Genomic DNA, 72,089 nt, shown 5'->3' with positions numbered 1-72,089 from the left:
GAGAGTAGACAGACGGACAAACATATTGGCATACACACTAGCAGACAAACATACAGGGAGACAGGCGGACAGACAGACAGGGAGAAGGACTAACGGGCTGGTAGGTGGGGCAAGGGATCTAGGCTGGGAGACTGGAGGACTAGGAGGGCTAGGGGCAGAGCTAGGGACGGGGCTACATACATGGCTTGGGACATGACGAGGAAAAGGAGTAGACACAGTCTTGGCTATACATGGCGACAGGGACTCAAGAGGGTGTGTACACATGGGCTGGGGTACCTGAGGCCAAGGAGACATTGTCACTGGGAGAAAGGAACGGGGGTCAGGTGGCTGAAGAGCACCCCCAGGATCCAGCGGCTGGAGTGCAGCCCGAGACCCCGCTGCCGTAGTGCAGGCCCGGGCTCTGACAACTGGTCAGGCCCGGGGTCTGGCAGCAGGAGTGCTTCCTCGGCTTCGGTGGGGACATGAGGGAATAGTTCACAAGATCCACATGTCTCAACAGGGAAACCCGACGAGGTCACTGGTGAGGCTGGGGTAGCTGACCTGGGTTCTGGTGGGACGTTGGCGGGGGCAGCCAATGTGGGCTCAGGCAGGGCGTTGGCGGGGGCAGCCAACATGGGCTCAGGCAGGGCGTTGGCATGGACAGCCAACAAGGACACCGAAGGGCCGTCGGCAATAGCAGCCAACGAGGACACAGGGAAAACAGGCGGGACATCCGTGGAGACAGCTGGCAAGGGCGCAGAGGGCACAGGACGGTCGTCGATGTAGACGGCTGGCGAGGGCTCTGGCAGGTCGTCAGCTGGGGCAGCCACCGATGTTTCTCGGAGAACAGGCAGGATGTCGGCAGAGATGGCCGACAAGGCTCCAGACCGAATTAGGGGCGTAGTCACACAGGGCAGCGAAGGCTCCTTGGTGCTGGGCAGCGGAGGCTCCGTGGTGCTGGGCAGCGGAGGCTCCGTGGTGCTGGGCAGCGGAGGCTCTGTGGTGCTGGGCAGCGGAGGCTCTGTGGTGCTGGGCAGCGGAGGCTCTGTGGTGCTGGGCAGCGGAGGCTCTGTGGTGCTGGGCAGCGGAGGCTCCGTGGTGCTGGGCAGTGGAGGCTCCGTGGTGCTGGGCAGTGGAGGCTCTGTGGTGCTGGGCAGCGGAGGCTCTGTGGTGCTGGGCAGCGGAGGCTCTGTGGTGCTGGGCAGCGGAGGCTCTGTGGTGCTGGGCAGCGGAGGCTCTGTGGTGCTGGGCAGCGGAGGCTCTGTGGTGCTGGGCAGCGGAGGCTCTGTGGTGCTGGGCAGCGAGGAGCGTTGATGGCGGCGCGAGCCATGTCGACCACGCCCCCTCGCCCGGTTCCCCCTGAAGATGGCCAAGCGAGACCCAATGTATGGGTCCGAGGCTGAAACTGTCTCAGCATAGGCCGGCTCAGGGAAAGCGGGGTCAACAGGGGAGAGTTCGGAGCAGATGGGCTGGAGGCCTACATACCCAAGCCTGATTGAACGGGTTGCAGGCTGGTGTGCAGGCTGGCAACTGACAGGCTGGGAAGCAGGCTCATGACAGACAGGCTGGGAAGCAGGCAACTGGCTAGCAGCTCGCAGGTCCGCTGGCGCACTGGACAAGGCTGCCCACAACCCCTTAATTGTCCCCTCAAGTCTATTTGCCAGTTCTGGCCTGGAGTAAGCCACTCAGAGGGCCTGCTTCAAACCTTCAACTTTATCTTCAGGGCTGATGGAAGGATTCTGGCATTTGTCCATAATAATTACCATGAGCTGAAGGACTTCACCAAAATCATCTGCTGGCGCTGGGTCGTCTGCTGGGTCCATAGTGGTCGGATTATTCTGTCACGGTTCGGTACCAGAGAGGGTAGGACCCAAATGCAGGACGACAGTCAGGAAACTTTCAACGTGTTTATTAACACCAAAAGGTTAACACTGGGAATAAACAAACACTAGGAAATAACTTCAAAAACAGGAGCAACAAGAAAACTGTGACAATAACTAATAATCCGACGAGGAACTGCACAAACGGGGGAGAATATATAGACACAGGGAGTAACAGGACACAGGTGAAACTAACTGACAATCTACACAGGGATAGGCTAAGACTAAAAGGACACAAGTGCAAAACATAGGCTAATCACAGTACTGGTGAGACAAGGCAGGTACAGAATACAGGGGCAGACAGGAAAGCATAAACCATACTACAAAATAAAAGGTACACAGTACAAGATCAACTCTAACTGGAAATAAGAAACATGAAACACAAAACTACTAATTCACAGGAAAACAGTAAAGTAAAACACCAAAAACCAAGAAACACAAGAAAGTACAAAACATGTCACGGAACGTGACAGGTAAGGTCTTGAATAACAAGCTAGTGCATTTGAAAGTGAAACTGTACCACAAGTAACACAAGAAACAGACTGAAGCTCCCATCCTATGGTTATGTTTGATCCTTTTCATCAGTTGCCATGGTAACAAAATGTGTGCATGTCGTTCCAATTCCTCTCTTTCCCCTTCCCCTTATTCATGCTCAGTAATTCTGTCTTTCATCCATCTTTTTTCTGTATCTCCTCCACTGGTAACACCTATCTTATGCTTCAAAACCTCTGGAAGAGGGCTTTATGTCTGCACTCACCGTCATCCTGTCTTTTGTTTTGGGCTGAAAGGCCCCTTGTGTGTGTGTGTGTGTGTGTGTGTGTGTGTGTGTGTGTGTGTGTGTGTGTGTGTGTGTGTGTGTGTGTGTGTGTTCTGGTGGGAAATTCTGCTCTCCCTACAGATCAAGGCTCTCAGGTAGGAGAGTAGAGTTTCCCCTCTGAGTCTTTCTCCTGGACATAACAGAAATACTGTTCTCACTGTCCCATTTACAAGTAGTGGAGGAGGGAGTTAAAATGAAAGGGTAATACATCCACATTGAATCCAGTGGTGTGCAAAGTACTCACAATTCTTACTTAACAATATAGCTGCCTTTGACGTAGTATTCAGTCAATTCAAATCCAACTAGCTGGTTTAGCTGAAAATCGACTTTTAACACTGGCCCGGTTGCTAGGCATACCTCAGCACCAGGAAACGTGTGCGCGCATCCCATAGAGTCCCATTTAAAATAGGATTTTCCCTCACTCTTTTCTCTGAAACTGTCCGGTGTGATGATCATCCATCCAAGGTTCGCATCGATTGAAATATTAACGTTTCTGGCAAAGATAAACATTGTGAGCTAATGTTAACATAAGCCGTTTCTTACAATGGCAGTCTGCGAGCCAGGAAAACGGAAGTGAAAGTGACTGAATGTGGACATCTGGACATATTGAAGTAAATTGAGGACTTTGGAGGTGGTGCCACAGAGGATACTGTTGCATTAATTGAGGTGGGATGTGATGAAAGCATGGATGAGTGTTTTAGCTGCAGAGAATGTCCGGGAGGGTCGGGGATGGGCAATGTTCTTGAGGTGGAAGAAGAAGTTTTGGTGACTTGGTTTCCATGGGGGAGGAATGAAAGGGTGGGGTCGAGAATGATGCCAGGGTGGCGGACATGGGTGGAGCGTGTGACAATGGATCAGTCAATGTTAAGTGAAAAATATTGGGTAGAACCGGTGAGGGAATTGGGGCCGATGATGATGATGTCCGATTTATTGCAATTGAGTTTGAGAAATGTATTTTGCATCCATGTTTGATTGATTGTGAGGCAGGCAGTGAGGGTGGAGTGGGTGGTTGGTGTGATGGTTTTGGTGGAGAGGTAGAGAGCTATGTTTCATCGGCATAGGAGTGGAAATGAAGTCCATGGTGGCAGAGGATCTGACCCATGGTTAACTGGGGCAGTTATTGATGGAGGTGAAGTGTCGGTCAGAGAGGTAGGATGTTATCCAGGAAAGGGATAACATAAACCAAGGGAAGACTGGAGACGGGTGATGAGGATGGAGTGTCTGATTGTGTCAAAAGTGGCGCAGAGGACGAGGAGGTGACCCGAGTCAGCAGACAGGAGGATGTCGTTGGTGACTTTTGTGAGAGCGTTTTCAGTGCTGTGTAGTGAACGGAAACCGGATTGAAATGATTTGTAAGGGTTATTGGAGTCCATGTGAGATTTAAGCTGGGATGCAACAGAGTGTGGGGAAAAAAGGGTTTGTATCTGGACATCACGTTAGCACACACATGGAAATGATGAACTTTCTTTATATTATATTGTGGCCTTCTAAGAAATATTAGCAAATATTTCGTTTTTGTATTACTGTATTGTGTAGGCATTAATTCGCTTTGGTTTTCATAAAAGCCTTCAGATGAAGAGCCAGACGAGGAAGGGATTTTGATCTGTATAGAGTGATTAGCATGGTTTGAGTGACACCAAAGTTAAGTACGCTGTGAATCAGCCTGCTGACAGGCAGACAAAGGAGACTGCTAAGCAGACCTTCAGTAGTCCTCAGGGAGAGATAACACACACGTAAGCACACACGCACACACGCACGCACGCACACACACACACACACACACACACACACACACACACACACACACACACACACACTCACACACTCACACACTCACACTCACACTCACACACTCACACTCACACACACACACACACACACACACACACACACACACACACACACACACACACACACTATTTTGGATTACTTCTATACTTGTGAGCACATCAACATGTGATTTTTGAATGCCATTTAATATTCCTTTGCTGTTTTTAACTGTAACCCTAAAGCTGAAAATAGTGATCTACAAGCTCACAACGTGTCGTGCTGCAACACGCTGTGAGCTTGTAGATGTGCTACTTTCGGTGCACATCTACTATGGATCAGGCATAACTCCAACCGTAACCCCTAAACCTAATACTATTTACATTATGAAGAGGGGATATATACTGTACAAAATAATAGATTTTTGAGCGATAGAAATAAGCAAATTAGCACAACACCCCATAGCCCCATTCAATTCAATGCAATTCAATTAAATTCATTGACGGCTTATGGTGAAATAGCCAATAATGCGCTTTTGCACAAAATAACACCTGGACCTCTTTGGTGGGGACGAACTACAAATAAAGGTAAGAAAGGCTTCTAGCATGGAATTCTCCTTTAAGGTGCCACTACATTTCTAGGAAGGGACTCTTGGGACCAAAACATACTAAAATATATTATGATGAATTAACCACTTACTTACTGTAAGTGGTTCAAATATAGTGAAGATTTCTGGAAAAATAAGATTTAAGCGATGAGATACTGCTATAAACCAGGGCATGAAACAAACGATGCGTGATGTCAGAGGTACACTCAGCTTTTTGTTGTATGGTTAATAGGTGAACCTGAACTAAAGATAGGGATTTAGAGAAGAGCTCAATTTTCTAGTGTCTAATGAGTCTAACAGTGAATATTAGCCAAAAATAGCAGATCTACAAGCTCACAACGCATTGCAAGAGATTTGGTAGTTGTCGTAGTTGAATGGGAAAAAATGTTTCAATTCCATTTCCCTCTCTCCTTCAGGTTGTCTGTATCGCGGCCAGGAGTGTCGGCTGGTGGTCCATTATGAAAAGGGTTTCTCTGTGCTGTTCGAGCCCAAACAGGCAGAGAGGGAGAATGGGGAAGACAGAGGGACTCGCACCCCTACCAGGCCTAAAGTGATGCTTTCGTACCCCTTCGAACAGCTCAAGATGTCCTCTGACGATGGAGTTCGCATGCTCTCCCTTGACTTTGGCGGCAAAGAGGGAGAAATTGTGAGTCTTGTTTATAAATCACTACTTTTTCCCTACTAATTCCATCTGTGCTTAAGTTTAAGCTCTACAGACATTGCTGTCATTAGAGCCTGTATTGGTACATTCAACAATGTCAGTTACTGTATTGGCTGGAGCTTGTTCACTATGTTTGCTAGAAGTGGACATGCACCTGTCGCATTATAATAAAACTGAGTCATCATGATTTTACATAAATGCAATCGCTATGTCTAACTAAACATTGCATTGACACATACTGTATATTTAATCAATAGATGTGAGAGGGAGTGCTTTATTGTGGTTATTGGCATCAGGTCTTAATGGGTTAAATTGGAAGAAACAGATACACTATACTTGAATTTATGGATTGAGATTGCAGAATATAACTCAGACAGCAAGCTTGGGTTGAAATGATGTAAGTACAGAACAGTACAGTACAGTGCAGGTACTTTGCTGCACAAGGATGCACTAGTATGATGCACATTTTTTTCTTCCCGGCACTGCTATATTATTTATATTGGAGTGTATATAGAGGGTTCAGCACAGAGGGTTCAGCACAGGTCACATTCAGAATTGAACTGCCATTGTTGTACCAGTATAATCCAATTGAAATGCAGTAATACAAATGATACAAATATTTGGTTATTAATAATAGAGCATTCATTCTCTAATAAAGGTTAGATATATAAATTTACTTATGCCAACTAGACGTGATTGAATCGAATGTGAACTGACTCAACCCTGACGAAAAGCATTTAAATTATCTCTAACATTTACTGTGAGATCTTTAATCAGTTTGCACCACACAAGGGCATAATGTGAAAGCACAGTGTGCCCATGTTTCATTGGCCACGCACCAAGCAAACTTACATGGAAGTACACAGTCATATTTTCATTCAAAGTAACCAATGTAGCTGTTGTACTTTAATTTAAAATCCACTGTGAGCTACTATAATGTCAAAAGTCAGTGTGAAATTCATTGGACCTTATTAACAACTATTAACACATTTTGCTAATGTTGGCGGTTCTTCCAAAGAAAACAAAATTGGCTGCTAAAATGTCTGATATTAAAGGTTTCAGCAGTAGACCTACATTGATGATATGTGGAGCCACTCATGATTCACTGCATGGCGCTTACATGACACAAACAAGCTGACACGTCATAGTTTCCATCTCTTAATCCTTCCCCTAGGTTTTCAGTTGGACAAAATAAACTTCAGCTTCAAGTATAAACGTAGTCCAAGTCCCTATAGGCCATAGGAACAGGATGTGTGAGTCATACTGGTGAAACTCCCATAATTCACAGTCAAGTCCTGTAATGAACAGCGCTTTGTTCACACTGAGGTGGAACGGGTGGTGTTCTTGGCGTGCACACTGTGTGTGTGTGTGTGTGTGTGTGTGTGTGTGTGTGTGTGTGTGTGTGTGTGTGTGTGTGTGTGTGTGTGTGTGTGTGTATGTGTGTTTGTGTGTGTGTGTGTGTGTGTGTGTGTGTGTGTGTGTGTGTGTGTGTGTGTGTGTGTGTGTGTGTGTGTGTGTGTGTGTGTGTGTGCGTGCGTGTGTGCGTGCGTGCATGCGTGCGTGTGTAGTGCTTAGCTCCAATTAGGACCATGTAGCAATGTTTCCTAATCCTCATCTTATTAGTGAACTGTAGACTGCTTTGTATTATGTTGATTACAGTAATACATTTTCCTGTTGTTCTCTCATTCAATTATTTCTATCCATTTGTTTATTGCTCTCTCTGTACCCTCTTAACACTTTCATTCTATCCTTTATAACCATTGACCATTAAACCATTTTCTATTCTACGCTTTCATTTTATTCCTACACTATTCTGCCTGACTTTACCTTATAATAAAATCTGTGTTATTCCATTCTCATCCATGCATTATTTTATGGTCTATAGTAAAGTCAGTATATTATATGCAGCATTTCCCACTCTATTCTCCTATTTAGTTCTAGGGGTAAAACACTTAATCAAACTAATTAAAAAAAAGAATCTAGATTATTTTTTGAATATATATATATATATATATATATATTTCTTGATTAAAATCTGCTAGTATTGAAAGAATACTACCAGATCTAAAAGCAATGTGTGGCTATGCGATGCGATGTGAGCCCTATTGGAATTGTTTGGCATCAATTCATTACAATTCGATACAACATTTTTACAAAATGATCCCAAAAAATCTATTATTTGATTAATCTAAAAAGTTATCGACAATATATAATCGCCAAGAAGATCATCGATAGTTGCAGCCCTATTAGGCTACAGTTTATCCTTTTCTAACATATCCCACTCTTCTCTATTCCTGTCCTGTTCTCTTTCAGCAACTGGATCTCCACTCATGTCCCAAGCCCATTGTCTTCATCCTCCACTCCTTCCTCTCTGCTAAGATCTCACGCCTTGGACTGGTGGCCTGATGACCCCCTTTAAGTGACATTATCACCTCGAAGAAGGAAGAATTCCACTTCATCTCTCCAGGCTCCAACAGGCTCCAAACGGGTGAATGAGCGATGAGTCCCTCTCTTGGCTGAAGCCTTCATCTCAGCATGGACCCTTGACCAATGAAGGACACAAGAGACAGCGGCTTGCAACACGTTTTTGGCTCCCCAGCTCCATACACAGCAGAGTCTTGAGAGTGTAAAAATACACCCAAAATATACTCACCTTGAAGAATGACCCATGGACTTTCAATCCAGACTGGCCTTGTTTGGTTGAAATACCTGTATGCCTTTAACAGACAGTGTTGTTCCACACCCTCCTCCTATAAGGGCTGTTTTCACAGACATGTTGAGAAGAACCACAGACTAAAACATGGACTGTAGGGATCCCAGGGACAGAGAGAAAAATAAAACATGGAATGGGGGGACTCTAGCGACACTGGCAGAGACAGAGACAGACAAAATGAACAACAGAGGCCATGCTGTCAAGTTCAGTCAGTATAAGAGGGTTGGACACACACACATGCACTCACTCACTCACGCACGCACGCACGCACGCACGCACGCGCACACACACACACACACACACACACACACACACACACACACACACACACAGAAGAAATTACTTTAAATCCAATCAATTCTAAATGTGGGGTGGGGGGGTATTGCCATTACTTTCCCAATGAGCAATCATTCATTCGAAATGTTTAGTGACATTGTAGGAGAAAGCTATCTACATTCGTTGCCTACAAATAGAAAGCATAATTAGTAAAGTGTTTTCTGAAGATATGACAACAAATTACATTTCTGAATATCAAGGTGTGCTGTTAAGTCACTGGTAATGGCATCCTTTTTCAATTATTCTTCAATTGACACAGAGCAATTTGACTGCAGGTTGTACACTGTCATGTATTACGCACTTAGGCTGAACAATGTTGGTTTCATTTAAATGTACAATAATATGTCCGGTGTTATTCACATAGTCAAGTGTCTCAATTACTACTCAAGTATTTCAATTTCATAGCGTCCACATTGTAAATGGTATTCCTCATGTTCAGCTCAGTTTTGAGAAAGCCAAATAAAGTAGGATAAAAATATGAATATCCCAGGTTAATGAGAACAACAAAACAATCAAACCATTTTCCAAGGGGATATTCATAATATTCTAGTTCACATCTACAAGGATATGAAGGTGTATATAACAGCTTAACCTGACTACAACTTTATATTAGTATATAAAGTTATATATTTTTATGTATATTATACTAGTCTCCAGTATCACACGTGCGCTCTCTCACGCACGCACGCACGCACGCACGCACACACACGCACACACACACGCACACACACACACACACACACACACACACACACAGATCACATCACCGAATGTGCATGTGCTCCTCGATTCTGACGAGTCATTTGTACACAGCAATTCATTTTAATTTATTTTCATTTGAGGTTGAAAGTATGTTTGTGAGTATGTTGGCTGAAATAAGCACACAAGAGTCCCATGCTATCAATCAATATGGAACTGGACTCGATCATTTTCACAAAATGATTCACTTTTTATTTCTCACGAAAAGGAAAAACAAACTAGTCAAAACTTTTATGGGAAATCTAAAGCCAAAATCATAATCACACAATTATACCGGCAGGTATTATTGATCTGAAAGGATTTCCAAAATATATATACATCTACCCTGCTGCAACCAATGTAGTGACCGTACCCAATTCTATCTTGAATGTTTTACAGTAGAACAAGGAGTAACAAAAAGGTTCTCTCCTGTGCCCTCTGATGGCTACAAAAGTTCAAGATTTGAAGTTTGAAGCAACTCCTCAAAACTCATAAAGAAAATGCATTTTTTTAGCAAACTCAGCTCCACAAAGATGCCAGCAGAACAGAAAGTTTTTGTTTTCTGTATTCTTTATTTATAGTACACCTGTACACATTTCCAATGGCAAATTATACACTCAATGATTGTGTGAGCATGAGAAATCATCTACAGTATACAAGTTAAAAATATATTTTTCTCAATCCTGCTACACTGTTGAAGAAACACAACCTATGTTTATGTTGGTACTAAAAAACATACTGGAAGTATTATTTAGTGTCCATGACTGCAAAATCTGTTTGGCAAAGTATTCAGCACTTACCTGTACTGATCATTTGAATGGAAGATTTGAAGTCCGCTCTGAGGAAAAGGCTGCTTTGAGATGTAGAATCTGATGTCTTTGGCAGCTATTGTACTGTTGTTCAGATTGATAATGCTTAGTTTTTAACTCTAAGATGGTGCACATAAATCATATTTAACACATTCATCTATTAAGTTTGTCTTCTTTGAATGTATACAGTTAAGCACATGGATATTTTCACAATATTTCTTAAATTCTTACACTGTACACAGCCCAGTACCTTAATTAAATATAAAATAAATACACAGAATATGGCATGCCACATTGTCTCATCAAATGAACCAGATAATTTAATCAAAGTGACATTAATGACAGGACATCATGTGTAATACGAGGTTTAATATATTAAAGCAAGCAACCAAATACAACCATACAAACAATCTGCTGGTTTTAGTTTGTCTTGCTTCTGAAATTCTGTACATGTGACATGTTCTGATAGACAGCGATGGTATTAGAGACAGTGGAGGGGGATAACCATAACCCATAATAATTAAATTCCACCCATCTGTTGCATACCTCACCCTTGCCTTTAACCACCTCAAAATTGAATAAATCAATGAATTATTAATAAATATGTTTTTACACCTTTCACACAGTCATGAATTAACCGTTTCCATTGCCATTTAACTGTCAAATTGCTGAAAGCTGGGGGAGATTTAGTTAGCTGTCAAATTAAATAAGAGCAGCAATTGATCATGCACTAAATTATTCCTGCACATTTGGGTCAACAGTTCTCTCATTCCAATCATGTTTCAAACTACTCTTCTTGGTCGTTGTAATAAATCCACTTTTAATTTGAAACGGAATTGATCTATTGGTCCCAGTCCTGCTGAAAGCACACACATACTGTAATTGAACACTCAACAACAGTATGGTATATTCTCAGTAGACAGGGAGATTAAAGTACTGTGCTAATTCATGGTGTTATAGTTTAGTCTGAGAAAACTGCCGACTCAGCATAACGCATTGTTGGTTGTTTAGTCTTTGAGAATAATCGAGTTAAAGACGGCTCTAAAAACAACGATAATTCTTGACATTGTTTACTTGACTCCCATGTAATCGGTTGGCATCACACGCGCGCGCGTGTGCACGCACACACGCGCACACACACACACACACACAAAGGACAAGGACACAGGATTATATGCACTCAAGCATTCCTTTGGCACTCTAGACATTGTTGACTGGTTAGCCGCACGCATGCATACAGCCACACAAGGCCACATGCATGCACGCTCACACAAAGTTATGGACACAACCAGCGCGCACGCACACACGCAGTACGCATGGTCGCACGCACGCACACACACACACACACACACACACACACACACAGGAATGCATGCTCTCCCACGATCGATTAGACTCATAATACTTGATGTTGTTTACAAACTCAAGTGTTCAAATACAGAAGGGTTATATAAACCATATAACCATGAAGCCATATAAAGTTATGCATTCTCTCCAGTATGTCATACTGAAAAGCCTTTATTATTGACATTATTCACTATACTGGAGCTTCAGGTGCTCTACTTGTCATGTGTTGCATGCTGGACTGTTGCAAACAACTATCCTTGAATTTTGAGCAAATGCTGTTTTAATCTTAAATGAATGACACGCAGAGTAGAGTGGCCGGTGTAGAGTGGCTGGATGGGAAAGTTTCAAAGTGTCCTTGAGCAAGACGCTGAACCCCTAATTGCTCCCGATGTGCAGGTTGATGCCTTGCTTGGTTTCCTCCGCCATCGGTGTATCCATGTGTGTGTAAATGGGTGAACGTAATGCACAATCTATGTAAAGCGCTTTGGATAAATGCGCTATATAATGATTAATGAATAGATAGATAGGCAGACAGACGGACAGACCTTTCAACTATTTCCTCAAGGAGTGCTGCTTCCTGGAACTCTTTTTGCAGGAATGTCATATTGGATGTCTCTCTCTTTCTGCCTTATTTGGATCACCAAGGGTCTCATAATGGTCCACTGGGATGGGTCTCTCTTCATTCCACTGGACGTGGAGTTCAGATGATCTTTAGCCACATTTTTGATCTAGTGTATTATTAGTTAGTTATTTGTTTTCTTTCTTTCTGCCAGAGTAGGCTATATGAAGACTGGGAAGGAGCCAAACCAATCCACCATTAGCATGAAGCTTTGTTCCGTTACTGCTGACCTTTGTGTGTGTGTGTGTGTGTGTGTGTGTGTGTGTGTGTGTGTGCGTGCGTGAGTGTGTGCGTGTGTGCATGCGTGCGTGTGTGTGCATGCGTGTTTGTGTGACAGAAGTTGTTTAGGAGCAAGTAAACAATGCTCAGAGTTATGGTAGTGTGTGGCATCTATACCTCTCAGTGACATATTGTGAATGCTTTATGCTGAGGTGAGTGAATTCCTGCATGTGTGTGCATGTGTGTGTGTGTGTATGTGTATGTGTATGTGTATGTGTATGTGTATGTGTATGTGTATGTGTATGTGTATGTGTATGTGTGTGTGTGTGTGTGTGTGTGTGTGTGTGTGTGTGTGTGTGTGTGTGTGTGTGTGTGTGTGTGTGTGTGTGTGTGCGCTCGCGCATGCGTGTGTATGTGTGCATACGTGCATGTGTGAGTGTGACAGGTAGTGTGTGGCATCTATATACCTCTATCAGTGACAAGTCTATTATGTGAATGCTTTGTGCTGGAGGTGAGTGAATTCATGCATGTGTGTGAGAGAGGGAGAGAGTGAGAGAGAGAGTGAGAAAGTGTGAGAGTGAGAGAGAGAGAGCGAAAGATAGAGTAGATGGAATGAATGAATAGCTTTTGTCTTGGCTCATGTCTCTTGTTGCATTCCTAGGCTGTGGCAGGTTCTCACAGGTCTTTGACTCTGTGTGCGTGTGACCATGTGTGTGTGTGTGTGTGTGTGTGTGTGTGTGCGTGTGTGCGTGTACGGTAGATGTGGATTATTCAATTGGCCATATTGTTTGGGTCTGATGGTCACAAGATCGACTTTTTTATGATTAGAGTTATTGTGTGTAGTAATAAAATAAAAACTGTACAGTTTGTATAGACGTCGTCATAGGACTGGTTGTGCCAGGGGTGTACCATTAAGGAAAGCATGCATCGAGGGGCCACTGTGGCATGGGTAGAAACAACAGGTCCCCATGCAGTTCACATCCAGACCAGGTTTATGGAACAACAGGTCCTCATGCAGTTCACATCCAGACCAGGTTTATGGAACAACAGGTCCCCATGCAGTTCACATCCAGACCCCGGTTTATGGAACAACAGGTCCTCATGCAGTTCACACCCAGACCAGGTTTATGGAACAACAGGTCCTCATGCAGTTCACATCCAGACCCCCGTTTATGGAACAACAGGTCCCCATGCAGTTCACATCCAGACCAGGTTTATGGAACAACAGGTCCTCATGCAGTTCACATCCAGACCAGGTTTATGGAACAACAGGTCCTCATGCAGTTCACACCCAGACCAGGTTTATGGAACAACAGGTCCCCATGCAGTTCACATCCAGACCAGGTTTATGAAACAACAGGTCCTCATGCAGTTCACACCCAGACCAGGTTTATGAAACAACAGGTCCTCATGCAGTTCACACCCAGACCAGGTTTATGGAACAGGTCCTCATGCAGTTCACACCCAGACCAGGTTTGTGGAACAACAGGTCCTCATGCAGTTCACATCCAGACCAGGTTTATGGAACAACAGGTCCTCATGCAGTTCACATCCAGACCAGGTTTATGGAACAACAGGTCCTCATGCAGTTCACACCCAGACCAGGTTTATGGAACAACAGGTCCCCATGCAGTTCACATCCAGACCAGGTTTATGGAACAACAGGTCCTCATGCAGTTCACATCCAGACCCCGGTTTATGCGTTTTAAAAAGTGGTCTCATAGACTGGGATCCCATAGATAAATCAGGATAGCAGTAGAGCTGCACGTGGTGAGGAAGGATAACTGAAATTGGAACTTTGAGAATAATCACTGGTAGCACAAGCCAGGTGTAGGCAACCTTAGGCATGGGTGCACAGGGGAGGGTGATCACTGGTACACTGGCATAAGTGTGAGAGAGATGATTTTTGGTTTAAAATACAAATGTTTAAAAAATATGTAGTAAACTAAATTAGGTTTCCTCAAATCTGTATGCAATCCGACAGTGCAGGACAAGGCAGGAAGGGTGCGATAAGTGGTTTCCTCTCTAGTAAGCTAAGCGCTTCTTTCTTGCACAGCATGCAGTCCTGACCTTCACACTTCACACACACAAATGACTGCTTAAATTAGACATCCTCACACTGATATTTCACATGGGCAACTAGTGCTGTGAATCAAGATTACAAATTTAATTTCAACCCATAGAAATGGGTCTCGGTCCAGTGTATGGGAACCCCTGCCCCAGAATCTACAGTAACACACCCGTATGATATGACGGGCGCTCTTATCCATGTACATCATCATTATGTAACATGTCGATTTGCTCTGACTGCTCTACAACCCTTTTCTTATTCTATTTTGTTAAAACAGTTGCTGTCTCAGCTCCTCAGAGGGCCTTCATTAATGTCCCTCTCCTTGATGTCGTGCCCTGTGATGAGAATCGTCGGAGTACAACTTGTCTTGTCACAACAGGATGCTCATTTTAACTTCAACATCATTGAATATCCTGATACATAAATGATTCCATCGTCAGTTCTTGTCATCATTTGATAACCCGAGGGTCGAGGCACACAATGGTATGAATGCAATCGCATTGTCTTCAAGATGTCCAGTTCTCAGGGACAGAAGAGGAATCGAAAGAATAACCTTTGTAAAGTGTGTTTGTGTGTGTGTGTGTGTGTGTGTGTGTGTGTGTGTGTGTGTACGGTGCACATGACTGCATATCACTTACTCTAATAGCTTGGTAGTTTGAGTGAATTCATTATTACTGTCATACACACACTTTCTCACCCCTAGTCTATTTTAAAGTAGTTATTGTGTAGAAAGTGTAGAAAGACAAGAAACCTGGGGCAGAGAGGGTAGACATGCGATACAGTGGGAGTTGGATTCATAACAGTCCTCGCTACTCACAATACTGCAGTCAGCCAGTGCACTAACTGGATAACTCCAGGCATCCCAACTCTATTTTAGTTTATGATCAGGTTCCCTTCCCACTACAGAAAGCAGCTGTGTACTGTTGTGTGTGTGTGTGTGTGTGTGTGTGTGTGTGTGTGTGTGTGTGTGTGTGTGTGTGTGTGTGTGTGTGTGTGAGTGAGTGTGCAAATAAATGACAGTGAGAGGCAATATAAGGAAATGTTTTATGAAGCCATGCGCTGTATGTGGGTGGTTACAGTGCTAGGATGTGAGTATCTGTTCTGTTGTCTCAGTCATTCGTGTTCTGTCCTAATTGTATAGAAACAATGTGTATGTCTCCCAGTGTGTGCATGTTTGTGTGTGTTGTTTAGTGTGTTGTTTAGTAATTTATCTTCTAGTCTATCATTAGATAATAAAAGAGGAGGGTGGAGGATCTTGCGTTCGCTCATCTGTCTGCAAAATTTTGTAAATGACCGTAATAACTTCAGACGCATCATCCCTCCCAGCCTAATGGCATGATACATGTCAAAGATCAGGTTCAAGCTGCCGATCCAGTGCATGGGAGTCTACACTAGCCAGTTGCAATGCTTGTGTCCGTCCATCTCAAGTCAGAAGGCTATAGTGAAATTCCCATTGCAGATCATAGTTGATAATCTATGAAAATAATATTCCTTAGCATATCTCATATCTGGATCCATGACAACTCTATATTTGGGCGTAGCTGCTTAGGGAACTCATGGTTATGGCTGAGTCATGGATCCCTGATTAGAGTGAGTGACGACAATCTGGTACCACCCACCTTTAAAACAAACATGGGTAAAATCTCCTTCTACAGCATTGCCACCTGTAGTGTTGTAAGACTCGAGTCCTTGACTCGTCTCGACTTGACTCGTCGTCTCATTTACTCTGTCTCGTCTTGCCATTCATTTGACTTGGACTTGACTCTGTCTCAGACCAAGGGACTCGGGACTCTTCCCCCCGGAGTCCATTCAAGTCACGAGTCACTACAATGGCTTTGTTTAAAACAGGCCTGAAAATCAAGGCAAAAGGGGCGCTAGCCCTTCCTATATCCAGTTGGATGGTTTGTGTAAACACTAACATTGAATGCCATTGACAATGAATGGCCAGTTTTGAGTGTTTGTCCTAACACTAACATTGAATGCCATTGACAATGAATGGCCAGTTTTGAGTGTTTGTGTAAACACAAACATTGCACAAACAGAGACAATGAAGACAAAGATGCACAGACGCAAATTGTGATTGGCCGGAATGAGATGATGTATGATAATAATAATGCCTCTCACTTCACCCGGGTGTGTGAATCTGTTGTGTTTGAATGCTGTTTGGTCATACGCAAATGTTCTCTTGTATACATTCGCCATCTTTGACGTAATAGTCACAGTGTTAACTTTTTTTTAATGACACTGAATTTATAGTTATGGACAAGTTTCATGAATTCTTGACATGGCCCTTTTGGCCCCATGTGTAGCCATAATTCTATGAGTCGGCAGATCATATACAAGGAATGAGGTAGGGGGTGAGGTCTAAAGAAGTGAGTTTTCAGAGTTATGTCTACAATGTGGTTCTTTGGGAGGACTAAATGGGAGCAGGCACCCACTTAGTCTATATAGGAGCATATCATATTCTAGTTGGCTGACACAAGCAGGGATTGTGTATGTGTCCAGGGATTAGGTGTTAGGCTGTCTGAGGTGACAGTGCTTTGGAAGAATGTGTTAAACGTCTCCCAGAGGAATGCTTAAAAAATGCTTTTGGGAACAGATAGCTCCAAGGCTGCAGGTGCAGTGACAATTATATACATCTGATCGTTGCTCTTCAATATTAATGTGTTTTTGTTGAAAACTCTTAGTCATCACAAAAAAAAGTTAGGTGTTGAATTTGCTGTCATTTTTGCAGAACAAAAGCCACAATGACATTCACAAACTGCCTCAGTTATATATTACACCACAACAACAATGTTGTCACCTAAACATTTATTGAAGGTGAAATAGTGTGATACAGTATCGTAATGACCGTTTTTACAGAATGTTGACACTGCATTCTGTCACAGAAGGTATCCCCCCTCTCTCCACCTTCAGCTTTCAACACAGCACTTCTCCAAGTATTAACATTACAGTCATATGTTTGTGCCTCAAAGATTCTGGGGAAATTCAAAGCAGAATGCTTTTTGAAAATAAATAAATAAATAAAAAGCTAAAGGCTATAAGTCACAAGTGCCGTCTTGAGATTTTAGATTTACCGGTAAATGTTTATTTTATTGTCAACATGACAAACATAACCTCAGTCTTGGCTTTCTTTTCTCTAGCTTTAGTTGAGACTTGTTCTTAATCATTAAAACGTCTAAGATTATGGGAGCAATGTGAGAGTGGTGCACATTGTGTGTCCTTTGAAATGACACAAAGTGATGTTATATTTATATTATGTTCTGCTTCTATCAGAGACGTGGCATTGAGCATCAGACACATACAGTAGCCAGGCTATATTGTGAAGATTGTCCCAGCAGTATGAAGATGCAATTATTGTAAGAACCTTTTCCCAGTTGAATTTTTCTAAAGAGATGTTTGCCGATTTCATGGTTGTGTGGGTAGAACTCTTTGAAATAAATTCTCTTGAAAAACACAATCAGACCTAGGTCTGTTCAGTGTTCAACCTAGTTAAAAATCTGTTATTTCTGGCAAGTGACACCGACAGAGTATAAAATAGTCCTTAGACTATGACAGACTGAGTAGTATGTATAAACACTCAGATAAAACCTTTGCAACTACACACCAACACCCACATTGAGAGTCCTGCAGATACATTGATAGCAGTGAATTACGATACATCCTACCTTGGGGTTTATAATAACAAGGCCACCCACCCTCCCAACTCACCTCTTTCAACCCTATCACTTTAGAAACTCTCATTAAAATTGTCACTGCATGAAATCATCATCATGCCCCCTAGATAGAATTCCCACCACCTTCCTGAAGGAGAACTTGCTGATGGTTGCCCCTAATATTATCTCCAATATCAACTGCTCTTTGTCCACCGGCATATTTCCATCCAATTTTAAAAATGCCTTAGTCCAACCTCTTTAGGACCCCCTAGTTTTAAGCAATTTTAGGCCAATCTCCAAATTACCATTATCGAAGATTTTAGAAAAAACTGTGGCGTCCCACAGGGATCGATTCTGGGTCCTGTACTTTTCACAATTTGTGAAGTCATGGCATCCAATTCCATAGCTATGCCAACGATACGTAATTGTACATCCCACTAAAACCTGGTATTACAGGAAATGTACGGTGTCTACTTATATGTCTCTCTGACATAACAAATTGGATGTCACAAAATGTCCTTAAACTGAATGATTCCAAATCAGAAATGATCATTTTCGGTCCTCCACACTCCACCCTCTCATTCCACTCTGAACTCGTCACTCTATCTGCAAACATTACACTCAGCCTGCAAACTGGGTGTTTTCTATGACCCTGACATCTCCTTTAACACCCAAGTCACCAAAGTTGTCCAGTCCTGCAATTACCAGATTAGGAACATTGCTAAAATAAAATCATTTTTGTCACATGCAGACCTAGAAACCGTTATACACTCCTTCATTTCTTCACGACTAGATTACTGTAACTATTCCGGCATGAGCAAAAGAAATATAACATGTCTCCAGATGGTGCAGAACTCTGCGGCACGCCTACTCACCAACACATGAAAACGTGAGCATATCACACCAATCCTGGCTACCCTACACTGGCTCCCTGAGAGCTACAGAATCGAGTTCAAGGTTTTATTGATCACTTTCAAAGCCCTACATGGACTAGCCCCCAGCTACATCACGGACATGCTAAAACCCTGTGCGCAGCCTCAGATCTGCTTATAGGGCCCTTCTTGTTCCACCCATAACTCACCTTGTCACCCGAGGTGACCGGGCTTTTGCGGCCCGTGCTCCATCGCTATGAAATGCCCTCCCCTTGGCCCTTAGGCAAGCGGAGACAGTGCCCGCTTTTACACCTGTACTGTGTGTATGTATGTAGATATGCATATATGGATGTGTGTATGTATGTATATATTCATTTATTTATTTTTCTTTCTATCCTTGATGTGTTTTGATGTGATGTTTATGCTTTGTTATTTCTGATGTTCTTTATGATTGTTGTTTTTAATCCCGTCTGTAAAGCACAAACATAAAGTTATGTTTGGAAAGGTGCTATATAAATAAAATTCATTCATTCATTCAAGGCCACTGGAGTCTAGGTGGTCGAATCAAGTGCATATGGCTTTGTCGAGCATCTACTGTATATGAACCATAAACTGTAAAAAATATGGACAAAGCGTTCCCCGGGTCTAACATGGACGTAAAATGAAGCCTGTATTTCCTTGTAAGTCGCCATATTTCTTGATCCGTTTGGGCCCAGCTGGCTATTGGCTGGCTCCGTTTGGGCCCAGCTGGCCATTGGCTGGCCCAGACAACGAGGCGGGACTTCCCCCCCTTACTCTTCGTTGGTTTTTATTTTGACTGAATGGGGGGTGGCTCCCGTTCATAGACTGTAACGGTAGCCACGCCCCTCAGAACATACACGACGTTATAGTAATCTTTTTAATAAATGGGACCATAATTTTCCAAAAAGAATATTATGACATGAGAAATGAGACTTTAAACTAGTGACTGGAAGCAGAAAGTATTCATGACCATGTTTATTAAGGTAATACAGTCTAGGTGAAGTTGGGCCCAAATACATGGGTTTTTTTGGGCCCAATGACAGCGCCACAACAGGCCATTATATGAACTTTCAGGAAGTCCCGATTTCCTTAGTGGCTTCACGAAATATCTGTCTGACTGCCCTCCAGATATGAACACAATTGTCCCATGTTTGGAGAAGGGAAGCCGGGCGAGGAGGGGGATTTAATAATCTATAGTAAAATGTCAAAATTAAGTATTCTTTTAGGAGATATCTATGGACCACTGACAATATTTTGGCTCTTATCACTTTAAGGACAAGGACAAACCAGTCCACCATATTGATATATCTGGCTGTGCATATTAAGTAGCCTAAAGAAGTTGAGAGCCATTTAAGGTTGTCAAAGTTCGCATGTAAAGTTGTCAAGATTTGTTCAGATGTTTTTATTTGTTTTGTTCTGTTAAAGGGATTGTGACATTAAAAAAAAGGTTTTGGAATTTAATCTCAATTGCACCCAAAAAACATGAACTTTTAACATTCAGTAGATTTTCTGTGATCTGGGGTTTTCTGGCTCAAACAGGTGCTCTGATTTGCCGGCAGTAAGTGACATCACTTACTGCAAATCCCATATATGTCAATGGGATTTGCCAGCAGATGTCACTGTTTCACTGTGTTGCCTGTTTTAATTGTAGCTCAAAAGGCCCAAAAAACCCCAAAGAAAACTTCAGACCATAAAAAATCCACTGAATGTTCAAAGTTCAGGTTTTTTGGGTGTAATTGAGGTCATAAAACCTAAAAGAAAAAAGAAAAAGAAATGAAAATGAATGTCATAAAACCTTTAAAGCCACACAATGTAAACAAACAGGAGGATAGAAGGGTGTATACCAGTTTAATGAGGTGCTGCTAATCTTGGTAAATATGTCTAAAAGTGAAGAAGAGGCAGCACACGCATAGCCACGATGCAGGATAATATATTAATACCAACACAAGTTCTTCTTCAGGGATGGAAGTCACACAAGATACCGACAATCATTATGATAATCATCCCTTCAAGAACATTGTGTTTTGCCACTGAGACTAAACAATACAGCAGTAATCTACTCAATTATCAACATGAATCCCATGAGAACAATGAATAAATAAATCAACCGTACGCTCAGCCAGACAGGTCCCATAAAAAGGCTGGATAAAACACACAATCACACTTTGAAAACCTGTGCTAAAGGCTACTTTATTAGAGGTATGGAGACTAGTTTCATAAAAGCAACAATGCGAGGATATCACTACGTTTCTGCATCCAATAATTCTACAGTATAGTCAGCAATCTGTCACTAGGTTTAAGTATCACATCTTGTCAGCACACTCAGACAGCTAGGCAGGGTTCCTCACCTTATAAATCTGTACCAAGGACAAATTAGTGTTAATTGATGAGTCATTTTAAGTGCCATACTGTGTTGGATTGCCTGTTATGTTGTCTGTATAAGAATAAGGAACATTTACTTCTAATCAGTTATGCTATACATACAGTAGTTCTGAGAGACAACAAATATTGCCAATGACCAATATCCAAAAAAACATTTTATTGTTACAAACAGTAAAACAAACTTACAATGATGTTAAAATGCATACATTTAAAATTTAAAATAACTTCAGGATTTAAAATAAAATAAGTAAAAGTAGTGTGTAATTAAATTAAATAAAAAAGGAAGGCATCTGTATCCTTGTTGTCACACAACCAGTACAGATTGTGTCCTTGTCACACAACCAGTACAGATTGTGTCCTTGTCACACAACCAGTACAGATTGTGTCCTTGTCACACAACCAGTACAGATTGTGTCCTTGTCACACAACCAGTACAGAAATTGTGCCAAGTATGGATTTCCTTTAGTTTATCCCCCACAGCTCTGTTGAACACTTTGGCTTAGGTTTCATGGCACGCTTCAACTGGTTGGCAAGATATTACAGTGTTTGGGCACAAGTCAAAACACACAGACACATGGTACATGGTACAAGTGAGGCAAACACAAACGCCAGGAATCAAATAAAGTATTAAAGTTAATGAAATCATGCTTAGTCTAATCATTCACCAATAATCAGTTTTAAGATGAATGCAGATTTTCAACACATCTGTGTTCAGAACCCCAAGTTGATGATGCTATGAGGAGGCTTGTTTCATGAACAGCGCATCTTTGTGGACTTTGTGTAAAAGCACGGACATGTTATTTGCCAAGTTCAGAACTGGCAACACTACAATTATAACAGCCCATGTGAATGTAAACACTCAGTCAACTGAAATTCACACAAGGTTCACTATCCATGTTACCTGAAAATGGATTCTCTTTCAACCGTGAAAACAAAATATGTCTGCAAGAATAAGATAATGAATGTGAAAAAGAGTTTCTTTTGAGAGAATGGCAAATGACACAGCATCCAGACACACAGAGCTACTGTAGTGACTTTCTTAGATTCTTTATCAAAAGTCCAGCATTTGCTGTCATCTCTGTCTTTCTTCTTTCTCATCACTTACTTGAAGCCTTTTCCAACTCCCAGTCAATGACCTAGAAGAACAAGAGGAGAGATAATGATTGGAGGTTTATATCAGCCGGCCCATGTGGCATAAAAAGCAGTTCAGTCTATCTATATTAAATAGATTTACTGGATAATACATAATAATAGTCTTTGTATTGAGTTGTGCTGAAATGTACTGTAATTCTGTAAACTGTTAATAAATATTTCAATCAATCAAACAAAAAACGCAGGGCCCGAGAAACTGAGATTAGCTTACCTTTGCAATCGATGCCATGCCATCCCGAGATTTGTTTTATTCCCCAACTATTAGCAACTTTTAGCATTTCATGCTAACGGACAGTGACGTTTACCTAAAAACGGCCAAAATACTTGCGTGCACGCACGCGCACGGTCTTTATGTGCATTATGGATCGTAATGTGCAAAAAATGCGATATTCAGCGCTTGGATTGACTTAGTTATGATAAAAAAACAGATCGCTAGTAAGGAAAGGCCTAGATCCACTACGATGACCTGGCCGACTTCATGGGCGAAAAATAAATCTTATATATTTTTTTTTAACTTAACTTCTGGCTTCTGACTGTAGTTTGTAATCATCTCTCTTATCATGATATGATGACTCGCTGTACGGCTGTAGTGCATGTGTGTATGTGTGTGAGCTGCTGTACTACCTAAATAACTCATTTTTAGGGGTTAGGGCATTGTAAAAATGCTAAAATAATACAATAAAGGTCAAAAATCGTGTCATTCGCCAAGCAGTCGCACCCCCAGGCGTCAAATTCAAGCTCCGCCTATGGCCAACTTTCACATCCGCTTGCAGCTTAGCAGAAATGGAAATAGACAAATAAGCTGGAATAGTGGCTACTGGAGACTAGTCTGGGGAGGGTGTAGAAGACAACCACATGTCTTCTCTGTAACAGACTAGTCTGGGGAGGGTGTAGAAGACAACCACATGTCTCCTCTGTAACATATGGAGGGTGTAGAAGACAACCACATGTCTCCTCTAACATATGGAGGGTGTAGATTAGAAGACAACCACATGTCTCCTCTGTAACATATGGAGGGTGTAGAAGACAACCACATGTCTCCTCTGTAACATATGGAGGGTCTAGAAGACAACCACATGTCTCCTCTGTAACAGATGGAGGGTGTAGAAGACAACCACATGTCTCCTCTGTAACAGATGGAGGGTGTAGAAGACAACCACATGTCTCCTCTGTAACAGATGGAGGGTGTAGAAGACAACCACATGTCTCCTCTGTAACATATGGAGGGTGTAGAAGACAACCACATGTCTCCTCTGTAACATATGGAGGGTCTAGAAGACAACCACATGTCTCCTCTGTAACAGATGGAGGGTGTAGAAGACAACCACATGTCTTCTCTGTAACAGATGGAGGGTCTAGAAGACAACCTCATGTCTTCTCTGTAACATATGGAGGGTGTAGAAGACAACCACATGTCTCCTCTGTAACAGATGGAGGGTGTAGAAGACAACCTCATGTCTTCTCTGTAACATATGGAGGGTGTAGAAGACAACCACATGTCTCCTCTGTAACAGATGGAGGGTGTAGAAGACAACCACATGTCTCCTCTGTAACAGATGGAGGGTGTAGAAGACAACCACATGTCTCCTCTGTAACAGATGGAGTCGCTAGACACTACTTTCCACCTGACAGTCAGGAGTTTCAGGGTGTCACATTATGTAGAACAACAGGGTATGCCTCCCAGTTTCCTGCTTAACGACAACCTAGGCCAAACTGTAGGAGTCGCTAGTGCAGTAACAAAAAACACCATCCCTGGGCTGGTTTCTCAACCATGAACACAGCCAATTCTGTTAGTTGGAGCATCAGGGCAAGCATGAGGCACCATGGAGAAATGGAACCCCAGTGTTCACAGTGGTGGGCAGGTACTGGACCCCTGCACCGCCTGGACGAGTAGAGCAACCTGAACAGGATAGTTATGAAACTGGCTCCGTTGTTGGGGTTTCCCTGGACGGGTTGAAGAAGGTGACAAAGGAGCGTATAACGAGGAAGCTGAACGATACCATGATAACATGTTACCTGTTTTGCGTTAATGCTGGCTGCCTTCTTCATCTCCTCATGCAGTCCCCGAGAAGTCTTCAAGTCCTGTGACAATCAAATGAGGAGAAGAGTAACTCATTTTTTACCTTTAACACTAGCATGTCTGAAGTAAAATCAGACACAAGTAGCATGTGCTTAAATTCACATTTAGAATTTTTTTCAGATGTCAAAGATTTCCGAGATGATAGAATGGTGATGGATGATGATGGTCATGGAAGGGGAACCTTCTGAAAGCTTCATGGGCAAAGATAATCAACTTCAAAATCTAAAAATCACGGTCAAAATGTGTTAAAGCTGGACCTCATTTCATTACACACATAGAGAACACATGTGGAAGATTCTGTATGTTTGTCAATAAGTATAGCTACAGTTTTCTAGGATTAGAAAAAATAGACAAAACCATGAGAAAAACCCACACGGTTTGGCAGCAGCTTAACAACAATTTAGTTAGTTAGTTTCTGACAAAAAAAACAACATGTGGTTGAAGTAGGTGGTAAAAACAGCTTAGCTAGCTATCCATGTGATCTTCGAGATTGAACATTTGTATTGTAAAATCTTATAAAAGTACATTAGAGTAAAATTCTTTAGTTTGGATTCCTCAACATTTGATTGATTCGCGTCTGTAAAGGTTCTTGAAAAAGTTCATCCATTCCAGCAATTTTGTTCATACATTTATTGAACAAAGGCAAGTTATTTCCATGGCACTGATTTCCACTTCTGAACAATCCACAAGTACAGAATGAGTCCCATAACAAATGGTAAGAATTCCATGTGCCCCCACTGTACTTAAGCTATCTTTCCACTAATTGACTATACCCCAAGGCTCTGCCTGAAGAATACTTTTTCTATCTTTATCAATGTGACAGTCCACATATAATATGTAATAGTTTTAGCAAATACTGTTTTTGTGTAAAATGTATAAACTTAGTAAAGTACAAATGAATAGTAAGTAGACTATATATTTTCATTAAATATAAACGCTGATGTCCAAATATTGGCTCCCACAGTGGTGGAGCCTGCAGTCCTGGCTATTTCAAAAGAATTCATTTCTAACTAGCCCCCTGACAATTTGACGAAGATAAAAGGACAGGTACTACAGCAGACAGAGCTACAGTAGTAGTGCCTACAGTATGTGTGAAACAAAGCTACTAACCTTGAGGTAGAATTTGGAGATTTCAAACAGTTTTTTGCTGCAGACATTGAAGCATTTATGTTCGGCAGTGATCCCATGATGTTTCAGCGTTTTGGCTACTACCTCCTTCAGCATCTGATGAGGGGAGACACAAATAAGGTGAACTGTACGCTCATTTGTTCTGATTCTAATTATAACCATAACATGGCCCATTTTCAAAGTAGAAATGTTGTAAGTTGGTTATGTATACAAATAAATACAGGCATCAATGGGTATGATGATCTTATCTCATCTCGTCTCATCTAATGTAGATCACTGACTAGGTGCAGCTGTAGAGTATCCAACGGTATATAGGGTGACTCATTATGCATGTCTCACTTTCTACTGAGAAAAGTCCAACATGGACTGAAATGCACTTTTAAACTCTATGGACCTTTACACAAGCTTTACAGAACTGTAATGTCTGAAATAGAAACATTTAAAATCCAGACCTTAGTGTGAACCCCTCTTTTGTTCTCTGCTAGTTCTCCTTTGGTGCATGCAGCGTTATGATAACATTAGGGGAGACAGAGGGGATGAAAGAGAGACAGGCAAACTGTGTCTGTTGGTGATTTGTGAATATGTGTATATGTGTATGTGTGTGCGTGTGTTGATAGAGAAGAGATAAGATAGTGACTAGTTTTCAGAGGCAGTGTCCTTGGAGCTCACTAAATTTGTTCTTTTGTGTAAGTGGAGTGTACATTCCTATATTATATTGCATTGTCTGCTGCCACTGGCAAGGTCTGTTGCGCAAGACACAATTAAACTCCTGTTGACCCTGAGATGATACAGCGCCCACCCCCCTCAAAACATGCCTATGTGCAGTGATAATTCTTCATTCTATGAAGCATAGCTTGAACATTTTGACAAAATGTCGCTTAATGGAGAAGGTTGGGGTATTCTTGAGGGTCCAGCTCAAACAGTCTGGTGAGTCAAATTAGTGTGTCTTGGGATTTTGCGGCCAACCAGTTACCACACATTATTGTAATATGTACAACTATACAAAGTCATGAATTCATTTTTAATTGACTCACTGATCAATACTACATCAATACTGTGCACAGTAATTTTCCCAAACTGAGTTGTGAATTCTATACCTGAAATGTTTTTTGAAAGCAGGCTGACAGAAAATGGGGAGAGAGACAGGGAGGAAGCAAAGGTCGCCCGGGACCAGGAGTCGAACCCGCAACACACTGCCAGGCCAGTCCACCAGCCCAGGCGCCCAGACGGCCACACCAAGTTTGAAAGTGTGAGAACTAGAAGGCTTAGAAGGCTTCGGCCTCAGTTGGGTTTTTTTATCCTGTTTTGTCCACCACCGATGCATCATGCATTTTAAAAGGTTAAGATGCAATGGTATCATAGCAGTGTGGTGAAAACATGAAAGGGATTGGATCTGAAGAATTATAATATGACACACACACACACACACACACACAAAATACATATTCACTTTCTGTTTCACACACACAAACACGGGGTCCTCTTACCCTGTGGTGTTTCTGGGAGCGTGATTCCGTGGCAAGTTTCTCCTCTGTCTGTCCCTGAGAGGTCTTCTGCTGAGGGAGTCTAGGCTTGTCAGCAGTGGAGGGGTTCACTAACCCTGGGTAATAATATAATGGAAAACATTTGTTATAGCATTGCATTTTAATTAAGGAAATCTGATACATACCGGTAATAAAGTTTGATTTGGTTTGATTTAGGTGCACAAATCAATTTTTATTGCATGTCCAGGTCAACAGTAAGAGCTTACTGATATAATGTATTGCCATGGAGACGGACACATCTGACAGTGCTTCCTAATAACTTGTGCATTCATTTTGGTGTGCTTGCAAGGCTCTGCCCGACTTCCTCAATATCCCAGTACTATCCACTGTGTTACTATCAAATATCAAAAGTCAGAAAAAAGAAAAGAAACAAGAAAATAAGTGGAAGAAACGCGCGACTGCTGAGGTAATGTGTAAACTCATACACTTATATTCATCATTCTAAGTCTGATTGATATTATTCGACAGACCAGAGACCCCAACCTCTTACATCTAAAACAGTGAAGTCGAACCTGTGGCACGCCTCCCAGAAGGTCTGCCTCCCAGAAGTTCTGGGAGGATAATATTTCAAGCAGTGTGGTGGATTCAGAAGTTGAAGAAGAGGATGACAGAGGACATGGATTTGAACGTGAACCACAGTGAGCAGGAACACATACAGCACAGCGGGCTCCGCCATCAGTGGCAATAAAAGCACTGCTCCTCGCAGCACTAAGCCAAACAAATTCACGAGGAAATATGCCCTTACAATTGGATTCACCTGGAGTGTGACAGAGGCAGACCTCATACCACAGTATGTTATGTAGTAAAACACTTAGTAATGATTCTATGAAGCCCTCGCATCTCAAAATGGCATCTTCAAACTAGACACGCAGAGCACAAAAACAAACCACTTGCAATCTAGCACAATCGAAGAAAATTATACAAACTGAAGGAGGCAATGTCCAGTGTTCTAGCTTTTGCGCTTGTGTTTGCACTTGAATATTACTTTTATTATTTTAACTTACTGTGTGTTTGCAGTTGTACTGTATGTTTTATTACTTTTACTTGCTGTAGTGTTTGCAGTGCAGTAGTAGTTTGTTTTCATGGTATGTTTGAATGAATACACAGTTTGTGTGTGTGTGTGTGTGTGTGTGTGTGTGTGTGTGTGTGTGCGTGTGTGTGCGTGCGTATGTACAGAGACAGAGACGGAGACAGAGAGACAGTTAAAAGTGCCATATGTGAAGAATAAATTCTTATTAGGAATAAATGTGCCTCCTGTGTGATAGCTGAATATGGGGTGGTACATGTGTATGGGGTGGGCAGGAAGTCTACTGTATTTTAACATTAAGTTATAATGGTGGTACTTGGAGAGACATCTTTTCTGAGGTGGTAGTTTTAAAAAGGTTGAGAACCACTGATCTAAACCAACAACTCCAGTCCTTGTGGCTTACCTGAAGATGTCCGTCTTGTAACTGAGGTAGAGGATGACACGGAAGAGGAGGCTGACTGACTCCTGACTGGCTGCTGTCGTAGTAACTTCACAGTGGGATGAGTTCCACTGCTGGCGCTACTCTGAGAGCCCAGAGAATCACTGCTCTCTGACTTGGGCAGCCTAGCATACGCACAAGCACACGAACACACACAGAGCTGAGCATTGGTGATTCTAGAATCATGTGTGACAGATCGCTCGAGGGGAACCAGGGAGCACACTCATATTATCTTTGTTCTATTGTTCTTATTCTGCCCAAATCTACTACTTTCACCTAGAAACTTCAAACTTTAAAATGCTCAGCCTCTTTGGGAATTGTCGGCTTGTTTTAGAAGTGTTGAGAAGTCAAAGGCTTTCACTTACAGACTACATTCAGCTACATTTTGAGCCACTTAACATTTTGATATACTTTTAAAAGTGTTTTCAGGATTTGCAATACCAACTAATGGTAAAATGTCTTTGTTCTATCTAGTTCAATGTGTTACTCGCCAAACCATGACGGGAAAATACAAAAGTTTAAATACACTCCTTGTATTCTAAAATGATAATATTAGTGTGCTGACTGTCACTCATTGTCAGAACTGAACCAAAAAGAGATACACAGACTGTCTCATTATACACAGAATGTCTCATACAGTCTTTCCCATGTCATACATCACCAATCGATCAAACATAATGCAAACAAACAGGATACAGGCAAAAGGTGTGTCCTGACAAAGTAAGAGCATATGAGTGAGTGAGAAAAGACAGACGATCAATGAACGTATGTATAGAGCAGCAGCTGTACTCAGCTCAAACAAGAACTCCTGCCTAACACATCTAAAAGCAAACTGTTCCCGTTCAGTGTCTGGAATTGCTCTGATGCTCTCCTTACATGTCGCTGCTGTCAGTCAGAAACCTTGCATCTCCAATTCTCCATATTTCAAAGTAGGTTTTTTTTCATACTACAGTGTCACACCAAAGTAACAAAGTATCAAGTGCTTCTGACTAAATCATAACTACATTGGATCCATTGGAACACAAGTAATTTTTTCCACTTTCAGAATTACAAAAGTATATTTTTACGAATATAAAAGGTTTCCACCTGACAGTGTTGTTATGTTAGCCTAATACATTTGTTTATGATTATCTCCCACATGCACATGCATGCACACCTCTTGCGAGAATGTCCTCCAGTGACATCTGCATCCCAGGACATGCGTTTGAGACGCGCCACGTCAGCGTTCTTCAGCATGTCGCCGTCTGGGACACTCCCCGGCTCCGACAGGACAGCGGGCGAGGGAGCAGGGCTGAGGGCGAAGGGGACGGGACATGGCTCCTTGGAGCAGGTGGTTTGGGTCTCGTAGCGAATCAAGCGGGACTGGAGGCGTACGAAGCCCCGGTCTCTGTCCAAGGCCTCATCCAGGCAAAACCTAAAAGATAAAAGAAAAACGTAACTGTAAGTACCCTAAAGGAAAACAATAACAAAGACATTTCTAGTACTGGTCTGAGGCTGGTCTCAACATTCAAAAAGTTATGTTGGTGTAGCGCTGGGCGACATGCACAGATTTTTTCTTTTACAAAATATCTCGATATATTGTGATGATAAATGTTCTTCTTAATGCCCGAAAAACAAACAAATCCCAGAAAATAAAGCTTTATGTATGGTAATATTAAATGCATCAGATTTGCTTTCTACAGTGTTTATGAATGTGGATATGAACAAGGTACTTTATTTCATGATGAATGTATTATTCATTAATGCATATGAACCCCTTCATGCCTGAAAAGCCCCAAATCCCATACAATATATTTTTGTATAAATATATTTGACACAAATTGTGATTGGTCAGAATGACATTTGTGATGATTTGATCGGTTGAGCACGGAATGTGACATATGACTATGATGATGTATGATGATAAGAGCGCCCCTCACTTCACACAATCTATCAAAAATGGGTTAATATACATGATTATTAAATCCAATACATTGTGCATATCCACATTCATAAACACTGTAGAAAGCAAATTGAATGCAGTATTTTGCATGAAATACCAGAATGAGAGAAATGTGCAAATGCAAATTTGTGACTTACAGTACATGTTTAGTAGTGTGCCCGTGTGTACATTTAGGCATTTACCATTCACAAAAAGTAAATTCCATAACAGACTATTATTTTACATAAACTACGAATTTAACTAACTCTAACTCTGTTAGCCGTTCATGTTCTCAAACAAAAGTATCTATTATTAGGTAGTCTACACTGTCAGCAGGCTTAAAAAAACAAAAAATTATTTTGTACCACTACCAGGCATTAAGAGAAAGCTAACAGCTTAGCATTGCTTGCTAAGCTGTACTCGACGTAGCCCAAGTGCTCTGTTGTGAAGACACTTACTCTATGCCGTGGTAGTGGGAGGCTGAAGCCTGGCTGAAAGGCAGCTGGCTAACCTTCCTTGGAGTTAGCTCTGGTGTTAACTGGAATACATTATCACTTCTGGGATGGAGGGAGAGAGGGAGGGAGATGGGGGGGAAGAGAGAGAGAGAGAGAGAGAGAGAGAGAGAGAGAGAGAGAGAGAGAGAGAGAGAGAGAAGAAAAAAATAAGCTTGAGGTGGTAGTCCATGGGGTTAGGAGAGAGGTGTATAATAAGGTAGAGGAAATGGAGCAGAGGAAGACAGTCAATTAGATACACATCATTCACATGGATGTGATTTCGTTCTGCTTAAAGACCAGGTTCTGCTCTCTTCTCTGAGCACGACTAATCGCACAGAGACCAACAGGCCTACGTTTGGCTGACAGAAACGTTATTACAACTAATTGATGAAAACTCTGCACTAGAATAACATATTCCCTGCCCCCAGACTAGCCCCTATTGTATTCTACCAGCCTGAATGCATTTTAGCCAGGCAGGCTGCAGGCTCGCTGTCGACAGCTGATGAGCCTAATCAAATCCTCATTATGGACCCATCAAATCTGTCCCCCCCCCATTCGGACACAACTCGTAAACAAACTATGTAATAAAGCCCAAACAGATGCCAAGTATGTCCGCGTTTGTATATCTGCCAGGGTTTTGGGGTGCACAGGGTATATACTCTGTATTTTTGTTTGCACAACTTTATGAGGCTGTTTTAATGTCTAGTCGTCATTCTGAAAGTATAATCTTTGTCTGTCCCTTAGTCTGTGTGTGTCCATCTGGCTGCCTAAATACTGTACAGCAGTGTTTCACAAACATAGGATCGGGACCCACATTTGGGTCGCGGACCAGTTCTTATGGGTTGTGACTCATGAGTAAACATTCCTTTTTTTAAGGTTTAAAGAAAATGAGGGGGGAAAACATTTAATTTAATTATGAATAACTAGTCCTTACCCGTTCTGAATATATGACCAGCAAATGATGTTCGCCAGATGGGGCAGTAGAGAGTACTCTCTACTGCCCCATCTGGTGGAGTCAGGTTAATATAAGGAAGTGTAGGCTACAGACAGAAGGACTGACAGACATTTTTCGGTGCATTTATATGAATAATAATAATAAAAGCTAATGAAAAGCTACAGTATCTAGCGACACCATGATACTATGTGAGCTTGTTTTTTGTAAGTTTGGGTCCCGGTGAGACACCATATGTAATGTTGTTTAATGTATCTTTTGGGTTTGGGAACCATTGCTCTATAAACGTACCCTCTCAGGACAAGCAGTGGCTGGAGCTCCCCGGCAGGATAACCATCAGGTGTGAAGTGTTTTAGAAGTTCTCTGGCGTCCAGCAGGGTAGAGGAGGTCTTTTGGCCGTCTTTAGGACCCAGTAGACCATCACTAGAACCTGGACCAGACAGACCAACACTGAAAGAGAGGAATTTTATCATTTATATACAAAATAATTGTGTACAGTCAGTGTGTCTACTTTGAAATGTGTGCAGGCTTCAATGTTGAATTGTGTTGTGTTTAAACATCTATGCCAATTCAGCACTTGAGTTAAGCATATTTGTGAGGAAGTTGTTGGTGATAGACTTTAGTTGTCGATACATCCTATTGTAAGAGGGATATAAGTGTAATTGTGTTGTAAGGTGAATATATACAACACAACTGTCTACCATGACTCACAATATTACAAAAATCTCACAATTCAATAAAATGATTGACTACACATCCCTGGTTTGGAATATTGAAGAGATTGTGCCTCAGATGTGCGTCATAAAATGAATACCAACAAACACATTACAATTATGGAAACGTGCCTCCATTGAGGTTTGGCTGAATGTGAAGTATTTAGGCATTTATTTTGGTTTATTTTAACAGGCGTGGCCAAGAACAACAGAACTGATGGGCCAGAGTCAGCTACGTAGCTCATTTGCATCTGTGGTCCCACTCCCTGGACAGGAAGATGTTAAAGAGCTGTGGAGATCAAGCACAGCCGAGGAACATGAACTGGGTTTGAGGACAGCACAGTCCACAGAGCTGCACACATGTCCAGGTGCAGCAACTGTGAATCAAGTATGATGAGCAACAATAGCTCTTTAATGCATAATAAAAATGATATTCCCAGGCATTGTAAATCTGATTTACCTCTTCTTCTGTCGCCTCCTCTGCAGGTTCTCAATGTTGTGGAGGACACTCCTCTCTGGCCAATCAGACTGCTGGGAGGAAATGCACTCCAGCTCTGCAGTATCGGGGAGAAAATATTAACTGACACTAAAGCTTAGTGTCAACGTGACACGTTGTGAGATTGAAGATCTGCTATTTTCGGCGAAGAGATTTGGTGCAGAGAGGGAGGGCGGGGCGGGGGGACGACGACGACGACCAAGTATTAGTATTTCTAAGTACAGAAGGTGGTTAAAATGTGACTAGAATAGAATACAGAGAAGCTACAGGGTATCTGTCCTTGTACTGTACCCTACCTGAGGTCTTAGAGGCCATGCTCTCTAGGACGTCCTGTAGCCGGGGGGCAGTAACAGGTGCAGAGGCATCATTCATCTTCAGGTATTGCTCTCTGGCCAGGTTCAGTAGGACCTTGAGGTCATTTACTGGTATGGTGGCCGGGGTTGATGCCTCTACTTGCCTCCCTGGACAAACAAATACAGACTTCTGTTCATTCTGGCAGCCTGGACAAGAAAATACAGAAAGCTTTACATTTTGGCAGCCATTTTAGAGTTTTGCTTGTGTTTGTTTGTCAGAATAAGCAAACACTTTGGAAAGTCAACTGTGTCATCATTTTGGATGGAGCAGATCTAAAAGCTTCCAGGTTCCAAGCTTCACCACCAGGGCAGGTGGTAAAGTCAGATGAGCGCACCACAGGGAGCTCTCTCCCGTCTCTGCAGGACATTTGCTAGAGCAGGTGCTTGAGCAGTGCAAAAATAATTATGATTGACAAACATCATCCTAGCAACAAACTCTTTGTGATGATGCGAAATGGAATTGCCTGAGATGCCTCACAGCCAGAAGGGCTCAAGACTTAGTTATTTTTTTCCTCGGCAGCTGTCAGAGGCTGAGAGCGCTAAATGAGGACATGGACAAAAAACTAGAAACATAGGAACAAAAAAATTACTAAATGGAACAGACAAGTGACTCTCATTCTATGTACTGTATGCATGCCTCCCTTTTGCACATTTCATTGAACACTGCTGCTATATATTGTATCTGCACATTTTCAAAACTGATGCTAAAAGATTGTTGTCCTAAGCCTAAGGTATAAAATATGATTTTCTTTTTTTTAACTACATACACAAATGACTATACTCACATATAGTCATTCAGTACAATCAACAGCTGAAGCAAAATTAATGTTCATCACTCTTTCAATTCCCAATACCAGCTGCTATTTTACTACATATTTATATAATCATGCACATGAAACTGTGATTTTATACCTGCTGTTATTCAATGTGTTGTTGTTTTTTATACCTGATGCTCTGTTGTTAATTCTTTTAACCATGTCACTTTTACCAAGCACATGACACTGGGATTTTACTTGGTTCTTTATATTTGCTTGATGTGCATTCCACCTGCCTATCATAGTGCCTTTCATCTGCTGCCAATTTTAAATCATGGATGGTATTTTATTTATAAAAGGACTTTGCATCCTATTTGTCTGGGCTATATTTTATTCCCTTCTTATCTATTCTCTTTCCCAATTCTAACGTTTACTGTAACGGCAATGTTGACACAAATAATTATTTCACATTTTCACCCACTCTTTTACACCAGTTCTGATTATAGTATAGACAATATCTAAAAACAAAACAATATGTTAGTTAAGTCATCTTGTTCATGAACTCAACATACAGACAGAAACAGATATGAGAGAACAGTGTACAGGCGCCCAAATGGCTGGAACAGAACGGAACAGTAAATGAAGTTCAACATTATATAAATGTACTTGGGACCCATCAAAATGTTAGCAGAATCTGTCTTGAGAGATTAGGGAAACACTGATCTATGATTATGTTTAACATGTTGACATGTGATGTTAAACTGTCTGCTATGAAAAGCCACCATTATGCTCTTAAAATGACATGGCTGACTTGTCACAGTCTTAGTGTGGGTTGTAGCTGGGCTGAACAGTAAGCAGGAACAGCCAGTCGGAGACAGAGAGTCTATACTGTATACACAAAGAAATAGAGCCTGACTGGTAAATCTGTCCGGCTGATACATCAGCCATTATTTTACATTTTTAATGGCATCAGTGTCTGCAATTATGCACCAGATTTTTAACCACTTTCCGACCATACGGTATCACTGTAGCTAGGGAAATGTGAAAGGTTTACCATTTTCAAAATGAGCAGATCTAAAAGCTCACAACGTGTCGCAAAGCATAGATCGGCTGTTTTAGAAAAATGTTCAATAGGACTTAAGTGGTTAAAAGAAATAAAGGTGTGTTTATATGTATTTTATACTTGTTTACTTGTTCATTGAATAAAATAATTGGTAGTCCAAATAGCCAATTATTATGGCGGCAGCGTACCACATGGGCCTGACAGAAAATCCCAGGATTTATTCCCCACAGGCTGAAAAAGGTTTAACCCAATCAAAGTTTTTAAATTGATTAGAAAATGTTGCACTTTTTGATAAATGTCATAACATCAGTAATTAGTGGGCCAGGACTCCCCAAAATTGTGAACGGCATCGATCGGACCCAAAACTCTGGCATCGATCAGAAAGACTGCACACACACAGCTTCCATTTGTATGCTCAGTTGATGAGGTACACTTTGCCAAAGAACTTCTCACTTTAAATTGCCTATTCCCATTTGATGTCGGAGTGGTAGAATTGTGATGTGTCTCAATTATTGTTTCACTTTTTTGACTGCTAAAGGGAACAGTACAATAACAATATGTCTATGCATGTCTACAGACTTTTTCCTGACCGCTCATAATCATTGTCATTGTTGGATAACAAAATGCTTATATAATGTGTGCTTTTGCATCAAAACTGTTAATTACTGGTAATAGCATTTCCCTTCCACACTAGTATTCCTCATTATCACCCATTTTATTTAGTCAGTTTGGGAACTTGTACAAGGTTCAAGGTACTTCATAGTTACGTGTTAAGTGTGTGTGTGTGTGTGTGTGTGTGTGTGTGTCCGATGTAGCAGTGATTGGGTTGCTAACTTGCTACACAGTGCACACACAGTGATGGACTGTGCAACAATAGGACAACTGAAAAAAAAACAGAAAACCCCTTTCTGGCAGCCAGCTGGGTAGCATGCCTCCTTAGTCATTAGACTCCCAATCCACAGCTACCGGGTTTGAATCCTGCTGCCGTCACTATTTTTCCAACAACCGTAGACTTGTTTTTTGGCCGATAAAGTATAGTTTTAAACCGGGACGGAGGGGCACCGTCTCAAGTGAACTTGAGCCATGAGAGACCACCGAGCGTGCTAAAGCGTGCAAGTTGTCGTGTCGACATTGCAAAGTTTGCTTGAACTGGCTCAGCCCCGTTCGAGCTGCAACCCGATTAGCCCCTTTCGGGACCCTCCATAAAGCTTTTCTGAAATTTGGATGAGTTTTATGTAGGGTCCCTGCTCATAACTATATTTTCGTATGGGAATTCTGGAACGTGGACATAATATTCTCTCTAAGATCGTATCTGCGGCGTTTGACGGCCTTTTTTAGTTTAAGTTATTCTGAATTCGTGAACTATAAGTACCTATACAAACCGCTGCGAATATCTCCTGTGGCGCGGAAGCCGTTAAGTATTTTTAATCTTTGTTTGACCGATTTGGTCGCTTTATTTCTTCTTGTTTGTTTACCGTTTATTGTACCGCCTCCCGGTGTGCGGTTGGCTTGTGCGGCTACGTCCCTGCCTCTGATCTGCTGTGTCATAGCTATAGCGCCACTAGCTAGCCAGATAGGCGGTACAATGAGGTGTCAATAAACAAGGAAGGAAGAGAAGAATCAAAGCGACCAAATCGGTCAAACATAAATACTTAAAAATACTTAACGGCACAGGAGATATTCGCAGCGGCATGTATAGGTACTTATACTTCACAGATTCAGAAGCCCTCACACGGAAAAATGTCGTCAAAGAGCGCAGACAGGCGTTATCCACGTTGTTTATGTTTTATGTATGTCCGCGTACCAGGTGGCAGGATACTGCTGGAACAGGACCCAATGGTCTGTGTCGTCAAAAAGTCAGAAACTTCAGTACCATTGGGTTCTGCTTGGAGGGCTACAACCCGATATGGACAGAATAGTAAATCATCGTCCCCCAGAGTCCTGCAAGTAGGGAAAGTCACGAAGCATCCCCATTTACACAAAGCCGACTATGCTCGCGAATGTGACTAGAGGCGAAGCCATTCCTCATGCGTCACAGAAAGGGACATTCAGTAGGCCAATCAGAAGCAGCTTGGCATTAAGTCTGTTGCTGTATGTATACATGTGTTCTGCCTGGTTGGTAATTCCAGCTCCTGATGTCGCCTACAGTATTACTGTATAGGTTTTTCGTGCCGACAAAAATGAAAGCCTAGGTATCGAGGCTACTGTATAGGTGACTGGAGTGTCCGTACTCCCAGGGCAGCCAAGGGGGCTTAAGTTTGTGCTGCACGATTCTTGCTCAAATGTGAATCTCGATTTACCTCCACAAGAATTGAGATCACGATTCTCACGATTCTCATTTTTTCCATGAAAATATTTATTTTCTTTAGTCTTTTAGTAGTTGCTGAACATTACTACATTAAAAATGGAGCCAACTACTGTCAACGTGCTTGACTTACAGTAAACCTCTCTTAAAGTCTCTTGTGGCAAAAACATAATGTAACATAATAACTAAAATCAATTGGACAGCCAACTAGTACAGCACAATTCTTGCTCAAATTTAGGAATTGAGATTGCGGAGGTGTCTGAATCTAGATTTCGACCTTTTCAATTAATTGTGCAGCACTAGGCAAAGCATTGACGTGCAAAGGCCCACTGGTGTATGTATGGAGGCCCCCTGGCGACACTGTGAGTATGGACAGTTGGACACCCCAGGCTACAGCACGAGCTGGAATCACCGACCAGGCAAGGACCAGGATGTATACCTCATACAAGTCCCCTGCCTTGTATGAGGAAAACAGGACAGCAATAATAGTCGGGAAACATGAATATTGTTATCAAATTAAATTCCATACTTGTGTAGGAACCCTGCGTAGTAAGACCTCTCCCTAAAGGCGAGGTCGCGTACACGCATGCACCTGGGTGACAGCAGTCTGCTGGGCGAGCGCTGGCGCTTTGGAATGGGAGGTCAGATCAAAATATCTGCCTGGGTGACAGCAGACTGTCAAAAGGGAGACAAAGAATGATGGATGGGGAAGGATCAACATGGAATGTCAGAACAGGTCAGCTCCATATATGGAGATCTAAGGTTTTGAGGTCAGATGTAGAGTTGCTGGCCAATATTGATGACATCAGGGGATCTCCATATACTGTATACACAATATAATCAACTTTATACATTTTACAAAGAATATAGGGTTTAGATTTTGATTACTCTCAATAATTCACGTAAAAAATGTTAAAATATCAATTTAAATGTATTTAATTGTGGAACCACCTTACATACCGTTACATTTTTTTAAATGGTCTCTACAGGGGGAAATTGAAAAAACTAATAGATTAAAATAAGGTAAAAGTATATGTTTTGGTAGTGAGAGGTGAGAGGAAAGATATTCCAAGAAATTATTAAAATACAATATGATAATTGACTGTGCTTTTATTAAATGTGTGTCCCTTAGATGTGGTGCAACATGAATATGTTCAAAGGTTATCCGAAATAGCATACAAAGTTTTACACAATTTCCAACTCTGAATTTGAACCAATTCGGTAGAATGGCTCATACCTGTATATGTGTGTGCTCTATTTGATTGCATATGGCCTTAAGGGGGACAAAATAATGGGAGTTGGGGGAAGAGAGCAACAAGAGAGAGGGGAAGATATACATTCAGCAAAGGTCGTGAACTGGATTCAAACCCATGACATAGCAAGTACCACTGTAAGTGACTTAGCCCATCAAGCCTTAAAACTCTGTCGGAGTTGAAGATGACCCCCAGGCGCGGTAGTGTCAGACTGGATAATGACGTGACGTGAGGGGCTAATTAAGAAGGAATGTCATGCAAGTCAAAGCTAGCAGCCATCTTAGAGGTCAGAAGTGGGTGAGCTTCAATTTTCATATTTCTCTCCAAGACTTTCCATCATCTGAATGAGAACCACTGCACTAGAAAGGTCCTGAAGTTACAGTATGTATGCATGTCTGAAAAATGAGTTACTCCATAATATACCTGAACTCTGTACTCCCTATTCAATGTGCACTTCTTCCACACTTCCAGCTTGTATTTCTCCAGCTATATTTGCTTTCCAGCAGAGCATGAACATGAGCTGTGATTTAGGTTTCATGGCTGTGTTCAGTTGTACTTACTGAGATATTCTTTGGCTACCAGGGTCTGGACCCGTGTTATTTTCTTCTCTCTCTTCAACAGGTCATTTCCACGGAGAAAGGGAAGCGAACAGAGCCGGTCACCAACATTCCTTCCTGGTTTGGGAGAGAGTAGGAGAATACATTAAAAATAAGGCTGGAATGGATAGTTCAGTTCCTCTGCACAAGCTAATTTGTGCTTCAACTGCCAAACCCTTATACAGTATAACACAGTATAACAAGGAATTAGTTTCTTTGCATATCATTGCTGCCCAGAGGAAACCACCTAACTCAACAGTTTTGACTGCATAAATCAGTGCTATTGAACAGCCTGTGTGGTTTTGAAAATATTGAACCAATCAAAAGTAGTCTCCTCGAACAGTCTGCTAAAACAGCTAACTCCACCACATTTCCCCCTCTCATGGAAGTAATTGACAATATATAAAGTCACAACACCAACTTTGATAAGGCAGGATTGCTTTGTTTTCAAAATATAAGGTTTTCTTCATTTCCTGAAAATAAATATTTTAAATTTCCTGAAAAATGAACATTTTGTAGTGAAGTGGTTTCTTCCCGACAGCAGAGATGTCCATGTGTACCCATTTCAGCATCTTGACTTATGGGTCTGTAGCCATAATGCCCTGTTGGCCCACACAATCCATAGTAGTGACTAGTGAGAAAAATACACTTGATAATTTATAATAAACACTTCAGTCAAGAATAAAAATACAAAAGGGGTTTATTTTTTCACAAGCAGTGAAATGTTTGTGGGACAATGTTCCAAAGAGACTGTGCTAACAACAAGCACCTCCACACTTTCCATTTCGTACAATCCCGAACAGTCGGTTACTAGGATGATGTTTGTCGTTCATAATTCCATTTGACCTACTCAAGCACCTGCTGTGATACTGTATAATACTGTATGTCCTGCCAGGACGAGAAAGAGCTCCCTGTGGTGTGCTCAGCTGACATTACCACCTTCCACTGCACTCAAAGGACGATCATCTCTTTTGGTCTTTCCAGCGTTTAGAAACAGTAGAAACTGTTTTCCTGCCACCTCCTCCAGAAAGGACCCCTAGTAGTCACTTGAGGTTGGGCCCACCACCACTTTGTTTCAGCAAACCTAAGAAAGGCTTTAGAGCGGTTTTTGTTTCAATTCTCATCTTTCTGGCTATGCAGGTTAGGCTAATTTAACCCTTTTCTGTGCAAAATGCTGCTGCACATTTACTATAATACAGCTACAGTACATGCACTATAATACATAACCTGTCACCAAAAAACTAATAAACCCAAACCCTATATAAGACCAATGCTAGCGGGGTAAAGGGTAAATTTGTATTGATCCCAGTAGAAATTGGGAGAAATACCTCTATGCATTTGACCCTTCCTATTAGGAACAGTGTAGTGTACAACACTAGGGGCCTACAGGGAGCAGCCAGTTCCCACAGCTCACAGCTCCACACAAAGCCGAGGAGCAGGGGATCAAACCGGTGACCTTCCGGTTCACAGACGGCCGCTCTATCTGGTGCAATGTACTATATAGTTGCTGTCGAACATAAACCTTGTATATCCATATTTCAAATGGGGTAAATTAATGCTTCGACATACTACAGTGTCACACAAAAGTAGTATAAATAGAAGATCTACTATGTGTCGCAATGTGATGCATTGTGAGCTTTATAAATGTGCTAGTTTTGCTACTTTTTGTGAAGGTGAAAATGGTTACGCGTGTCTATGGGTTTTATAAATATTTAACCAATGAAAAGTGTTTAACAAGTTGTACAAAGAACAGGAACATAAAAAGGCACAACTTTGTCAAAGAGGAATGTTTTACTTTTAGGGGAGAAAATTGTAAGAACAAGATTTACAGATCCAACGATTCCTCAATATGTTTTATCTGTGTCCGGCGGGTCATTATATTCCACCACACACATCCAAACAATCTTCAATATGTATGTATTCCTCTCTCTCACTCACTCCCTCCAGTCCAATGCTCTCCGTCGATCCTTCTCTTTCCCTTCAACTTTCTCCATCCATTCAATCACTTCATCTTACCTTGGAGGCAGAATGGCTTCCAGCATAATGCCCTGATTAGCAGTATAACAGAACAAAGGTCTTGAAAGGACACACTACCACAATGGGGTTGTACCAGAGGAGAAGGGAGATGCAGAGTCAGAGAGAGATAATATAGTGATATAGTGCATGAGCCAATCTGGAACATGGATTGATGTTCAATGACACCTCTTACTTCAAGTTCAGACACTCTTGTCACCACACAGGGAAGACATCCATTCTAGAGTTGGAAAACTTGGTTTTCTTTCCTTTTGTTACGGCGTGACCCTGAAGGCACCAGCCATCTACAACAGGGTTGGTTGGTCTGTTTGTATGTATTCTTCAGACTACAGTTACGTCACACGTGATTTATCAATCATCCGATATGATGTTGAAAATCAACTCGGCCCATAGAAACCATAGAGAAAAGGCTATATCTTTATTGGATATTTTGTGGCTCTAGACTAGATGTCCACCAACTACATTTGTGGGCTTCAGCCAAGTGAGCCAGCAAACTATAAACTGAAATTGACACGTTGTGTACTTAAATAAAGTACACGAAGATAGCCTGCACTTGTCTGGACTATTAATCCACAAGCATAGAGATCATTATTTTGAGTTCGGTAATATTTTATTTCCTTGATAGTCCCGGTATTACTTAAATTTGCTTAATTAATTCCATTATCTAAAATTAAAATATGATGCGCTGGTAATATTGATTATCAACAGTGTGTTAAGTGCCTCCATTCTCCCCAGATTTGATTTACTGTACTTACGTACAGTATATCTGTCTTAAATGTCCAAATAGCAGATGAGGACTAATGAGAAAAGCATTAAACCACTTTCATCTTGGCATCCCTCTTTTGGGCAGATGATTTGATTTAATCACGCTCACACCAGGCCTGAGTTAAACTAATTCTGAGCTGGCTGTGACACCTGTCCTGTACACAACTGCATGAGCATACAACCACACATCCGTGTCAGAAGCGTTGTAGCCAACGCATGCCGAAGTGTCAGGAGCGTCAATTTCCCAGGTTGTCTTGCCGTTTGTGGACAGTGGCGGTTTTCTGGGTTGTTAGTTTTTACTTACTGCACATTGGAGTGGTAGGCTCACTGACAGACAACTACAAGTGAAATGCCTGCCAAGTGTGGTCAACCGGGGCATTTCTTTCCTACTGGCTGACGTCCAGTCAAATTTCACCAATGCTGAACTCCACACTTCAGACGGGTTGAAAGTGCTGTGTCAAATGCTGCAACCTGATGCTCCACCCCGTTGCTCCCATGATGGCATGGAAGTGAATGAGACACTGGCGATTCTGATGTACATGTGTGACCGTGCCCTAAATCAGTGGCGGATTGAGGGTGTCTTTATTGTGACATTATTCTTCTGTCCCTACTGTAATACCATGCCCTGTATCTGTAACCTTTATTGCTGTGCTGTCTCTGGCGCTTGAAGTTCCCCCGCAGGATCTATCATTTACAATGTACATGTAGGCATAGAGCAGACGCTCTTAATCCAGAGCGATTTACAGTAAGCAAGAACAACATATGGTAATAGTAGTACGTAGTAGTAGTACGCCATAGTACATATGTATAGCATAGTAGCATAGTAGCATAGTAGTGAATATGTATAGTTTATTATGTATAGTGTATGTATAGTTTCATCATATAGATATTCCACTGTTACCTTCTTAGCTTACGCATGTTTCATGATAAATGCTTTTATGTGATGTATTCCCATGCTTTTGTTCTTGCCTAAATGTAAGTCGCTCTGGATTAAGAGCGTCTGCTAAATGCCTAAATTGTAAATTGTAAATTGTAATACTTCAAATACATACCTAATACCTATCTATCTCAATATGTGTGCGTGCGGGCACACAGACATATATAAAGAAAATATATACCTGATGATGACAGAGATTTCTCTTGCAGCAACCCGGAGACTGTTGCCATGGCAGCAGCTCCATTGATCTGTTTGGCTGAGTGTAACATAGTGACCTTGCAGGCTCCATCTCCATCATCTTCTGACCCCTGAAGCAACAGGAAGAAGTGGGCACTCTCACCCTTCACCTCCACCTCAGGCACTATATGGCAAGCCACAAGGAAGTAATGGGTAGAGTTGGTTCACAGCAGAGTTAGAAAATGTGGTATTTTTTTTCTTCCTGTTAAGGGAATATACGTATGAGAAATAATTCGGGATGGCCTTATGAATGCTTGCATGGCGTAATTTCACCTGTATTTAAAATAGAGGGAGAAGGTGTGATTTCGATTTCCTATCCTAGCCTATAATGTATTGTGGGCAAACATCAAAGCCATTGTTTCCCCTGAACTATGGTGAATGTCTCGCAAAAAGAAAAGAAAAAATCATTATACGTCTTCTGTGCATTTTGATCGTCTCTTGACAGTCATTTGGAAAGAATATAAATAAATGTGTTAGACCGATTTTCCCCCTTCTTACGTCATGTATTAATTGTGCTTAGATAACCATTTTGTTCAAAAACTACAACTCATATGTTTGTTGGTTTTTTCATGACACGGCTATTGCCTCCTGAAACAAAACATAACTTACAGTACTTCTGTTGAGGGAAAGAAGAAAAGTGCCCAAGTTAAGATTACGTCTAAGCACCAGAATGATGAATATCCTACCAGGCAGTGACTTGGGTCTCCTGGCCAAGAACTCCTTCCACCGCTGAGAACTGAGCTGGCTGGCAGGGGGTTGGGCTATAGGGGTGACTACACAGGACAAACAGAACACGCCTCCCACCTGTGTGTCACACACACACACGCACATATGCACACACACAGTGTCACACACACACACACACACGCACACGCACACGCACAATGATCTTGATCAAATCTATTCACTGAACTTCAGAGTAGATTAGAGAGCCGGTATTAGTTCTCTTTTTATTTCAATCAATTACAAATTGGCTTGTTAAGACCACCTTCTCAGGCCACCAGAAGCATGGGAATTGTTTGAACTTTAACCACTTACCACATCAACTGCCAGGTAGTAATTTAATTAATCCGCCACGCCAATGTTTTTTTTTTTTTTTTTTTATCGGATAAAAAGATTTGTAACCGCGCTCTGCCGTTCTTTAGTTATCGTCATTTTATCTGGGAAAAGAGATCCGAGATAGATGCCTTTTTATAAATCCTTTAGTGTTGGAGTGGACTGGCTGGATTTTGATTGGAGCACATGATTTCGGGTGTATTCTTCTATGGAAGTCATAGCATCATTCATAGGTTGGCGAAGAGCGCCCTCTAGCATGATCACTGAAAACAGGATTTTTTTGCTGGATAACGTAATGGATTAACGTAATGGATTGTCGAAATTTTAAGTCAATGGAAGTCAATGTTAAATAAACTTACTTTTCCACGTAGTGACCTGAGCTGGTCCAACAGCATCTTAGCTTTCACTGACTTTCCAGACAGGCCTCTTTAGTTAGAAGTTAAGGAACAACACAGTATTAAAGAACTGTACAACATTGTGTACCTTTCATATATCGGTACTATATGCTTACATACTGTAGAACAGACGGCAAACAGGAGCAACTGTAATAGCTGCTAGATCCCTGAATTCATCAGACTATAAAATAGATCTTTCCCTTACACCATGAAATCAGGATGTAGTAAAAAAACGACAACAATGCCTAGGCAGATTGCCTGGCTTTCACAGTGGCTTCAAAGTCCACTTCAACGTAACTATAATTCATTATTACAGTCATTATGTACCGTTTGTTAGCCACGCTTTATCCCTTACTGGGAGTACCTGGTTAGCCAAATCTAGATTACAGGTCTAAATCACACACAGGTGTTTTATTCTGTATTATACTATGCCATCATGGGTTTGTAGGGAGACAGAACTACGTATGTGTCATGACAGCTGTTTGATGATACACCCGTGTATGAAGGGCCCCTTTTCATTTGGACGGATGAAATCATGACACAGCTTTATTCAGGTGTTGACACATTATGCACGCACATGTGGATGTAATTGCAAGGATACAGTTGAAACTGCGTGCTGGATGGCATGTAGCTGGGCAGGTCTGACAGATTGACCAACTGAACCAAGTCTAAGACTGGCCTGTAGTAGTGGAAGACCTGTAAACAAATAAAAGGGGGAGGAGTTAAATGCAGGGCAGGGGAAAAAAGCGATCTACAACCTCACGACGAATCGTGACGTGTTGTGACCTTGTAGATCTGCCATTTCCGCTATTTTTGGAACTGTAGAGGCTGAGCTACTGGAGATGGGTCTCTAGGCAAGGCACGACTGGTTGCCAAAGAATGTGATAGGTGGAGAAACATTATCGATGAGTTATGAGTTATAAGTTATAAGTTAATTCTGGCAAACTAACTGACTAACTTTTGACAAATAAAGTATTAAATCAACTCAACAAACCACTGAATCAACTAAACAACATCCACCAAAAGGAGGAAAGATAACAAACTAGAAAAAGTGCTCTTCGGAGCACAGGTGCACATGCAGGAGAAGGGTGCAAATCCTGCAGGCCTTTCATTGAGACATTTTGTTCCAAAATGTGTTAGCAAACATTTACCTGCTCAGGCCAATTTGAAAAGTTTGTCATTTCTTCCTCGGCCTAGTGGGAATGTGCGTGCAACACTTCACAGAAATAGCACAGGTTCAAGATTTGTGGCATTGTGTTCAAAACGGATGAATATTGCAAACTTTGGAAGCCAATCTTAGGCAATCCCGATGGAATATGAAAGATCTGACAGATCGATCTTGATCACATGACTATAGAGATACTATATACCGATTTGCATGATGTTTGGACAAAATCTGTAAGAATAATATAAAACAATGTGTTTTGCAAAAATCTGCCACCTGGTGGCGCTATAACAGGGCAATCTGAAGAATTCGGATTAGAGGTTCTGCTCTGGCAACCTGGGAATGTGCATGCAGTGTCACTACAATCTGGCCAACAGTGCTGGAGATAAGCTACGTGCAAACAGACTCTGCCACACCTTCGACCTGGCGAAGACGACAACAATTTGATTGATTGATTTGCAGAATTACAGTACATTTCAAGTACAACTCAATACAAAAACTGTTAACTGTGAGTGGACGACGTCATAAAGCATTACACTTGTTTACAATAGGGCCCACCATTTTCAATTCATCAAACATTTAGAGACGTACGAATATACACAACTATATAGTCAAAACATGAATAGGATTGACTATATGACAGACAGTCCAAGTTTATCTTTGTATTACATTTGAAAAGTAATGTAACCACTCTAATATTTACGTAGTAAGTGTTGGTTGAGCTTGGCATCTTTTCAAATTCCGCTGACCTTCTCTCAGTACAACGTTGGCTTTGTTCACCCACTGGAGTGTATGTGTGTCTAAGTTTAATAAGTTACTGGCAGAAGCTACTTCCTGAATAGGGGGATTAAATTCCAAACGTGGGTGAGAGAGATGGATATAAAGAAAGATAAGATATAGAGATGAGAGTAAATGAAATCATGAAAAAGGACATGAGAGGGGCACACAAAGAGCAGAAGAGGTAAAATACTCAGTTACAAATAGTAGAGGACCAGGCTAAGATATGTACTGTATGCACTTAATTTAGGAGAGAATATCTCAACTGTTCTTGGCTAATATGACAACCGCGAACAACTTGGGAACTATGGCTAACTATGGCTAACATGAAAATGACAACACCCTATTTAAAATGACCGCTATTTGAAACATGGCTCCAACTTCTAAACCGTTGGAGCTACAGATTTTCTGAGATGCTCAAAATTTTCAGAATACTCATGTTTGAATACTCAATAGACCATATGCACATGGCGGTCAGTTAATGGCAGGGTGCTGGAAACTAGCCACAATTTGCCAATGACCGCCCATACATCTAGACAGACAAAGTCCTATCTAATTCTATTAAATTATGTCAAACTCATTGCAAAAAAACTATTGATGGAATTGATGGCCCTCTGACTGAGACAAACAAACGAAGAGTGGCAGAATAATAATAATAATAAAAAACAGCACTTATCTCATCTTGTAAAAGATTAGATCACTTTCTAAATCAATAGTACTGAACAGGTAGAGTTTGGCAGATCTAATAACACCAATCTAAAACGTCAGGTTTGCTACTGGCACAATACAAGCTTTCAGTATCAGCTTTCTGGGTGTGTGTGTGTGTGTGTGTGTGTGTGTGTGTGCGTGCGTGCATGCGCGTGTGTGTGTCTGTGTGTGCACGCGCACTTGCACATTTGCGTGCTTTAAGTGATAATGAAGTCCGTTTTTTCTAGATGCATAGAGTATAATAGATTTGTTGTGTAGCTGTGGGTCTGTGTGGGTAAATTGTGTATTTAGGTCATTATGAACTCTGCCATCCCAACAGTATGGAGGTGTAATAGTTTTGTTGTCCTGAGTTTGTTTTATTGTCACACCAAGACAATCACCACCATCTGGCTCTCTGCACACAGATCTGATGAAATATATCTCTCTCTCTCTGAATCACAAACTCTCACACAAAACAAACTAAAAAAAACAATATCTAAAAAACTAATTCCTGTAATAACTGGTGGCCGCACACATGCAGTCCCATTTCCCACACAAAAAACATCTCTTTGATGACCACGGCGCGCGCACACACACACACACACACACACACACACACACACACACACACACACACAGAATCACAATCACACAATTGCTATTGCACACCACGTCGGTTATTATACTTTAGGATTATAATAACCAACGTGGTGTGCATTTGGTGATTCTGTGTGCAGATTAAATATGCGCATCATTCATATTTCTACCCACATGTGTGTGCATATATGGGTATATGTACTACTGAAGCATTTTAAATAGAATGTGTGTGTGCTGTGAAAGAGAGAAGATGTCCATGTTTAAATAGTGTCCTAGTATAGATCTCCTATGAGCAGTGACGGCTCCAGAAAATTGTGACTGGGGGTGCTGGCTATTTAGAGTAGGGGGGGGGGGGATAATGCATCTTCATTTACATAGAAGTGAGTCAATTGGGCTTGTTTGGAGGGGGGGGCTTATGGGGGGGGGGGGGGGGGGGGGGGCTAAAGGCCTATTCATAGTCTGGATTTTCGGTGGTGAGGTGACCACCGCTCTGGTGGTGAGCTGACCACCAGAGCTGAAATAACGTTGAGCGGTGGTGAGTAAAAACAGAGAAAAGGACTGGGCCGGTGGTTTGCTCTTCACCGCGGCTCGTGACGTCATGTTGTAGTTCGGTGGTCATCCCACCACGGAAAATCCAGACTATGTATGAGCCTTAAGCCTCCAACAGAGGGGGCTAAAGCCTTCCCTTGCCCCACCCTGGAGCCCCCCCTGCCTATGAGCCAATGTTATAAAGTGCTGCTCCTGAATTTTCCTTTAATTACCTTTAATGCAGGTGTGTGTGGACACCATATTGGACAATAATTCCCTGAGTGCATCTCCAGTGTGCTTGTATTGTTATGGTCATTAATCTACATCACAAAACTCATTATCGCTCTAAGCCCCCCCCCCCCCCCCCCCACCCAAACACACACACACACACACACACACACACACACACACACACACACACACACACACACACACACACAAAGTTATATTTCTAGTTGGGGTAAAAAGGTGTTTTTTTTATTTTATAGAAATGTGTGCTCTTCCGAGCGCAGATCTCCGCCAGCCAGGCCATGTTGCCTAACATTAACATTAGATCCATACGGATTCTGTTGAATAGGAATGAGATTTGATCAAATCAATGAAATTACGTTGCTGTGCCTCGTGTCGAAATGTGCATCGTGCACTCTGCGTTAATGAGCCTAATGTCAGTGGACATGACAATGAATGGACAGGCAAAAAAGGAGAACTTCCAAAATTAATTTAATTTCCTCCTTAATTATGCATTATTTCACCCATCTGCTATTAATCAGAATGTATGACCTGCTCAATCTGCTGATTAATTGCGGTGTCTGCGGATATTCATGTGCACATCTCTAGTGCGAATAAATACAAACATACAGGTAGTACAGTAATAGTTTAAACAGTCTGCTTCTAAGCACTTGACCGTACCAGATCAACTCAGCACCAGAAAAATAAACGTAAATAAAAGTGCACAATTTGCTTCTTAGTTGTTGACATATTTTTCTACATTGTAGCCAGGCTGTGAGAAATGGATGCAAGGAAATAATGAAGGACTTAAGAGTAAAGACTCACCTCAGAGTGCAGTTTGAGGTCTGTAGTGTTGTTGTGGGTTCTCAGGAGACTAGGGCCGTCCGTAGAACAGAGAGAGAAGCCTTCGAATTGCAGTTCTGACACACACTGAGGCACGAGTATGGCCAAGTGCACGCACGCGCGCGCGCACACACACACACACACACACACACACACACACACACACACACACACACACACACACACACACACACACACACACACACACACACACACACACACACACACACACACACACACACACACACACACACACACACACACACACACACACACACACACACACGAAAAGGTTGTCTTCTTTTACAGCACAGATGTTTGTTTACAGCCTGACGTGTGGAGCATTTTACACATTTTATTTAAACACAAGTTCTTCAGTTAATACTATTAGCCAACAGCTGTTATTCCGCAGATCGCCTATAGTGCCTTTTGTAAGAAATGTTGGATGCACACAGTAAGGTTAGTTGTTATGCCACACACACACACAGACACACCCACACCCCACTCATTATATGATATACACACACGTGTACAAGCTCTGGAGAGGCATTGAGCGTTCTCAGGCAACCTACATCCATTTGGGAATTCTCCTTTATTCCATCACTTCCCCACTGTGAAGCCTTGAACTGACAGCCTGTTTCCTCTCAAAGCAGGAGGAACTTGCGAAAGGTCACTTTACTGAAGGAGAACTTCTGTGCTTGCCTAAGCAGCATCCTCAAAGCATGACCGTGAAAGTATGAGTGGTTGGAGGCATTTATTTACCACTTAACCATGCAGTGGAGCTGATTGCAAGTTTGCAACGTAAGCTTTGCCATTTATTCGTCTTCTTATTTTATTCTGTGTAGTGTACACAGTAACATTCTCAGCATGAGGGTGTACAAATTGACCGAGACATGAATGTTAGAGAAGATCAAGACTAGATAAGACAGGAGAAGATTTATTATCCAACCATACATTTACCTTTGGTGCCACAGTGGTAGTTTAAATACAGAAGCACATGTTGATGCTGCATACTTTCTATTAAGACATTATGCTGGACGTACCAAAAGATGGACACTGTCCCTAAGCATTTAATTAAGTTAAATTAAGATAAATTTTAATTAAATGAAGGGAAACTGGAAATATTGGAGTGGTAATTTATTTCATCAACAGGCCTCAGCCAGTAATAGGGCAGTGTATTTTTACGGCATGTCTTCTAGGAGACAAGCCACCTAGAGACAAGCTATGTTCTATGTGCTCTGTCTATGTTGCCGGTGCGTCTGTCCGTGGCTAATCTTAAAAAATTGTAGTTCAATCATTCAATCAGCAGCAAATGTTATGCACGCTGTTTTTACGCCATTGATATATGGTATATAATACTGTATGCACCCCCCCCGCCAGAGGGTAGTTTTAGAACACTTTCCTGGGGGTCTTTATGCGTGTAATATGTGGCTAGATTTGAGCAGTGAGCCCAGTGTCTCAAAACGGCTGCCGTGTGTTAATTGGTCAGATGTGTAGGCCGCGAATGCTTTCAATATTTTCAAGTGCGCCCTGATCAAGAAAAGGTTGAGAACCACTGTTCTACATCCCTGGGAGTGAGGTGTAGCGCTACACCTACAGTTAGCTCTCAATAGTTACCCAAGCCATAATACTCATACGCTGAGATGTCAGTGCCTGGGAATGGGATTGCACCTAGAATCTTGCGATTCATACGGATGCCAAGCTATATTAAACAGCCTTTTTTTACGCCGTGGTTCTGTAGGAGGCAAGATGCGTCGGTCTGCATCATGTTTGTCTTTCCAGGGCTAATCTCACAACACAACACAACACACACAGTACCTGACCTGTATGTACCGGTATATATGCCAATGATGGCGCCAAACACCATTCAAATGCTGCCAACTCCCCCTGAGCCACAACAACTAGGTCTGGGTCAGGTCAATCAGAGCCATCTTCTATGACCTATGCCCTCACTTTAAAGCTGCACCATGTACTGTAACTTTCATCTTCTACCCTGCCTGCTTGCTCAGGGCAGGGATGACCATCAGGTCAAAACTCGTGTCAGAGGTGAGACATGACCTTTGACACCATGTAAATGTATTTTACATCGTAACTGTATTTTACATACTCTACCGCAAAGATTGGACAAAATTACATTTGATTGTATCCATTGCCACTTTAAACTACAGTAGTTCCATTATATTCTATAAGCACTGCACCCAATTGTTTCACACAAGTCAATTTATACACATTATGGTATTCACCTATTCATATTATGGGCCATTTTTACATATTACTGTTATCTATATCTTATAATAACTAAGTCTGGGTCCCTGAGCTGAAAATATGTCTTGCTCCCATTGCTACAGAGAATCTAGACTGTCCTCTACATGCCCTCTCTCCGGGCCTAGATCCTAGGCCTAGGTCTAGACTGTCCTCTACATGCCCTCTCTCCGGGCCTAGATCCTAGGTCTAGACTGTCCTCTCCATGCCCTCTCTCCGGGCCTAGATCCTAGGCCTAGGTCGTTTAGAGAACACTTCATCCTAAGTAGCTCCTACAAACACAGCTCATTCCCATGCCTCTATTGACAGTTTCTCATGCAGGAAGAGTGTGTGTAAAGTAGGATGGAGAGGTTTGTATTTCAACTTGCTTCTCCATCCATCCATCCATCTTCAACCACTTATCTGTAGTCTGGTCGCGGGGGCAACTGCTCCACCAGAAAGCTCCAGACTTCCCTCTCCAGAGCAACATTAGTGACTTCCCCCTGGGGATCCCGAGACGTTCCAAGGCCAGTGAGTCGATGTGATTCCTCCAACTGCGCCTTGGTCTGCCCCGGGGTCTCCTCCCAGTGGGAACGGCCTCGAGGACCTCCCTAGGGAGACGCCCGAGAGGCATCCTAACCAGATGCCCGAACCACCTAAGCTGACTCCTTTCCAGGCGAAGAAGCAGCGACTCTACTCCGAGTCTCTCTCGTGTGACTGAACTTCTCACCCTATCTCTAAAGGAGATGCCAGCCACACTTCATGACCATAGGTGAGAGTAGGAACGAAGATTGCTTGGTAGACATAGACACAGAGCTTTGCCTTCTGGCTCAACTCTCTTTTCGTCACAGAAGTGCGGTACAGCAATATCCCCCTGCCGCTCCGATTCTCCGGCTTATCTCCTTCTCCATCCTCCCCTCACTTGTGAAAAAGAGCCTGAGATACTTGAACTCCTTCACCTGGGGTAATGCCTCATTCTCTACCCGAACTGAACATACCACCGGTTTCCTGCTGAGAACTATGGCATCAGATTTGGAGACGCTGATCCTCATCCCAGCCGCCGTACACTTGGCTGCAAACTGGTCTAGTGAGAGCTGAAGATCTTGGACCGATGGTCCAATTTATATATACTGTAGTTACTGTACTGTACTGTGCTCAGTATACTGTATTGTACTCACTGTACTGTGCCCTCTACTGTACTTTGATGTAAACAATCTTCAAGAAATGACAGAGTTACCGTGTGGGGGTCCCCGGAACATCCAGACCCCCAGGAAGGAACATCGAGACCCCCAGAAACGTGCCCAGGGCTCATACTGTAGTGTACTCTGTGCTGTACTCTACTGGCCACTTTAGGTGTTGCAGCTGTCCGTGCTTGGACAGACACGTAGGCACATAGGGACACACATAGATGCGTAATGGAGTGGAGGCACTGCTCAAAAACACACGTTATTTTCTTTAGCTTGAAGTTCTCTACATTATTGGCATCACAGACAGTCTGCTTTCTTAGGGCATACCGAAAATCACTGATACTCTCCAACATGTATTAACAGTTTCCGTGCTTTGAATGGATTACTCCAGGTTAATGTCGCTGCCATATCGGACATAAGCAAGTTTTGTTTTATGTGTTTAATCCGCCGTAATGTAAACAAAAAAAAGAAAATTCTTCTTCGCCGCGGAGAAAGAGAGAAGGTGCATCTGTTGTGATAAAGAAACCGGAAATCGTCACATGCTGTGGGCTGCTAGGGCTTCTGGGAAATTGAGGCCAATGTAAACGAATGGGGTGCAACGCCTCATTGAGACCAGTCTTGTGTGCGTCTTCCGGGTGCACCAAGATGGTGGATGCTACACTCGGATCATAACAAACCAGGGGAGCTTTTTTTGCTGGATTTTCGCGGATTAAAAGCCCAAATAATTCAGCGTATGCTCTAAAGGTAATACAACAATCTCGGCAGTGAAGGGGGGTTGATTAAAAGTCCGGTAAATCGTTTTCCGCAGTCAAACTGTTAACAGTCTTGTCTTTGACTCTTTTGATTGTCTATTCTCAACTCTGGCACACATACACATCGGCTCTATATTTTGATGTCCTTACCTTTTTCTGCCTGATAAGTAGTCCTCCTCTCCACACCTCCCTGTGGTTGATACAGCTGTCCATTTCAGCAGACTCCACCACATTAGCGCTCAGGTAGGACGCGACTTTCTGCCACCTGGACAAAAGATTACAGAGGGTCACCTGATCACCAATACCATAGATCTGATTTCTGATATTTGTTGAAATCCAATGTGGGGCAGGTTTCCATGCTGATAAAGAGGGAAATTATTGATTTAACGCAGTTGTGATATCACCAACATATTCTACATATTATGTAGATTTTGACCTGGGTATTCGTTTTCCAACCAAGGGCCGGTATACAAATGTGATGCAGCTGAGCCTGAGGTGGTGTACTGAGGGTTAGGACAAATATGTGGGCGATAGTTTGTTCTCCATAATATACCTATGTCCTTATTTATTCCGTAACTATAATTTTTGAGTGGTGCAACCACGCAATGTCCGTGTTTCTTTTTATTAATCAAATAATTGAGAATGACATTGTACTTAGAATGTATAATTTACTAAATCAATTGATTAACCGCTTAAGACCTATTTTAAACTTGGTTTCACAAGTCTCTAGGTTGTCCTTGGGTGAGCCCTCCCTCAGCGCCTCCAGTCATCTCAGATCCTCCTTGCATCTGGCTAGCTCGTCAGTATTTTCTGTTCATTCATCTTTCCTTAGTACATCCAACATAGGTGGCTGAGGGACACACCCGTGAGGGACGCCCCTCATACAAATGTTGTTAATGCAACACCAAACCATATTGCAGAAAAATAGCAACAATAGGTGATTTACAAGCTCACAATGTGCCGCGATGCAACACATTGTGTTGTGAGCTAGTAGAACATCTGTAATTTTGATCACGTTATTTTTTTATTAAACTCACCAATTGTATAATCGATTAAATCAATTAAATAGCACCCATAATTTACTCACAAATACAATGATAAAATAGCAGATGAACAATGCAGCAACTGTGGGGTCAATGTTTGACATGCCGACCTTCTGCGGCAAGTTCACCAATGGTGACAGTTCCGCACATGGTGGCACTTTAACTTGCACTGATTGGTCGGCTATACAATTAGCCCAAGCTATTAACAGTACCCTCTCAGACCTTTATCACTTCATTCACCCAGGGCATACACTGGCTCTGCCATAATCTAAAGTGTGTTATTTCATAGAAATGTTGTGTTTTAGATTAAAGAATTAAGAATGAAAGTGTCCTTAAGAATACAATTATCGCCATTGAATTGTACACAGAAGGTCAGGGTTTCACACAGTGATTAGTTAGACGTTATAACATTATACAGTATGTTTATATCATTGTATGTTTATATCATTGTATATTTAATGGGAGATTAACATTTACTCTTATACAACTCTACAGTTCCCCCTAATGGCAAAACTTAATCTACACAGGCTACGTGCGCCCGGTGTTGGAATATGCAGTCCCAGTCTGGCACAGTTCCTTGACTGCCAGCCAGACTACAAGTCTGGAAAGAGTCCAAAAACGGGCTTGCAGAATCATTCTTGGCCGGATATATGTGCAGACTTTTAAATGGTTTTACACCATTTGGATTTTTAGATAGGCTATTGCATTTTAGATTTGTGTTTATTAATGGCACCTCTGTCTTTTAAAACCTGTGAGCATGCTGAAAGTTGAATAAACAAATAAACATGCATAATACAGGTGGGGCTGAGGAGCGCAATAGTATACTTTTTGTCAGAGGTTGTGAAACTGCAGTTTTAGAAATACATGTAAGGATACATTTTGATGTCTACGTTTATCGAGGACAGAATATATGTGCGCCGGTATGGCTCCTTACCCATTAGCATATTGTGTAATAACGGACATCTTGGCAGCGTGCCAGCAGAACATGTGTTTGAGGGCTCCCATCAGAGGCAGCAGATCTTTCAAACCAGGAGAGTTCTCAGTACAGCCCAGCACCAGCACATCCAACAGGGCTTTACCTGGGAAGACCATGAGAGAAGCAACATCAGCGCACAACTACTACTTATAGACTATTTTAGCTAATAAAGAATTACATAATTTTTCTCCAAAATAGGGATGCCAGGGGTAATGGTGTTAAATATCTATCTCTCTCTATTCAGAATTTCGGCATTTAGCAGATGCTCTTAATCTAGGGCAGAGCAATTTATAATAAGCAAGAACAACACATGGATGCATAGAAAGAGTCACTAAGAATCATGAGCAAGCTACATGTATATGTCACTGCCTACCCAGGCAAATCATACGTCTTTGTTTGCTACAGAGATTATTGTCCAATTTATTCAAAATACAGTGTCGGGTTGGTCTACAAAAATATCTCATCCCCACAGCACTCATTTTGAAATGTTATAATGTTCTATGTCCACTAGGTGGAGCCAGGTAGCAACTAACTCAAATAATCTACACAAAAATAGTTTGAGCACAGGTTTTGTTCTATTGTGCTGTACCTTAGAGTATATATTTCTAGAGAAGGCACCCAGAGGAAACCCTGAGGCGAAATGGACATAGTGGCCGGATTTGGTAGTGCAGCTCGAGCCAGCGCTGCTCCGTTGACTATCATTGCGCACGTTCATGTGATTGGGGCCATGACACGTGAACGAATGTTTCATACGTGAACGCGCACAAACGGCACAATGATAGTCGACGGCAGCGCGTTCATGTGTTTGTAACCAATCAATCCCAGAATGCACTCTGTTCCTACCAGGAAGGAGGAGTGAATCCGCCTCATGCGCTTTTGAGCAACTCAATGCAAGTGGATGGAAGGAGAACTCGGGTGTCTTCTCTATAGATATATAACTCTATGTGCTGTACCTGGAGGTGGTAGTTTGTCTGACAACTGGTGTAGTCCCTCTGCCGCCTCCTCAAACAACCTGTTTGACAAAGAAACATAATGCAACAGTTTAACAATGGTTGGTTACCATGGCATCTTCACTAATATACTTTTGCACATACTGTACATACAACATACAAAGAAAAACGCACACCCGTGTGAAGTGAGGGGCGCTAATATATTAAAGTCTAACTCATGTTGATTAGGTGATGTAAAACAAACGGTGCAAACACAAACATGAAACGCCATTAACAATAAAGAAACAATATAACGTAAATGACACATTATGACGTAAATTTTCCCTTCATTGTCAATGTGCTTACAAAACAAACTAAAGACAAACATTAAACCTGTGTATAGGAGGCCCCCTCAAAAACAGTTCTCAGGTATAATTCAAGCATTAAAATAGAGAAGATAAATAATTTTAGATCATAGTAACTATATACACTCATGGAAAAATCACACATGTGTGAAGTGAGGGGTGGCAACTGTATTTATATCGGCCACATGACGTCTTACGTTGTCACTTAGTGCCCTAAACAAACATTAAAGTCCATAGACTTGGCTGACAAACGATTTATGTCATAAGTGCTCTAAACAAACATTGTAATATCCTTAAAGTCCATAGACTTGGCCGGCAAACCGTTTACATAATAACAAAGATTTAAAATCCCATAGACTTGGCTGCCATATGACGTAATCTTCAAACACATTCCATTGGAGGGGATAATGAATATAGTATTTTGGGATCCATATGGGAAGGTCATAGCTCCCATGTGGATCTCGGACTTTATGTGGCCAGCCTGTGAACTTAAGTCAGTCGACCATGTATGAAGTATGGAGTTCAAATTTGGGCAAGGGATCATCAGGCCAACACAAGTAGCAGGCACAAGTATAAAACTTTTGAAGAAAGGAAGAATTTCTTTGGCCTACTGGCAGCGTAAACCCACAGGATGTTTAGCAATTTTCTGTCCAGCGCTTTGTGAGATTAGCTCCGGACACACACACACACACACACACACACACACACACACACACACACACACACACACACACACACACACACACACACACACACACACACACACACACACACACACACACACACACACACACACACACACACACACACACACACACACACACACACACACACACACACACACACACAGGCGAGGCTCTGCAGAAGGCTAGCCGTCTATAAGAGGGTCAGTCTACTCTGTTAGTAGTAGGCTTGTCTGTGTGAACGTAGTGCCTCCACTAATTATGTATCACATTTATACTTTTTGAAATACTTAACATTTAGTTGTATAATAACTGAAGCCACTGGGGCTTGCATTTGGCACCAACCTTGCTCAAATTTGAAATATGTAAGTCATAGAGAAGACATAGACATCTGCTGCACATACTTGCTACATTAAGTGTGAGATCCATATTAGATCACCATACACAATTTTGCTTTTCAAAATGAACACTACTAAGCATTTACAACGGCAGATGTACCATAATATGATAATAACAACGATAATATTGTCTGTTTAAAACTAAACAGACAAATATACAGGAAAAAAATTTTTTCCTATACTGACAAATATTATATTTATCAATATAAGAGGAATTTATTCTGGTTAATGTGATTTTCATGTTTTCACATAATTTATTGCCAACCCTTTCTTGTGAAAATGTGAACCCTACTTTGAGATTGTCATCTCAAAGTAGGATGTTACAGTTCACAACATACAGTAGGTCTACACTTATGCGCAATATCTTCATTAATAAACATTCAGATAAAAAGGACACTCACTCCGTCAGTGTTGGCTGGTCATCATGTTCCTGTCCCTCTTGATTGCTCAGAGATTGTAAACATGACTCCATAACATTAGGGCTGGCATCTTCACGGTCAACCTTTTGGACGTCTCCATCAAGCTCCTCCCAGTCTGGGCTACAAAACTATGATCAATAGTTAAGACACATTCATTCTCTGCCGAGAAAAAAAAGAATCTAGCTCTTTTTCAAATTATCAAATGATGCTCCAGAATTTAAAATGTTTGAAAGAAATGTTTATAACAGTGATGAATAGTACTAAATGTCTTAGAACATCTTACTTGGGCTGCTCCCTGACAGGCCTGGATGGCAAAATACCACTTCTGCACTGATGGACTGCCACTCAGAGAACAAGCTGGTAAAACATAATTATGATTATCAATAAGAACATGGGGGTGGGATTAGCCCTACTTAAAAAATAATGTTTGACATGTTTTAACATAATAGCCTATGTCATGATAATACAAGAAATAATTGCCATTAGCTCAGATAATTGCCATCTGGCGATTATGTAATAATTGTGACAGTCCTAGGAACACTGCAGATAAAGTCAAAGCATGGATAGTCGACTTGTTAGTTATGATGAGAACTGATACAAGAGTTAAAGTTATTATCAAGGCTATGGAGTCATCACACATCATACCTGGGAATACAGACGCAGCTCTTGTTGATTGCTGACAGGATATGTAGAGGAGTCTGTCAAAAATCTGCTTGGCTGGCTCCAGAGCTGAGATCAAGGACAGTTTATGACGTTTAACTTATGACTGAAAACAATAATTTCTGTATTCATTAGCATCTTTCAAAGTCCACTGTGTGTTGATTTGTATCTATTTATTCATGTTTACATCTTCACTGGATAAACTATATAACATGTGTTTATTGTTCAGTGTTTTACTTTACAAAGACGAACAGCTTGTTTAGTCTTTAATATATGATGATCTTATCTTTCAGCATGTTGTGAATCTCTCTCTCTCTCTCTCTCTCTCTCTCTCTCTCTCTCTCTCTCTCTCTCTCTCTCTCTCTCTCTCTCTCTCTCTCTCTCTCTCTCTCTCTCTCTCTCTCTCTCTCTCTCTCTCTCTCTCTCTCTCTCTCTCTCTCTCTCTCTCTCTCTCTCTCTCTCTCTGAATGTTTACAATTAAACAGGTGGCAACTCAAGATATTCTTCTTATTCTTTACAAAAAGTTGTGATTGTGAGGTACGTGTTGTGCCTTGTGGTAGAGTTGTAGCTGTTAGCTTTACCATTAGCCCGAATAGTGAACGAAAGCTTACGTTTAAAATCCTGTTTGGGGTCGTTTTCTTCTTTCTGGTTAAAATATACAACCAACACGTATCGGTCCATCTCTTTAGGTCGTTATATCACCGTATTACGATATGGATAAAATAATATCAAAAAAAGTTATCCTGTTCGCAGTTCGCACTCTTGTCAAATTTCCCGGTAGCAACAGTGATCTATAAAATGACGAAACAAACTTCCGTTTGAAAGTAGTTCTCACATTTCACAATAAAATATTATAGCGTTTTAGCTCATTATTGCTGCTGTTTATTTTCTTCTGGTTTAAGTTAAAGATGTCTCACGGACATAATAAGTAAGACTTCCACAAGGATTGTGTGTAATCACGGCAAAGGGAAATGCCTGGCTGAAACATAACAGCCAAGCCAAGGAACCATTATTTTGGTAAATGTGCGCTTCAGATAAAAACAGGAAATACAGTAATATGATGGTGGTCTACGGCTCCGTCTTTTCAGCTAATTTAGAACTTCCTGTCTGAGAGCTAGCTAATTTAAGACATCCGGTTGCCTTCAGAATAAAATAAGGTTATTTAATTAATAATTATTACATTACATTATTAGTATTATTATTACATTACAGTTATTGTAAAGACACACATTATGTTTCTGTGTAAAAAATAAGTAATTAAATAACATCAAAAAGTTATCTAAATGGATAAATGCTATTCACTGGAGTGAATATTCTATTATATTCTAAAAACGACTTATAAATCCTAAAGCCTTGTCTATACTTCACTGTGCAACGGTCCTATGCTGGACAATAGCAGATATGCAAACTCACAGCACATCTCATTCAAGACACTGAACTTGCAGATCTGCCATTTTTGAACACACTATAAAGTTAACCATTTATCATGCTGCTCTACGTGGCACTGCATTCTGTGACATTAAACCAAATGGCATTTTCCACTCTATGACACTACTGTTCTACATTTTTGTCTAATAAAATAGGCTATTAATTGAATCAATCAAACTGCATTAACTAACAGAGATACTACTAACCAAGCTATCCATGTCAACATGCTCTATAGGAGTCTCAATAACAGGTATAAGTAACGTTTAATGTTTAGTAATTTTAATGTAGCAGAAGAGGCCATTCATTGAACAGAGTTTTGCACAATTTTAACATCCCAGATCGATTGAAATATGAATCTACTGTGCTGTGCTACACCATGATATATTAAGAGTACAATAACATTCCATTGTGAATAAAAACGTATTAACCACAGTGTAATGCTAAAGGTTTCATCACAGGGCTGTCTGCTTCATGTAATATCATTAAAAGTGTTGTTGGTGACAGTTATATGAGTTGGAAGCATTAAGACCCATTTTAACCCTCAATGGCTTCCTTTCTGACAAATAACGTTATTGTAAAAAAAAAAAAAGATTCACGCGTTCATATGTAGCTATTTTGCATTAGAAGCGGATGGGACCAAGGGACCCGGATGTAACGTAGGGGCAATATGACTACAATATGACTACAATAGATTCGCGATTAAATCTCGCGGGCGTGGCCTCACACCGGAAGGAAGTGCCGCCGCCCTCAAATACGGAAGAGACGCGTGGAGGTAGGTTTGGTCAGTGTTTGTTTGGAAGTGCCACGTCACCATCGGTCTTCGGAGCAAGTAAGTGATAAATGTTATTTCATACTTAACGCTGTTGTTGTTTGTGTGTTCAAACGTCTATCACTTGAAGTTACTTGTTATGATGTTTATATATGATGTTTGTACGAAACTGTAAAACAGTGTTTCAGTAGCCGAATGGTTAGTGTCGAAGGTTTATAAACAACTATGCCCGGCCTCAATGTTTACTAACCGTCGACAGTACCCACTCGACTACCGAAACACGGCTTTAAAGAGTAGTATTTACATATCTAAACACAACAAGTAACTTCAAAAGTGATAACATGTTTGAGCCACGGACCACCATTTCACATTAATAGACTCTCACAATGGTGGTCAGTGGCTCAAATGGGTCTGAGAGACTAGATGGCCTCAAATGTTGGTCCGTGGCTCAAACGCTGAATAAATAATCGACTAGAGGTGAGAAGAGTATTGTCTGGTAGGTAAAAGGACAAACATTCTGTGAAAATTGGCACGAAGCAACAAACATTCTTTGAAATTGGTGGGAAACGATCCCGGGCACTCATGTTAACAAAGCTCAGTCACTAACCACTATCGCTATGCTACAATCAGCATTATAAAATCCAAGGATCAAAAGTAGCAATCTTCTACATTCTCTAATTGTGTAGTTTTTTGGAAATTAAGCAGATGCTTAACAACAATTGAACTATTGAGAGTGTAAAGATCTACTATTGGGGTCAATTTGGTTACCTAAATTAAATTGCTCTGTATTGTGACAGTAATCATTGCTATAGTGTGTGTTCAGTAACAGTGTTAAATAGCTCTATAGTGTGACAGTAATCATTGCTATAGTGTGTGTTCAGTAACAGTGTTAAATAGCTCTATAGTGTGACAGTAATCATTGCTATAGTGTGTGTTCAGTAACAGTGTTAAATAGCTCTATAGTGTGACAGTAATCATTGCTATAGTGTGTGTTCAGTAACAGTGTTAAATAGCTCTATAGTGTGACAGTAATCATTGCTATAGTGTGTGTTCAGTAACAGTGTTAAATAGCTCTATATTGTGACAAAATCATTGCTATAGTGTTTGTTCAGTAACAGAGGTCTCCCGGTCTCTCCAGTTTTTTGTTAAACACAGTCCCATAGTAACGGTACCTCTCATTCAGTCCCATTCACTCCCATTCACTTTTATTCACTCCCATTCAGTCACATAGTAACAGTACACCCCATTCAGTCCCATGCACTCCCATAGTATCAGTCCCATAGTAACAGTACCTCCCTTTCACTCCCATTCACTCCCATAGTATCAGTAACTCCCATTATCTTGCAACACAGCAGCCAAGTATATGCAGAACACATATACACGCATTTGACACAAACAACAAGACAATTTACATACATAAAGACATGAAGACAAGAGCAATATCCACCGCTTAGATTATCCTGTGGCTACTACAACTCCTGATTAAACCCTTTTCTATTTATTAAAGAGCTGGAGAGACAGGAATATTCCTGTTACTGAACACACACTATAGCAATTATTACTGTCACAATAACTTTGTACTTTTGCTACTGATGTTTGTGTGCAACATTTGAGCTGGTGTCAAGTCACCTTAATTCAAGTGATAGATTATATACAGGGGCATGCCATATGGTCTACCTGCACAGCCTTTGTGATTACTGGTAGATCACGATGTACCTTTTGGGCACCCCTGCAATACAGGATTCCTGTCCAGAATTGTTTTTTATTAAATATAGAGGGTTTAAGTGTAGGGTTTGTCATGTTGGTGTTCTCTATAACTTTTCGTCCTGGGCATGACGTTAAACTGTCCAGTGTAACTCCAAGTTACATGGGGTGGGTATGGTTTGAGAGTTTGTGATGCTCAGTTCTTTTTTTGCGTCTCGGTTCCTCAGGTGGAAGCTGCATAGTTGGGTTTTTGATGGGTTGGGTTTCAAGTGGCTGGTCGTTTGTTTAGATATTGAAAAGGAGGGGGGCGAGCACGCTACCTTGTGGGAGGCCGTTCTTTTCGGCTTTCCATTTACTCCTCTGGTCATTTAACTGAACATAGAAGCGCCTGTTGTTGAGGAGGCTTTTCCTGACCATTGTGCGGTGTTGGACAGTGTCGTAGGCAGCAGAGAGATCTCTGAATGCTGCTCCAGTTATTTGTTTCCCCTCAAACCCATCCTCAATGTGTTGGGTGAGGTTGAGCTCTGTCCAGCACAGGAGCGGCTGGGACGGAAACCAGCTTGGTCTTTAGTCAGCTTGGTATCTATGAGTGGCAACAAGGCGTTGGAGTAGCAGCTTCTCATATAGCCTTGTAGGTGATGCAGAGGGAAATGGGTCGGTAGCTCTTTGTGGATAATGGGTCTATGCCAGGTTTAGGGATTGCAACCACGTTGGCCTTTTCCCAGACAGAAGGGATGGTTTTCTGTGCTATGCATGTGTTCAGCATCCCCACAAGCCAGGTCTTTGCATTGGGTCCCAGGTGCTGTAACATTTCTGCCAGTAGGTCATCAATCCCTGCTGCTTTTCCGGGTTTCAACTTTCCCATTGCAGTTTCAAGTTCTTCTAGGTCGAAGGGTTTGGTTTGAGGGCTGGCTGATTGTGGTTGGTCTGATACCACTGTGCGATGGTATTCTCCTGTGGGTCGGTGGCGGTCTTGGTCACAACTGGTGGCCAACAGTTGTAACCAACACCGCCACCGACCCACATAGAATACCATCGCACAGTGGTATCAGACCAACCACAATCAGCCAGCCCTCAAACCAAACCCTTCGACTTAGAAGAACGTGAAACTGCAATGGGAAACTTGAAACCCGGAAAAGCAGCAGGGATTGATGGCATACTGGCAGAAATGATACAGCACCTGGGACCTATCGCAAGGACCTGGCTTGTGGGGATGCTGAACACATGCATAGCACAGAAAACCATCCCTTCTGTTGGGAAAAAGGCTGGAGTAGTTGCAATCCCTAAACCTGGCAAAGACCCATTATCCCCGAAGAGCTACCGACCCATTTCCCTCCTCTGCATCACCTACAAGCTCTATGAGAGGCACTACAATTTCTGAACAGATTATATTTACATCAATATGTCTGGGTCCCCACCTACTCACTCAGGGTTGACGTGTCACACCTGCAGTGATGGGAGGGGCACCAAAATGTGGTATTTTGATTGTTTAATGGGGGCACTCCCTTAGTATAAAAGTGTATGTTTTGTGTACACATGACCTGATGAAGATCAAATGGATCGAAACGCTGTCAGTATTTCAACAAAGAACGTCTTTCTTATACCTGTGGTGTGCGGGCTCCATCCAATACCTACACCAGTTGTGATGCAACAGAGTTTGCTGTGACCGTTGTGAATTATGGGTGGTGTGGTTTTTGCCAAGACGGTGGATTGTGGCCCATGCCTTCCTGCTGTTATTTGACATGTTGGTGTTCTCTATATCTTTTCGTCCTGGGCATGACGTTAAACTGTTCCGTTCGAGAGGACCAGCGACCCTCGAATGTAAACGGCCACGAAAGGAAATTATGTGTGTGTGAGGTGTTCTCTATAGGTTGGGTTTCAGGTGGTTGTATTGTAGTAGCTTGACATTTCTTGGAGGGCACTTTCAAGGACAGACTCAATCTTCTGGAAGTCTGCTTGTTGGGTCGTAATGCAGAGGTTGTCGGCGTAGATGAAATGCTGGCATTGGGTAGTGGCTGGTCGTTTGTGTAGATATTGAAAAGGAGGGGGGCGAGCACGCTACCTTGTTGGAGGCCATTCTTTTGGGCTTTCCATTTACTCCTCTGGTCATTTAACTGGACATAGAAGCGCCTGTTGTTGAGGAGGCTTTTCCTGACCATTGTGCGGTGTTGGACAGTGTCGTAGGCAGCAGAGAGATCTCTGAATGCTGCTCCAGTTATTTGTTTCCCCTCAAACCCATCCTCAATGTGTTGGGTGAGGTTGAGCTCTGTCCAGCACAGGAGCGGCTGGGACGGAAACCAGCTTGGTCTTTAGTCAGCTTGGTATCTATGAGTGGCAACAAGGCGTTGGAGTAGCAGCTTCTCATATAGCCTTGTAGGTGATGCAGAGGGAAATGGGTCGGTAGCTCTTTGTGGATAATGGGTCTTTGCCAGGTTTAGGGATTGCAACCACTTTGGCCTTTTCCCAGACAGAAGGGATGGTTTTCTGTGCTATGCATGTGTTCAGCATCCCCACAAGCCAGGTCTTTGCGTTGGGTCCCAGGTGCTGTAACATTTCTGCCAGTAGGTCATCAATCCCTGCTGCTTTTCCGGGTTTCAACTTTCCCATTGCAGTTTCAAGTTCTTCTAGGTCGAAGGGTTTGGTTTGAGGGCTGGCTGATTGTGGTTGGTCTGATACCACTGTGCGATGGTATTCTCCTGTGGGTCGGTGGCGGTCTTGGTCACAACTGGTGGCCAACAGTTGTAACCAACACCGCCACCGACCCACATAGAATACCATCGCACAGTGGTATCAGACCAACCACAATCAGCCAGCCCTCAAACCAAACCCTTCGACTTAGAAGAACGTGAAACTGCAATGGGAAAGTTGAAACCCGGAAAAGCAGCAGGGATTGATGGCATACTGGCAGAAATGATACAGCACCTGGGACCTATCGCAAGGACCTGGCTTGTGGGGATGCTGAACACATGCATAGCACAGAAAACCATCCCTTCTGTTTGGAAAAAGGCTGGAGTAGTTGCAATCCCTAAACCTGGCAAAGACCCATTATCCCCGAAGAGCTACCGACCCATTTCCCTCCTCTGCATCACCTACAAGCTCTATGAGAGGCACTACAATTTCTGAACAGACTATATTTACATCAATATGTCTGGGTCCCCACCTACTCACTCAGGGTTGACGTGTCACACCTGCAGTGATGGGAGGGGCACCAAAATGTGGTATTTTGATTGTTTAATGGGGGCACTCCCTTAGTATAAAAGTGTATGTTTTGTGTACACATGACCTGATGAAGATCAAATGGATCGAAACGCTGTCAGTATTTCAACAAAGAACGTCTTTCTTATACCTGTGGTGTGCGGGCTCCATCCAATACCTACACCAGTTGTGATGCAACAGAGTTTGCTGTGACCGTTGTGAATTATGGGTGGTGTGGTTTTTGCCAAGACGGTGGATTGTGGCCCATGCCTTCCTGCTGTTATTTGACATGTTGGTGTTCTCTATATCTTTTCGTCCTGGGCATGACGTTAAACTGTTCCGTTCGAGAGGACCAGCGACCCTCGAATGTAAACGGCCACGAAAGGAAATTATGTGTGTGTGAGGTGTTCTCTATAGGTTGGGTTTCAGGTGGTTGTATTGTAGTAGCTTGACATTTCTTGGAGGGCACTTTCAAGGACAGACTCAATCTTCTGGAAGTCTGCTTGTTGGGTCGTAATGCAGAGGTTGTCGGCGTAGATGAAACGCTGGCATTAGGCATTGGGTAGTGGCTGGTCGTTTGTGTAGATATTGAAAAGGAGGGGGGCGAGCACGCTACCTTGTTGGAGGCCGTTCTTTTGGGCTTTCCATTTACTCCTCTGGTCATTTAACTGGACATAGAAGCGCCTGTTGTTGAGGAGGCTTTTCCTGACCATTGTGCGGTGTTGGACAGTGTCGTAGGCAGCAGAGAGATCTCTGAATGCTGCTCCAGTTATTTGTTTCCCCTCAAACCCATCCTCAATGTGTTGGGTGAGGTTGAGCTCTGTCCAGCACAGGAGCGGCTGGGACGGAAACCAGCTTGGTCTTTAGTCAGCTTGGTATCTATGAGTGGCAACAAGGCGTTGGAGTAGCAGCTTCTCATATAGCCTTGTAGGTGATGCAGAGGGAAATGGGTCGGTAGCTCTTTGTGGATAATGGGTCTTTGCCAGGTTTAGGGATTGCAACCACTTTGGCCTTTTCCCAGACAGAAGGGATGGTTTTCTGTGCTATGCATGTGTTCAGCATCCCCACAAGCCAGGTCTTTGCGTTGGGTCCCAGGTGCTGTAACATTTCTGCCAGTAGGTCATCAATCCCTGCTGCTTTTCCGGGTTTCAACTTTCCCATTGCAGTTTCAAGTTCTTCTAGGTCGAAGGGTTTGGTTTGAGGGCTGGCTGATTGTGGTTGGTCTGATACCACTGTGCGATGGTATTCTCCTGTGGGTCGGTGGCGGTCTTGGTCACAACTGGTGGCCAACAGTTGTAACCAACACCGCCACCGACCCACATAGAATACCATCGCACAGTGGTATCAGACCAACCACAATCAGCCAGCCCTCAAACCAAACCCTTCGACTTAGAAGAACGTGAAACTGCAATGGGAAAGTTGAAACCCGGAAAAGCAGCAGGGATTGATGGCATACTGGCAGAAATGATACAGCACCTGGGACCTATCGCAAGGACCTGGCTTGTGGGGATGCTGAACACATGCATAGCACAGAAAACCATCCCTTCTGTTTGGAAAAAGGCTGGAGTAGTTGCAATCCCTAAACCTGGCAAAGACCCATTATCCCCGAAGAGCTACCGACCCATTTCCCTCCTCTGCATCACGTCTTTCTTATACCTGTGGTGTGCGGGCTCCATCCAATACCTACACCAGTTGTGATGCAACAGAGTTTGCTGTGACCGTTGTGAATTATGGGTGGTGTGGTCTTTGCCAAGACGGTGGATTGTGGCCCATGCCTTCCTGCTGTTATTTGTCATTATGGTGTTCTCTATATCTTTTCGTCCTGGGCATGACGTTAAACTGTTCCGTTCGAGAGGACCGGCGACCCTCGAATGTAAACGGCCACGAAAGGAAACTGTGTGTGTGAGGTGTTCTCTATCATTTCATTCCAGACTTCACTGTCTATCTCCTGTGTTTTCCATTCATCTTGAGCGTTACACAGTCGTCTGATGTGCGGGGGGAGGTGCCGGCTAGCGCATAAAGGCACGGACGGGACAGGTGTTGTCTTGACCCATCCCGTGATGATGCGACAGGTGTCATTTAGGGCTGTGTCGACCAATTTGGTGTGACGTGATCGGCTCCAGCTTGAGCAGGCATACTCTGCTGTAGAGAAAGACAGGGCCATGGCAGTTGCACGGATTGTTTGTGGGTCTGCGCCCCACTTGGGAGTTCACTAGTTTTCACAGGATGTTATTGTGGGTGTTGACCGTGGCTTTTGTGTTCTCCAGGTGTTTTTTTGAAGAAGAGTGTCCTGTCCAGTGTAACTCCAAGATACATGGGGTGGGTATGGTTGGAGAGTTTGTGACCATCCCAAGTGACGCTCAGTTCTTTTCTCGCGTCTCGGTTCCTCAGGTGGAAGCTGCATAGTTGGGTTTGTGTGTCTTTCTTTTTCTGTCTTTCTTTCTTAGGACGGAGATCAAGGTAGACGCCATAGGAAGGCTCAACACTAGCCGATGCCCCTAGAGATCCATCCCAAAGCTTCCCTCAGGGAGCACAGCAAGCCAGCTAGCCAGCAAGCCTGCCCAGTCAGCCAACGCAGCCAGTCAGCTCCGCCAGTCAGCCAGTGTAGAAAGTCAGGCTGCCAAGCCAGAGCATATCAGCCCTTGCAGTCAGCCATTGCAGCCATACCAGCCTTGCTCAGTCAGCTCAGCCAGGCCTCTCTTGAGGCCTGGCTCTCTGTCTGCCTGGCCCGGTCTGCCCTGCCCTGCCTTGCAGCAACAGAACCAGCCTTTCTGGAAAGCCAGCCAGCTCAGAATGCGAGCTGAGCAAGCCAGTGCAGCAGCAAGCCCAGACTAGGTTACCGCAGCCTTACTGTGCAGCCACAGCCACTCAGTCTAGACCAGCAGGAGCTGGCCAGGCTCCAACCCTTGCAGCGCAGCCTTAGGCCGGACAGTCCCCCTGCCTGCACTTTGTTGCCTTCCTGGCCTGTCTGCCTGCCTAGGCGCCTCGGTCTTCCTGTCTGTCTGCCTTGGCCTGCCAGTCTGAAACTGGTTTAGACTAACTGCGTGCTTGCCAGCTGCGCTGGCTTGCTGAGCTCGTATTCTGAGCTGGCTGGCTTGCCAGCAAGGCTGGTTCTGTTGCTGCAAGGCAGGGCGGGGCAGACCGGGCCAGGCAGACAGAGAGCCAGGCCTCGAGAGAGGCCTGGCTGAGCTGACTGAGCAAGGCTGGTATGGCTACAATGGTTGACTGCAAGGGCTGATGTGCGCTGGCTTGGCAGCCTGACTTTCTACACTGGCTGACTGGCGGAGCTGGCTGGCTGTGTTGGCTGACTGGGCGGGCTTGCTGGCTAGCTGGCTTGCTGGACTCCCTGAGGGAAGCTTTGGGATGGATCTCTAGGGGCATCGGCTTGTGTTGAGCCTTCCAACGGCGTCTACCTTGATCTTCGTCCTAAGAAAGAAAGACAGAAAAAGAAACACACACACAAACTCAACTATGCAGCTTCCACATGAGGAAGGCAGGCAGGCACGCAGGCAGGCACAAGCTGCCTGCGTGCTTGCTTCGCCCTCCAGTTGCTGCTCCAGTTATTTGTTTTCCCTCAAACCCATCCTCAATGTGTTGGGTGAGGTTGAGCTCTGTCCAGCACAGGACGGGACGGAAACCAGCTTGGTCTTTAGTCAGCTTGGTGTCTATGAGTGGTATGAGGCGTTGGAGTAGCAGCCTCTCTTGTAGGTGATGCAGAGGAGGGAAATGGGTCGGTAGCTCTTTGAGGATGATGGGTCTTTGCCAGGTTTGGGGATTGCAACCACTTTGGCTTTTCTCCAGACAGAAGGGATGGTTTTCTGTGCCATGCATGTGTTCAGCATCCCCACGAGCCAGGTCTTTGCGTTAGGTTCCAGGTGCTGTATAATTTCTGCCAGTATGTCATCAATCCCTGCTGCTTTTCCGGGTTTCAACTTTCCCATTGCAGTTTTGAGTTCTTCTAGGTCGAAGGGTTTGGTTTGAGGGCTGGCTGATTGTGGTTGGTCTGATACCACTGTGCGATGGTATTCTCCTGTGGGTCGTGGCGGTGTTGGTTACGACTGTTGGCCACCAGTTGTGATGCAACAGAGTTCGCTGTGACTGTTGTGAATTATGGGTGGCTCCCTGAGGTCCTTGATCGCCATTGGGTCCAACAGTGGTCATTGAAGCGTGCACACACATGCACACATGCACCTACACACACAGGGGCACATGCGTATGCACACCTGGACCTTTAAATGAACAACAACACAAAAACTAAGGCACTGGTGTCGGACTTCTGGTTTACCGGAACGGGGTTCAACTCCCTGCAGTGCCCTGCTCAATGTGTTGTATTTCATTCATTGGTCCATGGTCTCAGGTCATTGAGCGGCGCGCTATAGTGTGCGATTCTTCATCATTGTTGAGGATTTTTTAAAGGTGAAAATCAAGGAAAAGCTAAAGGCTATAGTCCATGGTCACGGACCGCATACTGGTCAAGGTCATTTATACTGGTGAAGATCATTTACTAGTCTTCTAAAGGTCATTTATACTGGTGAAGATCATTTACTAGTCTTCTAAAGGTCATTTATACTGGTCAAGGTCAATTACTAGTCTCATGAAGGTAATTTATACTGGTCACAGTCATATACTGGTCACGGTCATTTCTACTGGTGAAGGTCATTTATACTGGTCAAGGTCATTTGTACTTGTCAAGGTCATTTATACTGGTCAAGGTCATTTACTAGTCTTATTGAAGGTAATTTATACTGCTCAAGGTCATTGATATTGGTCAAGGTCATTAAGTGGCACGCTATAGTGCGCGATTCTTCATCATTGTTGAGGATTTGAAAAAAGGTTAAATTGCAGAAAAGCGAAAGGCTAAAGTCCATGGTCACGGAGGGCATACTATAGTATGTTGTTTTTCTTTTTTTTGGTGGTGTGCGGGCTCCATCCAATAACTACACCAGTTGTGATGCAATAGAGTTTGCTGTGACCGTTGTGAATTATGGGTGGTGTGGTCTTTGCCAAGACGGTGGATTGTGGCCCATGCCTTCCTGCTGTTATTTGTCATGTTGGTGTTCTCTATATCTTTTCGTCCTGGGCATGACGTTAAACTGTTCCGTTCGAGAGGACCGGCGACCCTCGAATGTAAACAGGTGTTGGGACAGGGTCAGGTGTTGTCTTGATGCATCCTATGATGATGCCACAGGTGTCATTTAGGGCTGTGTCGACCAATTTGGTGTGACGGGATAGGCTTGTAGGTGATGCAGAGGAGGGAAATGGGTCGGTAGCTCTTTGGGGATAATGGGTCTTTGCCAGGTTTAGGGATTGCAACCACTTTGGCCTT

General features: G+C 42.5%; 2 protein-coding genes across 3 annotated transcripts in view; one reads left to right on the top strand and one right to left on the bottom strand.

Annotated features, from left to right (window-relative positions):
- sntb1 (syntrophin, basic 1) overlaps window positions 1-8,356 on the top strand; it is a 51,288-nt gene extending 42,932 nt beyond the window's left edge. Inside the window, exons 7-8 of one of the 2 annotated variants that reach the window (XM_083762267.1) lie at window positions 5,467-5,696; window positions 8,025-8,356. In XM_083762267.1, coding sequence (XP_083618393.1) covers window positions 5,467-5,696; window positions 8,025-8,117 — 323 coding nt within the window. In that variant the 3' untranslated portion in view covers window positions 8,118-8,356. The remainder of the gene's footprint in view (window positions 1-5,466; window positions 5,697-8,024) is intronic. The other variant, XM_083762268.1, reaches the window with a different exon arrangement.
- A 13,689-nt stretch (window positions 8,357-22,045) lies between these two features.
- mtbp (MDM2 binding protein) lies at window positions 22,046-60,488 on the bottom strand. The gene is made up of 23 exons (XM_083760987.1): window positions 60,279-60,488; window positions 59,653-59,736; window positions 59,291-59,364; window positions 58,990-59,135; window positions 57,167-57,225; window positions 56,172-56,316; window positions 54,345-54,459; window positions 49,997-50,101; window positions 45,791-45,885; window positions 45,154-45,220; window positions 44,425-44,542; window positions 43,683-43,862; window positions 39,730-39,843; window positions 33,737-33,901; window positions 33,405-33,498; window positions 32,523-32,681; window positions 31,244-31,342; window positions 30,021-30,278; window positions 28,829-28,989; window positions 27,342-27,454; window positions 25,837-25,950; window positions 24,663-24,728; window positions 22,046-22,630 (listed from the first exon to the last, which is right to left on the bottom strand). The coding sequence occupies exons 1-23, from the start codon at window positions 60,346-60,348 to the stop codon at window positions 22,592-22,594; spliced, it is 2,640 nt and encodes an 879-aa protein (XP_083617113.1). The 5' UTR covers window positions 60,349-60,488; the 3' UTR covers window positions 22,046-22,591.
- Window positions 60,489-72,089: the final 11,601 nt, after the last annotated feature.

This window comes from Protomyctophum parallelum (assembly GCF_964188405.1).
Source record: "Protomyctophum parallelum genome assembly, chromosome: 3".
Taxonomy (NCBI): domain Eukaryota; kingdom Metazoa; phylum Chordata; class Actinopteri; order Myctophiformes; family Myctophidae; genus Protomyctophum; species Protomyctophum parallelum.
This window is presented reverse-complemented; position numbering and strand designations above follow the sequence as displayed.

Excerpts from the sequence above, each read along its gene's own strand:
- mtbp (XM_083760987.1), bottom strand. The coding sequence starts at position 60,348 with ATGGACCGATACGTGTTGGTTGTATATTTTAACCAGAAAGAAGAAAAC. Across the intron at positions 54,460-56,171 it reads ATTACACAATATGCTAATGG|GTGGCAGAAAGTCGCGTCCT; the intron begins GTAAGGAGCCAT and ends TCTTTTGTCCAG. Across the intron at positions 32,682-33,404 it reads AGGAGGCGACAGAAGAAGAG|TGTTGGTCTGTCTGGTCCAG; the intron begins GTAAATCAGATT and ends CCTCTCTTTCAG.